Source organism: Carlito syrichta, unplaced genomic scaffold, assembly GCF_000164805.1.
Source record: "Carlito syrichta isolate Samal-C Ts95f unplaced genomic scaffold, Tarsius_syrichta-2.0.1 Scaffold103323, whole genome shotgun sequence".
NCBI lineage: Eukaryota > Metazoa > Chordata > Mammalia > Primates > Tarsiidae > Carlito > Carlito syrichta.
Window position 1 is genome coordinate 1 of NW_007047419.1, and position 69,304 is coordinate 69,304.

The 69,304-nt window shown below is 40.3% G+C and overlaps 1 pseudogene; it reads right to left on the reverse strand.

Annotated features, from left to right (window-relative positions):
* Positions 1 to 47: 47 nt before the first annotated feature.
* On the reverse strand, positions 48 to 40,619 carry LOC103267581 (annotated as a pseudogene).
* Between the last annotated feature and the right edge of the window lie 28,685 nt (positions 40,620 to 69,304).

Here is a 69,304-nt window from a genome sequence, read left to right on the forward strand (position 1 = left end):
GAGCGGCGGGATGTGGGGGCGGCTGTGCATCCTAGGTGAGAGGTAGTTCAGGCTCCTTTGTCGTCGTTTGGAAGAGATGTTCGCAACTGGGAAGGAGGAGGAAGGCTGTGGTCTGTGCGTGGGTGTCTCGGGTCAGTTCCCAGGTGGGGCTCCTGGATCTGGAGCCCAGAACGCGCCCCGCGGGCGCTGTCCGAGGTGCTGACGGCCCGGCTGCAGGCGGCGCTCCGAGGGTCTCGGGGCCCGAGTGTCACCTGGGGATGTGTGCATGCAGACAGGGTCAGGACTCTGGCCTGTGGAAAGAGGTCAGAGTTTGAGATGCGAAGTGGGCTTTGTCCAGGACACTGCAGGACACCAGGGAATAATGAGGAATGACTCCTTTCATTTGTTAATTGGACTGAAATTCCATGTAATTAAAAAAACAGTTTTAATTTCCTGTTGAAAGTCACTCTAAAAATCGTAAGAACGAGCATTTGAAAGCAGTATTTTCAGGAAGAAACCATCCGGTAACTTTTCTTTCGAACATACATACAAGCACTGAGAATATAGTGAGACCTGATTTCAGACAGACTCGGGAGGTTTCTCAACTCTGGTGTGCCTCAGAATCACATGGGCAAACCTCTTTTAAAGGCATTCTTCCTGGCTCCTCACTCTAGGGATTGATCAGGCAAGGCCTGGGTCTTGAAATCTTTGCATTTAAAATTAGTTCTTCAAGTTATTTGAAGCAGGTATTTTGGGGACAGTATTTTGAGATACATTGCAATAAGTCATATGCATATATGACTTTGTATATGGACATATACGACTAAAGGAAAACTATTATTTTAAATAGCTTTTAAAATGATATACTTTTAAATATATACTACTGAGGATCATGTAGGAAGAAATCTTTGGCTACACCAAACTATTTTCATTAAGTATTCACTCTTAAAGATTGTAATGTGTTTTTTAAAAAAGTTCCTCTCTTTCTAAGTATGTCATTTAGGAAATTTGTATATCAAGGTATTATAATAGTAAAAGTGCTAGCAAGAAACACAGAAGGAATGTGACTTTACATAAATTACCTTATGATACAAATTAACATTATGCATGTTTTACTTTTTATGTAATATTATAAAGACAGTTGCAACCAAAAGATCTATTTTATGGTCTTAGGGAAATAAGTTAATATGTCCAAGATCCACACTCTGTAATCTGTGATTTTCTCAGTTGGGAATTTCACATCCCCTAGAGAAGACAATTTAGTACAGAAATTAATTGAATATTTAGTGGATTATTGTGCCAAAAATCATTACATTGGATGTCAACTGAAAGAGAAAATTCATTGCTATGGCCCTTTAAGAACTCTACACAATTTTAAGACAACCAGGGAAATGAGGAAAATGTGTTGCTGCAGACCATTGCATATTTTGAGTCTTTAAAAAACGTAGTTATCCAGTTGTTTTGGCATCTGCTGATTGTTGGCCTATTTCAAAACTTTGTAAGTATTTGCTGAATTCATGGACTATGCATTTAGTTGTCTCAATTTTCTCTGAACCCAATACTTAAAAAACAAAACAAACCAGATACAGGCCATTAATTGAACAGTCCTTAAATGCATATTCCCATAGCCAGTATCTATGATAGCATACCATGGTATGCACTTTTTTTGCATTCTTATGACAATAGTTTTTCTGGCTTTTCCAAACAGAAACCTATTTTAAACAAAAGTTGAGGATTAATAGGATCGGAGACTGAAGGCTATTGGACAAGTGTGTTGGACAGCCATTTAAACCATCTTCCTCCCACAAGTAGATTGGTCAATGTCACATTCTAGAAAAATGTGATTTTTCTTAACATATTTGTGCATGATAATAGCTATGATATTTCACCTATTGCTAAAGGAACTTCAAATAGAGTAACAGTGAAATATCAATTTGGGAGTCACATTTTACAAGAAATGGATAGAGAATATGTAAGTATAAGATTAAGCCATCGCTTTAGCATGTTGTTTAAAAACAATAAATTCTATTTATGAGCTTTCTTAATTGCCTTGCTAGTCACACAAAACTAAGTGCTGTAAGTTATGAAACTAAATAGGAAATAGTCTTGCTTTAAGGGTGTTGCAGCAAAAAGTACGATGTGGTAAGGTCCATTAGAGAGACAAATGAGAAGGCACACAGAAATGGGGGAGGGGGATGAAGAGAGAAGAGAGTTACTAGGACTTTTACCTGGCTTCATGAAATAAATTGGGTTGTGTGAGAGGGAGGAATAGAATTCTGACTGGAATATGAGGAAGAGAATTTTCTGGGCTAGGAAAGGAAATGGCAAAGTTATGGATGGATGGATGGATGGATGGACGGATGGATGGATGGATGGATGGATGGATGGTTGGATGGATAGACGGACAGATGGATGGATGGATGGATGAGCAGGATCAGAGACTGTGGGGGAAAGTGGAGCGATAAACTTGGAGAAACGGGACAATCCCCCGTGCACCTAGGCCTTTCTGTGGGATGCCAAAAAAAAGTTCAGACACCAAGTTCAGAAAATAAGGAGCCCACAAACAGTAAATGTTTTAAAGCAGATGATTGACATAATTTGGAGTATGGTTTAAGATGAATATTTTGACCAGAATGTAAATTGAGATAGAGGAGTAAGGATGGGGAGGTGGAAGAACACAATTTACAAGAGACTCGGTAAAGAGTGATCATGGAAGGTCATTCCTTGACATTTTCTCCTTAGGTTTTCATAGACGTATTTCTGAAAACTTGTATTCAGTACAGTAAATAAAAATTTGTCAAATTTGGAAGCAAGGATATGGAAAAGCACGTGCATCTCGAGGGAGGAGAGAGTTCATGCTTGTTCGTGAGTTTTTGGGGGTGATTGCAAAGAACAGTAAGATACTACACAGTATCAATGCTGTAGCTTTTTTCTTTAAACAATTGTAAAATATAAATATTGTCTACTGGTAGTGCATACAGATGATGGCTCCAAAAGATTCTCTGACATCTCCTAAACAAATATGTAGATAAATTATGCATATGCATGCATATCTCATTGTTTATTTGGGTGTTTTGTAGAAATAGTTTAAGAATGGATTTGAATGTTTTAATATTTAACATTGGTTTTGCCATAGCCAGTTTCATGGATTGTGGAGATATTCTACATTTCCATTTTTTCTGAAATGTTTTAATTTTTCTTTTTATATACTTCTTCTTCTTCTTTTTTTTAATGAGATGATCTGGTAACAGTCAAAGACCATTTTGTTTTATATAACTTCTCTTGTTATTCTTAGCCTCTGTTTTAAGATTTTAGACAATGTTTTAAAATGATTCATGGTTAAGTAATTATTGAGATTTTGTCCATATATTTCTTTAAGTGAGACTGTATATTTGCAAGAATGCGGTCTACTGCAGTTATTATGTGCTGTGATTTTGGAGTTTAGTAGTAGTCCTGATGCATGATAAACATGTTGAATGGATGGATGGATAAATAAATGAAAGATAATTTTTGAAAATATAGGAATGTAAGGAAATATTGCAAAATAAAACAGATAGAATTTAAAAGTTTAAACAGTATTTTACAATATGCATTTTTTAATAAAATTATTAGCACGAGCCATTGATTTGTTAATTCAGAGAAGAAATTATAGCCTACTTATTACTTCATTAGCTATACATTATTGGGGCATAAAACTAGGTTCAACTCTGGTAATACTAATAATAATTTCTATGATTTAATTTGCACTCTGTTATTACTATATACTGAATAAGTCCACTAAAATGAACTCAATCATAATGAAACTGTAATTATAGAATTTATTTTTCTGATCTCATGCATATAAATAATAAATTGTTCTCTTTTTAAAAAATAGCGTACCTTTTGGTTAACAAATAATGCGTATCCTTAGTTATTTTGAGTTGCAATCATCCATTATACTAGTTCTATTGTGCTCATTTCTCACTTGTTGCATTTTATTCACATAAAATCCACTTTTTGATGTCTGGATGTGAAATAAGTATGGTGTGTTAGAACATAGTTTTACCACATTTCAAGAGGTGGTTTTGAGGTTGCATCACTATTATATGGACATAATCTTACTCATGTACAAAACCGTGCACACACACACACTTGCACCAACACTTTGTCTTCAGAAAAGAGGAAAGAAGAGAAGGGACTCTGGCTAGAGTAACTAGGGCTAGAGGTCTGGAAAATGAAGCTTTAGGCATTTTTTTTAAACAACTTATGTTAGTCAACCCCTTCCCCCGACTTCAGAGTCTGGAGGCCGCTTTTCCATTCATGAAGGCTGAATGAGCACCCTGCCATCCAGTCCCTGGCTCAGTGCTCAGCACGAGTAGCTGAATCCCAGAGTCCAGGTAGTACTCTAGAAAAGAGCCTTGTAGGATTGGGAGCTCGTGGATTCTGCTTCTCTGTCTATGGGACCATCTAGCTTTAGGCAAATCACTTGATCTTCAGTAATTCAGTCATTTGCTCCTAGGTAGTCATGGCATGTAGACAAAATTTACGCCAAAGTGATGTCATAGAGGGCTTAGCTCTCAGAGAAAATCGCAGTAGATGTACCTGCATAGTCACGTGTGACAAAGGTGCCCATTACTGGTTTCTTCCAGAGAGGCAAGAGACATATTCAGAGTTTGTATATGAATTGAAACTACCAGTTTAAGGTGGGAAATGTTCTCATGTTCTTATTACAAAGCAACTTGGGAGATGACTTAGCAGAAAGGAAGAATGTTTCCCTAACCCAGCTGGGGTTTGAAAACTGCTTACAAGGAAGGCACTCCAGGGGTGAGGTCCCTGGTGTGTGTTAGGGTTTGCTCCAGGTTACTGCTTTGGGAGGTAAGACTGTTCATGGAGCTCATCGCTTTCCACTGACTCTGTGTTTCATGCATAAGTTATGATCATGCATCAGTACTGGGGCCCTGCTAAGAGAGCACATAATGAACTTCAGAGATGGATGACAAGAATACCTTACATAATATGCTCTTTATGAAGATTCGCTTGTGTTTAAAATTAGAAGAAATGGTATAGAGAGCACAGAGAGAATGTTTTTTGCCTTTCCCCTCAGGGAGGTTGTAAAGCTTATGTTGCTACATCTCTTAAAAAATGTATCTTACATGTATAGTCCTGTTGTGAAAGGCCTCTTGCTCCAACTTGTGCTGGGCTCAGGGATCCTGTGGTGTGTTGTGTTTAACTTAATTGATAGTGCAGATCTGCTTATCTACATGTAGGTAAAGAAGAGTTATGTCTGGTAGGTAACTTAATTTCAGTTGACAAACCATGTCTGGTCTCTGTCTTTATCTTCAGTGTTTGGTTTGTCCAAAAGCAAAATATGCTGCTTATATATTTTTAGATGATGGTAAATAAGGTCAAATAAACAACTGTTTTTCTTGGGCTACTTGCCAAATGAAGGTGCCTTGTTGATTTTGTGCTCATTTAAACAAAGACTGGCATAGATGTTAATAAAGAGGGCAGTATTCTTTTAATTAAATGCATGCAGGAACTAAAGAAATAGAGAGATGTCCATGGCCAGTGTAGAGTTAGTCCCAGGCTCCTCTCTCTCTCTCTTTCTCTCTCTCTCTCTCTCTCTCTCTCTCTCTCTTTCTCTCTCTCTCTCAGGGTCTCACTCTGTCATCCAGGCTGGAGTGTAGTGACACAATAACAGCTTGCCACAGCCTTGAACTCCTGAGCTCAGGTGATCCTTCTGCCTCAGCCTCCTGAATAGCTGGGACTAGAGGTGCATGCCACCACACCCATTTAATTTTTAAAAATTTTTTGTAGCAATGAGGACTTGCTTTGTTGCCTAGGCTGGTCTTGAACTCCTGTGCTCAAGTGACCCTCCCACTTCCACCTCCCTAAGTGCTAGGATTACAGGCATGAGCCACTGCACCCAGCCAATGGAGTTGTCTCTTGGAAATAAAGGCTCAAGTCTGGAACTGCAGCCTTCATGATTTTCAGGAAGAAAGCAAGATGGATTCAGTGCTTGATTTTCCACATTCTGATGTATGTGGTGGCTGCAATTTCCTTCACAGACAGTAGGACACTTCTTTTTCATACAGTTTTGTATCTCAGGTTGCTACTGACCATCACATTTTGAGGACTACCAAACATCTAAAAGAAATAAAGGAAGCTCATCCCACATTTGAAAATGTTTGTAACTCGTGTTGAGGTGTAACTTAGGGAGTTGGTACAGGATTTACACCATTTTGCAATTTATGAAAAGCTTCAGGTATGATGTTGTATTTGATCATCAAACCTGATCATTGATTGGTGAAGTAGATAATAGAAGTGTTTCCTTCATCTCCATTTTTCAGATGAGAAAATCGGCTCATGAATAGCCCTGGCTTTTTCACTGTTACTCGTGTCCGAGCTGGGGCATGGTTTTTCTTCTTTGTTCTTTTACCTCATCCTGCTTTGACACAGGATCAGATAAAAGCAAGATGCTTTGTCAGATGCTGGTACATTTTATTTCTTCCATGAACACCAGTACTAGCTGAGTGAAATCCTCCCACACTACTTTTCTATGAAACCTTATTTTTCCCCTATACAAGTTGTTACAGTGTTGAACATTCTCTGGATATACTTATTTGCTTAGTCTTTCTCTTCCATCTCTCTGCCATGAGACTTTTCTATGAAACCTTATTTTTCCCCTATACAAGTTGTTACAGTGTTGAACATTCTCTAGATATACTTATTTGCTTAGTCTTTCTCTTCCATCTCTCTGCCATGAGACCATATGCTCCATGAAGCAGGGTCGTGTCTAGGAGCAGTCTTCACATAGGATCTGACCCTTGATAGGTACCTACTGGATATTTGTTTAAAGAAAATGTATTAATAAAAAATTAATAAATGAATAAATACATAAGCGCTTGAATAAGTCTGTATGTGAATTCCAGTGAAATATTTTTATAATGTAGAATTTGGGCTTATGACTGAGATGAATCTTACAGGCTAAATTGGATGTATATACTGTTTCCTTTAAGAGACTTAATTCAATCAATCTGACTTAAATCAATTTGAATGATTGTAACCCATATGATGCCATCAGCTGTAAAATATTCTGCAGTTGTCACCTCTTTCACTGGAGAGCTTTTATGCTGATTTCAAGGGTATCTTAAAATCTGGTTTTTGTAAGAGTGGCTTGAATATTCCTGGTAACTTCGTGCACTCCAAGTTTTGTGACTACTTATAAAATATATGTGGATTGAGCTTTTCTTTATTTTGGGAACTTTTGACTGTACTCTCTGTATAGGGATTCACTGGACTCTGTCTTCTTTTCTGTTGGTGCACAGTTTACTTCCAGGCCATTTATGCTGACCATTAAGATAATTCTCTAACTACGAAATTTGGAAGAATAGGAATAAGATAAATCTCTTCTCTCTGTGATTTGTCAATGCCATTTATTCAAGAGAGAGAGCTAGCCTTTTCCCTTATTTCTCGGATGTCAAGAGACTTCATCAAGAGATAGAAGCCATGGCTACTTAGTAGCCATTAAGTAATGTATGTCTTCGCATTTTTCAATTGAACTTAAGCATCACAGAAGTACTTAATACCATTATCGACAACTTTAGCATGCATGGTACTAGCATTTCAGATGAATAAGAATAAAATTAAACTATGAGAACATCACAGTTCTTTAAACACCCTTATTTGTGCTTCTCCAGTCTGTCTGAAGGAGTATATGGATTCTATTGATTTCATCATCATCTGCAATAAAATAATTCCTTTAATGGAAAATCTTTGCTAAATCTACATACTGTGATTCATGACATGAAATACATTTGTTAGTCGGGCTCAGTGGTTCAGCCTGTAATCCCACGCTTTGGGAAGCTGAGGTGAGTGGATTGCCTGAGCCCGCAGGTTCGAGACCCGCCTGGCAGCGAGACCTCATCTCTACAATAAATAAAAAAATCAGCCGGGCATGGTAGCTCATGCCTGTAATTCCGGCTACTTGGAAGGCTGAGGCGGAAGGATCGCCGGAGCCCAGCAGGTCGAGGCTGCGGTGGCCGGGAGCGGCCACTGCACTCCAGTCTGGGCGACAGAGTGAGACTCTGATTCAAAGCAAACAAACAAAAAGAAATATATTTGTTGTATCGTATTTTGTTATAACTATCAATATAATAAAATCTTCTGGCCTAAAGCTATGTAACCCTGAGTGTGTTTGATACATATGTATAAAATATTTAGTTACTTCATCATCACAACAGTGCTCTTTTAAATTTATTTTTTTGAATGAGATGTAGCAATTGTTCATTTTAATGAGTGGAAGGAATAAGTTTTCTGGGTCACCCACCCTCCATTTTCTGGTGTGTATCAATGCAGACCAAAAATGGTGGTTAAAAAAAACAACAATAACAATTTGGGAAACTTATTAAGCATGCTGATCTAAATATCCAGAGAGATAAGTCCATATATCAGGCCAAAAGAAAACTAGAACATTCACCGAGCATGGTGTCTGCTAGGTAGGATATGCTGGCTAAATTTGTTAAATACATTTTGGAGTAGATGACCCTTTGTAATAAAGCTGTATCTTTGATCTGTTTATTGGAAAGCTTCCTTATTTGAGTGTTTATGTAGCCCATAAAATTAGCCATAGTTTTAAAATGAGGATCCCTGTGAACTTGTCACAGAAAAACAAAACTTCTGAATTATAGTAGACAATGCCATCCCTATGGTCAAGGCCAGTGGTTATAAAACTGTGGACCAGGAGCCCATGGGAGAAAGTGGGAGTTTCTGCAAGGGTTCACACAGCCCAGTGTCCTCCAAGCATCATTTTTCGCCATTGGTTTACAATGAAGCTGTGGAGACCACAAGCAGGGGCAGGGAAAAATGCATTACCCTTCCAAAGGAGCACACCTGCTCAAAGACCAGGATTGATTATGCTGTATAACTTCTTTTTTTTTTATTAACCAATATTTTTATTATGGTTTTGTGGGGTACATGTATAACTTCTTAATGCGATTTAAACTTTCTGCAATAGCTCATTGGTATGAGGGAGTATTTGATTGTGCTATTGAATGAGTTTTCAATTCTGAATCTTTTGTTTTGGACCTGGGTTCCAAAATTCCCTGTGAGAGTGTCCTTTCTTGTGGCATGAGCTCAAGTAATGGTTACTGAAGTGAACACTATGAAAGCTAATATGTGTCCCATAATCAAAGTGTTTCTGCTGAAATAATAATGGAAATTATGGTAAACACATAAAAGCTTTCTTTATTTTGCAGAAGTTGTCAGATCTTTTAATATGCTGATGATTTTGCAAATCTGCATGAAAGGGGTAAAAAAATCAACATTTTAAAAGACACATTTTACTGGAGATTTCTTTGCTAAAGGGTGAGGGGATCTTATTTACATTTCTTCACAACGTTTCCTTTAGAGCACAGTTTAGGGATTGTGGGGTTAAAGAACTGAATCAGAATGGTCTTCCATATGTCTAGTCTCTGTGACTAATAACTGAGAAGATTACTGTATTAACAAGCCACTTTTAGTGACAGTGTCCATAGCATGGACAGTAACATTTTGACAAAGAATGTTCTTGTTCATATGGAGTTGAGTGATATTTTCTGGAAATGAAGATTACACATCTATTATAACTGGTTTAAGAAGCCCACGAAGACTTTGTTTCACAGTAAAAGTCTTTGTCACATTGAGAGGTGGTTTATGTGTTTTAAACCTCATTATTTTCTCGTAATTGTTACAAGATAAATGATAAGGAGGCACAGAGATGTGTTTTGAAGAAAGGGGGGTGCAAGATGTGCCTGGACCAACAACAGCAGATTAATTTTGAGAACAATATATGACTCCCTGAGGCTGCTCGACTTGGCTAGTGTTTGGTAACCTTGGAAGCTTGGAGGGTCCTTCTTGGGCTGTAACAACTGGGGGAGCCACCAGCTGTACCCAGCATCCTCCTAGGGAGAGTCTTTTCCACTTCCATCTTTGAGCATATTCGACTTCAGGCACAGCTATTGTGATATGTAATTTATATTATGCATAATTTAGTTATATGGTATAATATATAACATCATTTACATGTCAATCACATTTATATGTAAAATAAGATTCTGTTTGGGTGAAAGTTTCTAGTGACAACATGCTCTAAGTGGGTCATTGTTAAAATTCCTCTTGTGACTAATTTTGTGTAATTCTGTGGATTGTATCCATGTTCGTGAATAGTGAGTGACAGTAGCTCAGAGGGCAGATGCATTTTCTGGGCTGTTCCATAAACCACAGGCTTATCATAAGAGGCAATATTGATTAAACCCCACGGCCAAGGCCCCTGTGGGGAGCTGACCTGTGCTTGGCTTAGGAATCGAAAAAGACTGGGGATCATGGGCAAGTAAACCAAAGTAGATCTGGTAATTTAAAGGGATTAAAAAATTTTAATTGATTGTAAAAAGTTCTTGTTTATTTGATTGGTTTTTTTTGGGAGGAGCATTTAGGAACAGAGAAAACTGTTTGAAAAAAGAAGTGTTCTTGTTGTGGAAGTATGGTGCTAGTCTATCTGTCAATCAATCAATCATCCATTTATTTATGTCTCTATCTATGTGTCTGTCTAGGTATCTACTGTCTATGTATCAATCTGTTTATCTATATGTCTATGTATCTATCTATCATCTATCTATGTATCTATCATCTCTGTATCTATGTATGCATGCATCTGTCTACCTATCTACCTGTCTATGTATCTATGTAATCATTTATCATCTATTTGTCTATCTATCTATGTATCTATCATCAATGTGTCTGTCTATCTATCTATCTATCTATCTATCTATCTATCTATCTATCTATCTATCTATCTTTTTCTCCTATGCCATGTTTTGTTTAGTATTATGCTGTGTTACTTTTCACTTTATTTTATGACTGAAAAGTGACTCTCCAGGGTTGGGATTTTACTTTATCATCATAAACTGTTTGGGATTTTAATTATCTAGGAAATTTCCTTCATACTTTAGGGTATTTTGCCTTTAGGGAGCATAGGAAGCTCAACTTGCAAGATTTTCTGCAGTGAAAAATGTTCGCTCTCATAATACTGAGATCTCAGGGAAGGGTATGTGCAAACCTTGGCAAATCATTCAGACTCAGTCGCCCTCAGTATGATCGTGTTTGTAATGAGGGTGTGGAAATGAATGTTCTCTAAGTTGCCATGAAGTGCTGATTTCTGTGCTGCTCAGAGTCTGTAAGCAATATGAAGCACAAGGGACCTTCTGTTTGCCTTCAGACTGCTACTCTTTGTCACTTGATACTGCATGTGGTTTACTTGGTTACCAAGTGGTGCTCAGTGGCACTGAGCCACTCTCCCCTGACAGCTTCTGTGTCCTCAAAGCATGGCCAGTTGTAAACCCGGGAGCTGTCTTTTAGGCTTCATTTGCTGTATGCTATGAGCCTCAGAGATTTTGTACACAGACAGTTAGGACTTAACATCTGCATTCATGATCAGTAATTTTCAGGTCTCAAACACAGTAGTGTTAGCTGGTTTGGTCTGAATTTAGAATTACTAGTTTGTGAGTGAAACCCGCAGTGAACTTTTGCAGTGCTTCTTTTGTATCCAAACCGTGAGCTTTCTCTTATCACCTAAGACGAACCTTGCAATATGGAAATACCTTACTTGGTGCTTCTTGGGCACCAAATTGTTCATATTCACCTTGTTAGCATATTTTACATAAATGTAATTTATACATCACGTTTGACTCTTCTGTGGTATTTTGATAACATAATTTTAACATTGTTTGAGTTCATAATCCAGACTGAAAGGAAGAGGACATAGGCTTTGTCAGCATCATCTGTGTAGTATTATATTGGACCAATCTGAGAGGATAAATCAGCATTTAGTGAAGATAATTGCAAGCTTAGGTCTCAACCATAGCATCTCTACAAAAAATAAAGTTTTGCCATATTCTACCTTTTTTTGATTTCTAGTCTGATTAATAAAGAATTTTTTGTTCCTAAAAATCCGAGCAAGTAAGTTGCTATGGGTGTGAAGATGAAGACTTTGGCTTGCAGGTAGTAGAAATACACAAAGGCATAAGAAACATTGTTTAATTTATTTTGTAAGAGGAAAAATGTGACTGTGGAAATTTTTGAATGTGTAAGAAACTATCTATTTAGGGTTATGCATATCAAAATGCAGAGTGTGACCCAAACTTGGAAGTAGTCAGAGACCCCATTCAAAAGAAATTTCAACTTGGTTAGTTCATATTTTTTCACTGTAGATGAAATCCTGCTGGGGATGGGGGGCACACCTCATCGATAAGGGTCCCTGCATGGTGAATATGTGTATACCTAGCCCTGAATTGTACCCTACAATTTTAAATAAAAATTAAAAGAGGAAAAAAGAAATCAACCCTTCAGGTTTACTCCTCTGCTGGATAAAGACTATGGGAGAAAAAGGGGGAAAAGCAACAGTATTAAAATTCCAGAAATGTAATCTGAAATTAACAAGTGATGTTTTCTGGCCAAAGTAATGCAAGGGTTTCCATTCCTTGTGTGATGGAGCTACTTTACATTGTAATAAATGCACGTTGAGGAAAAAAAAAGAAATCCTGCTAATATTAGATTTTGTATTGGGTTAGGGGAAATTATAGCATAGTCTAAAGAAAGTAAATAAACTATTTCTTAATAGACCACTTTGGCATAATTTGTCTAGAGTGATGGCCCTGCATATATGTTATGTTGTTACTCAAGGGTTTTATTTTTTTCCCTTTTTCTTTCTCTTTCTTAGCAATAAGAGGGATATAGCTGTTTTTGTTTGTTTGTGTTTTGCAAAGTTCAGACTTTAAAAGGGGGAGACACTTTGTTCTAAGTGTAACTGTATCTGCATACCTAGGGGAGAGTGAATTCTGAAACTGATGGGTCTGCACAGACAGAGCATTTGCTGGCCTCAGAAAGTAAGGAACAAAGGCATTGCTTCTCAGCTGTTTGCCTGAATGATATTTTTCCCTCTTAGGAGATAAGTAATGATAGTTTTACCTGCTTGTTTCTCTAAGTTTGGATACCCCAAGAGTTGATTTAGCTCAGTATTTTTTAAAAATCATACCTCAGTTTCTGAAACAATTAAGGAAAATGCTCTTTTCTTCTCCAATGTCCTTTGGAGGAAAGCAGATGAAATTTGTTAAACAAAGGCTAACAGGAAAGCAAGCACCTATTAATTGACATCTAATTTTCTGATGTGCCCTTATGCAATAATATGTAAATTGAAAAATTGGACCCGGTTGTCATTTAGGCAGAGGCGGTACTCCCACATCAGATTCACATATTACTGGACTATTTTTTCTGTGTAGAACATAAGTGCAAGTGTTTCCAGGTTGGACTTCTATGGAGTTTTTGTGTATCTGACTACCTGTGGTATAATGGAAATTGGGAAAACAACAATAATCATAAGTCTCTGAAATATAGGACAAAACATGATAGAACCCATTATGATGACAGTGGAATCTGTTGAGATAGTGAGGAGGAGGGATATAGGGAGCTGGTTTGTGAATATGTAGTCAACAACATATTCACATTTAATGCTTCAGAGTAAAGTGCTGCAATTTACACTAAAGAAACTCATGAAAAGGACGCTTGACTTGATCCCAGGAGTGAGTGAGCAATTCAATGAACTGATCAAGTAACATGTGGGGGATAAACAAAAAATAAAAAATTATCTATTCCTGGTAGACACAGGTAAGCCATGGTTGCAGTGATGATGGTGGAAATAAAGAAAGGGGACAAGATGAAGGATGCGCAAAAGAAAGAAGCTGACAGTTGGGCCTGGGGTGCTGAAGGACACACAATCAGGCTTACTGACAGTGTTCTGAAAAGCAATTTGGGAGAAAAATGAATAGGACTATGCATTAGTCAGTTCAAGCTGCTATAACAAAATGTCACAGACTGGATGGCTTGTAAACAAGACACATTGATTTCTCATCATTCTGGAGGTCGGAAAGTCTGAGATCAAGGCCCTTGCAGATTCCGTGTCTGGGAGGGCCCACTTTCGGGTTCATAGATGGTCACCTTTTTCCTGTGCTCTCACGTAGTGGAAGAGGCGAGAGAGTTGTCTGTGGAGCCTCTTCTGTAAGGACACTGATCCCATTCGTTCATGAGGATGCTCTTTTAAATCGAAGTCCTGCCCTCATGATCTGCTCACTGCCCAAAGGGCCCGCCTCCTAATGCCGTCACCTTGGGAGTTAGGGATCAACATGTGAGGTTTGGGGAGGAGGAGCACACACATTGGGTCCACAGTAGACTAGACAACATGGAAAAGACTTAAGGGAGGTTTGGGTGGGATAAGAATAGACAGAAATGGATTTTTGTTTCCTTAAATACTTAGGATACTGGGATATCTTGGCATGTTTAATTAGAAAATAGGTATGTGCCAGTTTGTACTTCGCAAAAAAGTTAAACTCTGTTTAGGGCAACCCCTTCAGGCCCCCTCCCACTGTGGGAGTTTTTCTGTCCTCTCAACAAATCCTGCTTTAAAAAAATAATAAATAAATAAATTCTGTTTAGTCTTACTTTTATTACATTTATCCCAAAAAGTTGGATCTGCCGGGATATTTGATGACCTGAATGAAGCCCTCACCGCCCTGGTAGCAATCACCTTAGATACATAGCCCCTAAGAGAGTTACGACGTGCAAGGAGCTTGGACAGAATCTCCAGGAGTTTCCAGGCTGCAAAACTCATGGGAGGCTTAGCTACTTGACTGCTCAGATATGATGGGAGGGAGGAAAGTAGGAAGGACAATGGTTAAGCAAAGTAAAGCAAGACAGAAGTTCTCCTTAATCTAGCTATGAACCTATAAGTGATCTGCACACATAACACATATGTGACTGTACTTTAGTTTTTCATGTTCTTTATCATTATGTCAAATGCCGGAACTTTTTCTCTGTGAGGAATGTTCTGTGCATTTATTACGAGAAGGACTCATGTGGCTGGAGTTGATATGATGACCATTTTTTCAGAATTTGTATCTCTGTATACTTTTACTATGTTTACAAAATAGAGTTTATTATTTTTCAAAATTAAAAAAATTGTTTTTCCACCAAGAAAATTTTATATGCTATATATAAAAATACACTTGGTTGTATTTCCTTTAACCTTTCATGCATATGCAAAATGTATGCACTATTGTTTACACTTTGTATGCACAGATTTCTATCATGCTTTTTCATGTAACTTTAGATTATAGATGCTCCCATGCTGTTAAATGTATTTTACAAATATTTTAAAAGCTACATGGTATTTTCTTGCATGACTGCATAATATATTTTACTTACTGTTTTCCTACTGTTGTATATTTAGATTATTTTCTCTGATTTGCTAGGCAAAATAATGTATTGATGAACATTCATGTGTGTAAGTTATTATACACACTATGGATTATTTCCTTGAAATATAGTTCGTTAAATAAGAGTACTGAATCAAATGGTATGAATTTTAAAGGTATTTGATACATGTAAACAAGTCGCTTTCTAGAAAAGATCTCTCACTTTGGGCTTCTATTGAATTCTCTAAAAATGTTCTATATTGGTAATTCTAGAATGAATTTTTATTGGTAAGTGGAACTAGAACTATAGCCCACAAAGTATTATAATTTAAAAATAAAATTGCATCAATCCCCCAAAACTATTCTTAGTTTTGCCATTATTCCAATGCAATCTAACAGAAAAAAATACACAAATAGTTTTTATTAAAATCAATTTTAGCTTAATTGTATATTTGGTATTCTGATGGATGTAAGCAACAGAGTATACCAAGTCATTGTGTTGAATGAATCAGGATTAATTCTAATTTTCCAAGTAAGTTTTACACAAGAAAATAAAAATTTTCTCAGATTCCAGGCCCAAGAATTTGGAAGATACTGTTAGGGTTCTGAGGTCACAACTGACCATTTTTACCTGGAGGTCCACACTGAGGACTTTCACCTGGAGGCCCACTAAGAGACTTCAGTCTCCAGTGACCCCTATATTTATATCCTAGCAACTGAGCTGAGACTCAATCTGATAGCTGGTGAAGTAAATGTGGGGAAACTGAGGAGCCAGGCCTGGCATGAGGAGCAACCCATCACCACTAGATGTACTTCATGGGGGAAGGTATCCTCCTCTGTACCTTTGCCTTGATCTTTGTCGTGAGTGAGGTGAGGGCAGTATGAAGTGAGCACCTGATTCACTGGAGGTGTTGTTTAATGAATCATTAATTTACTTTGCCTACATGAGTAACATTTTAGGGGACTATTTCCTATATAGTTAATGAGAAAAAAATGTCAGACATCGTTTAATAGGATTCAAAGTTTGGTCTACTGATGCAGAGAAAAAATGTTAAGTGGCCATTAACAAGTAATTGGAAAGGGCATTTGGACGAATTTGGATTTTTCCACATTGATTATAAAATGAATAGGTAACTATTCTTCCTCTCTTCCCTAATTCTTAATCCTCCCAGCATGCCCAGAAATAGCAGCACCCAGTGAGAGCTACTTAGAAATAACTTCACAGTTTCTCAAGTTTCTCATTGACGTCCGGTCTCTATTTTTTTTTTCTTTTTTCACATTAAGATTGTGCATTTGACTAAGGTGCTGTTGTGCTTTGGGATCTTTTTGTTGATCTTCTTGTCTCTCTCTCTCTCTCTCTGTCTTCTATTCTCACCGTTCTTTTGCTCTGTCAGCAATCTAAGTTCAACTTGTCCTTAAGTATCTGCTTCCCATCCTGGACAGCAAAGAAATCTTTTTCCAGATTCTCTAACTCCTACAGGTCATGGGTTTGTGCAGCTTTTAAAAGTCTAGGTTCAAAAAGATGTTAGTGAAAGTGTCACTAGCAAACCTACACTAGGAGAAAATGGTCTCTGATGAGAAAAAGTCTGCCTGTAAGTATATTTATTATTTTTCTTCATTGTCTCCACCATCCAGAGCCGTCTGTGTCCTCAAGGCCTCCATTCTGACTTCTCATCTTTCCTGACAATTGTTGAACTCATATTTTGATTCCCTCAGGAGATTAAGAGCATTGCTCACCTGTGGCCTGCCCTTAATCCCAGGCCGGGCGCGCTTCTCAGACAGAGATACTTCTCCTCCTGACTGGAATTCAACTTCTCCCCATCTGGCTCTGTATTTGGCTTTACCTCTACCAACATTCAGTGTCTTTTTACCTACATATCTTCCTCTCCATGAGGCTCTTTCCTTTGGTCTTCATATAAGAAAGATAAAGTATCTGTGTTTAAAAACACCAGTCCTTTCGTTTGACTGCACTGCCCCTAATTGTCGAATTTGTTTTTACAAGCCACTTTCTTCAACCACGTATCTCTGGACACTATTTCTGGGACAATGTTAACCTACAGTTCTTGTCTATTCCCTTGTTGCTGACTAGGACTCCTGAGTTGTGATCACTCCCAAAGATGATTTGCATCTTTCTTCTTTCTTTAATATTAATTATTCATCCAGTCTTGCTCAATAATTTTGGTAATGCAGTGAAGCCCATCTTTTCCCCCATTGCCCTCATTTGGAGACCTCAAATGCAGTGATCTATGCTCTGATTTTATTCTGTGATTTTCCTGTGTTCTGTTTTCTCTTATACAATACTACCACTCTGTGCTTTCTGACTTTTCGGAATAGGGACCCGGAACGGCTCCAGAGTGCCTGCTTGATGTATAGTAGATGTGGTGACTGGAGCCAGTGACTACAGCGACAGGACCCGACACTAACGGGGACAGCTTCACAATGTAGAGAATAGTGCCTGTGGCAATGACAGTGGACTTTCGGGCAGCCCCTAATGCCCGAAGCAACTCAGAGGTTAGCAGAACGGAGCCTGAAGCTTTCTTCTTGGCAGGTATCCAACCCTTTGTACAAAGGGCAAGTTAGATTTCTTTCTGAGACAATGCTAGAACAAAGCAAAAAGAATAGACGTTTCAAGCATGGGCATTGATAGCTATGCTTTTTTGATTGAAGAAGTGGCCAGAGGCAGAAAAGGACCAAACCTCCAAGGAAACTATTGCCCAGAGAAAGAGTGCAGTAAGGAACAGAACCAGATGTTGGTTCTAGGATTCAAAGTGAGTTAGACAGAAGGAGTGCATGCTGGGGAGCTACTGTATGACACGGTGACCACAGGTAGTAATGTTTACTTGAAAATTGCTAGGAGAGGAGATTTACACATTCTCACTACACAAAAGGATAAAAATGTGAAGTGATGGATACACTCATTAGCATCTTTCCATAATGTATGTATACATTAAATATCACATTGTATACCATAATCACATATCATTTGCACTTGTCAATTAAAAGTGCAACTTAAAAAACATGTATTTTTAAAAAGCAAACAATAGATGGGGCAGAAGTAATTTTGGAATTGTGAGAATCAGCAAGAAGTGTGTCCATGGACCCTGTTCCTGTATTAATCACCCTCACCCTAGGTCACTGTGGTTAAAAGGAGAATTACAAAGAAGAGATGAAAAGAGTGAACTATTATCATAATACTATAAGAAAGGGATTGGCTGTAGTGGGAAACTGCCAGGGATAGAGGCACACCTCATCAACAAGGATACCTGCATAATAACCATTTGTATCCCTAAACCTGAATTGTTCTCCACATCATTAAAATAAAAAAAAATTAGAAAAAAGAATGTGATTTATGGTTTGTTAGTTAAGCAATACTAAGTTGTTCGTTTTAAAAAATATGTCAAAGCATAATTTTAAAATATAGAATAATTTATTTCTTAGGGGGGCAGAGGTGGAATTTCAGCTAAATGCTTATATTTATTTATTTTATTTTATTTTATTTGTTTATTTTTGAGTTGGAGTCTCACTCTGTCACCCAGACTTGAGTGCAGTGACTGCTCCCGGCCACTGCAGCCTCGACCTGCTGGGCTCTGGAGATCCTTCCGACTCAGCCTTCCCAGTAGCTAGAACTACAGGAGCACGCTACCAAGCCCGGCTAATTTTTGATTTATTGTAGAGATGGGGTCTTGCCAAGTTGCCCAGGTGGGTCTCGAACTCGAGGGCTCAGGTAATCCACTCACCTCGGTCTTCCAAAGTGCTGGGATTTCAGACTGAGCCACCGAGCCTGGCCTATTTATTTATTTTAAATATTTGCCTTTAAAATTTTTTTTATTTAAAATATGTGGAGTGCAATTCAGGGTTAGGTATACAAATGTTCATTATGCAGGTACCCTTGTTGATGAGATGTGGCCCCTCATCTCCTGTCAGTTTTCCACTACTGCCACTCCCTTTCTTATAGTATTATGATGGTTGTTCAAGGTTTGCTTATGAGTGGGAACATGTGAACTCGGTTCTTTGTTTTTGTGATAGGTCACGCAGTATTATAGCGTCTAAGTCCATCCAAGTTGCTTGAAGTTCATAATTTTGTCCTTCCTTATGTCTGTGTATTATTCCATCATGTATATGTTCCACATTTTTAAAATTGATGCTGCAATAAACATGCAATAAACAAGCATGCACAGGTATCTTTTTCATAGAGTGATTTTAGTTCTTCTGGGTACATGGTACATTCCCAGTAGGGGAATTGCAGGGTCATATGGAAGGTCAATTTTTTAAAGATCTTTTAGGAATCTCCACATTGTTTTCCACAGAGGCTGTAATAGTTTACACTCCCACTGACAGTATAGAAGTGTTCTCTTTTCACAGCATCCTCTCCAGCATCTGTTGTTTTTTGAGTAATTGATGATGGCTATACTGACTGGAGTTAGGTGCTGTCTCAGTGTGGTTTTAATCTGCATTTTCTTTGAAGACTAGAGAGGCCAAGCATTTTTTCATGTGTCTGTTGGCAGCTCTTATGCCTTCTTTTGAGAAGTGTCTATTTATATCTTTTGCCCACTTTGTAATTGGGCTGATTGTTTTTTTCTTTTTGGCACATTTGAGTTCCTTGTAGATCTTAAATGTTAGGCCTTTGTCAGATATACAGTTGGTAAATATTTTTCCCCAGTCTGTGGGCTGTCTCCTCGCTCTCTCAATGGTTTCCTCGGCTTTGCAGAAACTTCTCAGTTTGATGGAGTCCCACTTGTCTATCTTATCTCTTATGGAATGGGCACTTGGGGTTTTGATCAGGGATTGGTTGCCAGTTCCAATTTCCATAAAGCTGTCTCCTGCATTTTCTAAGGTTCTTATAGTTTGAGAGTTTACGTTTGGGTTTTTGATAGAGTCGACTTTTGTGTATGGTGATAGGCAGGGGTCTTATTTTAATCTTCTGCATGCGGTCAGCCAGTTTTCTGAGCACCATTTACTGAATAGATTCTCCTCTCCCCAGTGGTTGTTGGTGGAGGCTTTATCGAAGACGAGTTAGTTGAGAAACTGAGGTTTTGCTTCTGGAATCTCTATTCTGCTCCATCAGTCTATTCTTGTACCAATACCAGGCTGTTTTGATTATTGTAGCTTTATAATAAAGATTAAACTCTAGGAGCGTGATGCCTCCCACTTTTTTTTGCTTGAGGATTGTTTTGGCTATTTGTGGTCATTTATGTTTACATATGAATTCCTGTATTGTCGATACCAGGTCTGAGAAGAATGCTGCTGGTAATTTAATGGGCATTGCGTTAAATTTGTAGATTTCCTTGGGTAGGGTGGACAACTTAACCATACTGATTCTTCTAATCCATGAGCATGGAGTATTTTTCCCTTTGTTTGTGTCTTTGATTTCTTTGAGCAGTGTTTTGTAGTTTTTGTTGTAAAGTCTTTGACTTCCCTGGTTAGGACGATGCCAAAGTATTTCTTTTTTTTTTTTTTTGGTGACTATTGTGATTGGGATTGTGTTTTTTATTTGAGTTTCTTTTTGTTTATTGTTGGTTTATAGAAATGCAGCTGTCTTTAGCACATTTATTTTATACCCTGAGCCTTAGCCAAAGTCCTTTATCAGTGCAAAGAAGTTTTTGACAGATTATCTTGGGTTTTTGAAGTAGAGAATCATGTTGTCTGCAAAGAGGGATAACTTGACTTCCACTTTTCCTATTTGGATACCCCTGATTTCCTTCTCTTGTTTGATCACTCTAGCTAAACTTCCAATATTATCTTGAACAGGAAGGGTGAGAGTGGGCATCCTTGTCTTGTTCCAGTTTTTAGGGGAAATGGTTCCAATTTCTGTCTGTTTAGCAGAATGTTGTCTGTGGGTTTCTCATAGATGGCACTTACTATTAAATGCATGTATTTAATATGTTCTATTCCTTCTTGCCAAACACCCATTAAAAGTCACATAACATAGTGAGTCTGAAAATTGGGGTTGTATATAATTTTTTTTTTTAATTTGAAATCTCACTCTGTCACCCAGAGTGGAATGCAGTCACACGCTCATGGCCACCGCAGCCTTGGCATGCTGTGCTCAGGAGATCCTTCTGCTTCAGCCTTCCAAGTAGCTGGAACTACAGACATATGCCACCATGCTTGACTAATTTTTTGATTTCTTGTAGAGACAAGGTTCGCCATGTTGCCCAGGCTGGTCTCGAACCCGTGGCCTCAGGCAATTCTCTTGTCTCCGGTTCCCAAAGTGTTGAGCCATGGTGCCAGGCTGGGGGATGTATATAATGTTTTTAGTTGTCTGAGTATGATGCTAGAACACAGCTTTGATTCTTGAAATGTAAAAATCCAAAACTAGCAAGAACTGGAACTAGAAATGGAACAAACCCGACGATGTGAAATCTAGATAAGTGAAGATAAGAGTCATACTTAGAACAAATTTTATTTGCTGAGATGCTGAATCAAAAACTACACAAGTCACCCAAAGAAGTGGTACTGGTTAGATATATCACTGATTTTTTTCCCCAAACTACTTTGAAAATGTTGGGTTAAAATGAAAACCAGAAGCCATACAACTAATACCAGATCGGAATGAGATGGTGGAGGTGGTTACCTTATCTCATGACCCCTACGTCTAGAGATTCCTTTCTACAAAGGGAAATCTGATCACTGCTCTGTTACCTCTGTGGGGCCTTGTTCTGGGAGTCGGATACGCAGGTTTGGGAACAGTGCAGCTTTCCATTCTCACTTGTTCTGGAAACACTTCTGCGCCTTTCTGGTTTGAATTTCCACAGTGAAATTGTTGCCAGTTGTTGTTCAAAAGATCATTATTTTATTTTAAACTTTTGATTAACATGAGTGTTAAAATGTGTCTAGTTAAAGAAAGAAAGGAATGAATCCTGTGCATTCTAGATCGCTTTATCATCAAAAACTCTTTTACCCCCAAGTTTATGAAAAAGAAAAACATAGAAGAATAGATTTTGAAGAACTGTTGTAAAAATACATTACATAAGTTTCAACATTATTAGTTGTTGAATCTTTTGTAATCTAGAAAGTTAAAGAAAATTTAGAGATTTTACTGTTCCTAGATGCAAATTGCATTTTAAATACATAGTTTTAGAGAAAAAAAGGAACCAAATACTGCCTTGTTATTTGAGGAACTTAAGGAAAAAAACACTTTATTATATCATAATGAAATCTGAAAATAAAGTCGCTTTGGGAATTTTTATAATTCATGATATTTCTGAGTTCTTATAAGTTGTTAGCAAAATTGTACTTTTCTCATTCATTCAGTATAGCAGCATAACTTTGACCTCTCCACTTTCTAGACTGCATCTCAGGCCTTCATAGCTTGTTATATCTCTGGCAGTTCTCTACCTTTTATGAGTTGAAGATTTTGTGAAAATTTTTTTTTCAATTTAATAGAACCATTTTACTATAAAGCAGCCCTTCGTATTAATTTTCCTCTCCGTAATCAACAGTATCTTATTTAGATATAATGTAAACACATATTTTAGTCAAGCTTAATTGACTCCTTTCTGTGTATTCTACTTGATTCTTATTTAACTGAGCATGTCTCAAAGATAGGTACCATGTCAGTTAGTCCCTTTGCTTGGCACAAAGCAAAGGCATTTTAAAAAGCATAACTTATACTTTCCTAACAAAAAAGTAGACATTTCCATGTTGTCATGCAGTTTTTCTGTTTCAGTTGGAAATATCTTATCATTCTCTGAGCAGTTCCATCTAAAAAGCATTTGAAGGGCAGTATCTAGGTAGTTAATAGGGTATAAGCCTTTGTATTCCACTACTGCTAAATGAGGGATTGGGTTGAATAGATAATTAACATCCACAGTTTATTGAAAACCTCATTTTAGTAAGTAGTTGCAACTTTTTCCTTCCCTGAACCTCTTCCAGAATTGTTAATGAGCAGGAAAATAAACTGGTTTGAATTCCAACTCATTTTATTTCCATGCCTTCTTTCTGGTGGAAAAAAAATATACAATCAAAAGACATGAAGAGCCAGAAGAAGAGGAGATGGAAGAGAATAATTTGCAGAAACAGTTTTTTAAACCTTTCTAATCAGTTTTCCAATTCTGGCCAAGATGGATTAGTGTCATTCCTCCCAGGTCCTCCTTTCCATAACAAAAAAACCCTGGATATAACACAACAAAGAAAGAATACTGAAGATCTGAAAGTTGAAAGAAGAAGACAGCCTGTCTGAGGACCTCAGAACTTGAGGAATTATGTTGTATTGACTTCCTTGGGTTTGCTTTTCGTCTTTCACGGTCCCAGATACTACCCTGGAAAGTCTGCAACCTGGAATTGCTGACAAACCAACAAACAAAAAATCAACCAAAACCTTCCTAAAAAAACCCTAGCCAAAGGACCAGGAAAAGAATGGTTTATGAGTACAGAAATTGTTTTGATAATGCCTACAGTCAACGCTAATAAAAAGACGAGATAGGCTTCCTCTCCATAGTTGCAGCAGAGCCAGACTGGGACCAAATTTTTAACCCACCGTCCAGTAGAAACAGAATTGTACACACCAGATGTAGAACTGAACAACACCATTAATCGATAGCATCTGACTGACATTTATATAACACTTTATTCAACAACAGTAGAATACAAATTCTTTTCAAGTAATTGTAGAGCATTCCTCAAGGTAAGCCATATTCTTAGTCCTAAAACAAATCTCAGTGCACCTAAAATAATGAATATCTAACAGTTTATGTTTTCTAAACATAATGAAATCAAACTAGAAATCTGTGACAGAAAGAAAGCAAGAAAATCTCTAAACAATAAACTTTTAAGTAAATCGTGGGTTGAAAAGGAACTCTCAAAGAAAATGAAATAATAAGCCGGGCTTGGTGGCTCAGCCTGTAATCCCACACCTTGGGAGGCTGAGGTGAGTGGATTGCCTGAGCCTGTGGGTTTGAGACCTGCCTGGGAAACTTGGTGAGATCTCATCTCTACAATAAATCAAAAATTAGCCGGGCATGGTAGCGCGTGCCTGTAGTTACAGCTACTTGGAAGGCTGAGGCGGAAGGACTGCCGGAGCCCAGCAGGTTGAGGCAGCAGTGGCCGGGAGCAGCCATTGCACTCCAGTCTGGGTGACAGAGTGAGACTCCCAACTCAAAAAAAAAAAAAAAAGGAAAAGAAAAGAAAAGAAAAACACAGCATGTCAAAATTTTAAGGATGCTGTTAAGGCAGTGCTGAAGGGGAAAGTAATAGCCCAAATGTGTCTATTCAAGAAAGAAAACTCTAAAATATAAGTCCTCCAAAATGAGAAAAGGAAGATAAAAATAAATCCACACCAAGTAGATGTGAACACATTATCAAGGTAAGAGCAGATATAAATGAACTTGAAAACAAACAAAAACCCATTGAGAAAAATCAATAAAAAAAATTTGATTCTTGCAAAACAAATAAAATAATTTGATAAACCTGTATGAAAATAAAAAGAGAGAAAACACAAATTACCAGTGTCAAGAATGAAACTGGATCTATCATTACACATCTTGCTTGCATTTAGGTGAAAATAAGGGAATATTATGAACAACTTTACATATAAATTGAACCACCAAGGGAAAAAAATTGACCAATTTTTTGAAAACTGCAAGTTCCTAAAACATACCCAAGATGAAATAGATATCTAAATAGTCCATTAATGACTAAATAAATTGAGTTTGTAATTAGAAGTTCCCAAAAAAGAAATCTCTGGGCCCAGATAAATTCACTGGAGAATTCTATAGTACATTTAAAGAAGAATTATCACTAGTTGTACACAATCTCCTCTAGAAAATGGAAAAGAAGGGAATCCTTCCCAACTCATTTTATGAAGCCAGCGTTACCCAAATAGACAGTGCACTAAAGGAAAACAGATAACAATATATCTCAAGAACATTGACATACAAATAATGAACAAAATATTTGCAAACCAAATCCAGCAATATATCAAAGGAATTAAATACCATGATTTTTTCCAGGTTTGCAAACCTGGTTCAAAAATTGAAAATAAACCAATATATCCATATCATATCAATAGGTTAAAGAAGAAAAACCATAGAAAAAGAAAAGGCATTTAAAAAATACAGCACCCATTCACGATAAAAATTCTAAGCAAACTAAGAATAGAGGAGAATTTTTAAAAAGAATCTACAAGAATCTTAAAACCATCAATCATAGTTCATGGTGAATTACTAGATGCTTTTCCTCTAAGACTGCAAATGAGGCAAGGATAACCACTCTCATCTCTCTTGTTCTAGCCACTCCTGTAGAGGAAGAAAAATAAATAGAAGGTATACAGATTGGAAAGGAAGAAATAATATTATCGTGGATTGATGATGAATGGTTATCTGCATAGAAAATTCCAGTAATTTACATAAAAACTTCTAGAACTAACAAGTAAATTTAGCAAAGTTATAGGATGCAGGAGCAACAGAAAAATCAGCCATACCTAGATACTAACAAAAAACATATGAACACTGATTTTAACATGAAAACAGACTGGGCATCATGGCTCATGCCTTTAATCCCAGCATTTTGGGAGGCCAAGGTCGGAGAATCATTTCAGCCCAGAAGTTTGAGGCCATACTGGGCAACACAGCAAGACCTCAAAAGGAAAACAAACAAACAAACAAAGAAACAAAAAAACTTGCCAGGCATGGTGGCGCGTGTAGTCCCATCTACCAGGGATGCTGAAGTGGGTGGATTGCTTGAGTCCAGGAGGTTGAAGTTGTAGCGAGTTGGCATCCTGCCACTGCACTCTAGCCTGGGCAGACAGAGTGAGACCCTGTCTCAATAAATGCAAAAAAAAAAAAAAAAAAAAAGATAGAACATAACATTTATAGTAATTCCAAGAAAATGAAGCACTTAGGTATAAACTTAATAGAACATGCACAAAACTTGTATCCTGAAAATTATAAATTGCTGATGAAAGAAGTGGTAGAAGACCCGACTAAATGGAGAAACCTCCTGTTTTCATGAATAGAAAGACTTGGCATGGCAAAATGTCAGTTCTCCACAGATCAATCTGTAGATTCTTTGTGCTCTCTCTCAAAATTCCAGCAAAACTTTTTGTAGACATAGACAAACACATTCTAAAATTTATTTTATTTTATTTATTTTTTAAGTTGAAGTCTCACTCTGTCGCCCAGACTGGAGTGCTGTGGCCTCTCCCAGCCACTGCAGCCTCCACCCACTGGGCTCCGGCGATCCTTACGCCTCAGCCTTCCAAGTAGCCGGAATTACAGTCACGCGCTACCCTACCCAGCTGATTTTTTAATTTATTGTAGAGATGAGGTCTCACCAAATTGCCCAGGTGGGTCTCGAACCCACGGGCTCAGACAATCCACTCACCTCAACCTCCCAAAGTGCGGGATTACAGGCTGAGCCACCGAGCCCGGCTTATTCTAAAATTTATACGGAAGGCTATATGCAAGAATAACTGAAATAATCTTCAAAGAGAAGAAAATACTGGGAAAAGTCTACACAAAGAATGTACTTACTATTAGGCCGAAGTATTCAAGACAGGCTCGTATTAGTGAAGGGATAGATATATAAATCAACGGAGTAGAACAGAGAACACAGAAATAGACCCATACTAATATGCCCTGCTGATGTTTAACATAGGTTCAAAAGCAATTCGGTGGAGTGACTTTTTAGCAGTGGTGGTGGAGCAAGTGACTTTGACCTGGACCTCAGACTTATACCAAAATCCAGACAAAATGAACTAAAATGCAAAATGTAAAACTTCAGAAGAAAACACAGAACATCTTTAGGACCTAGGTATAGAAGAATACTTCTTAAACTTAATGTCCAATGCATGAATCATAAAAGGAAAACTGATAGATTGGACCTTATCAAAATTAAATTAAAACATTCTCTGCATAAGAATCTGTGAAGAAGAAGAAAAGATAAGCTATGTACTCACAGAAAATACCTGCAAACTATATATTTGACAAAGAACTTAGATTTGGAATATATATAGAATTCTCAAAATTCAGGAGGAGCAATCCAATTAGAAAACAGGCACAAAATATGAGCTGACATTTCAGGAAAGTGTATTTACAGATGTGAATAAGCACATGAAAAGATGTTCAACATCATTAGCTATTAGGGAAGTGCAAATAAAGCCACAATGAGATACACCTAAACACCTATCAGCACGGCTATAATAATAATTTTAAAGGTGACACCATCCAGTGCTAGCTAGAATATGGAGAAACCAGATTACTCATACATTGCTGGCAGAGTTGTAAAATGATGCAGTCATTCTGGAAAATAAGTTGGCAGTTTCTTATAAAATTAGATATGCAGTTACCCTACAACCCAGCAATTGCATTTTTTGGCGTTTATCCCAGAGGAAGGAAAGTCTATAGTCACACAAGATCCTATAAGCAAACGTTCACAGCATGTTTATTTTTAATAGCTAAAACCTGGAAAGAAACCATATTTACGGCAGTCGGTGAATTGTAACCACAGTACCCACACTATGGAATACTATTCAGTAATAAAAAGTAAGGAATTATTGATACATGCAACAACTTGGATGAATTTCATGGAATCATGCTTATTAAAAACTCTAATCTCAAAAGGTTGCACGTTGTGTTTTATTTACATAACAACTCTGAAAATAAGGTGATAAAAAGGACACATTAGTGGTTGCCCGTGGTTACAGGAGTGGGGCAGGTAGTGGGAGGTTGGAGAGGGTAGCACTAGGGAGCCTTGCAGTGTTAGAACAAATCTGTACCTTGATTATGGTCACAGCAATCTGTGCATGTGAGAAAATTACACAGACCTGTAGCTACCCTAGCCCCCATACAGACGCACACAAATGAGTGCATGGAAGACTAGGGAATCTCTGTGAAGTCTTGAATTGTACCAATGCCAGTTTCCTGAATTTAATATTGTACTATAGTTATGCAAGATGTGTCCATTGGGAAAACTGGGTTAAGGTCACATGAAAATTATCTGTATGTTTTTTTTTACAACTCGTGAATCTATTTTCCTTTCAAAATACAAAAGTTAAGAAGTCTGAAGACATCCATATAGATGTATATTTATAAATATATACAAATATGTGTCATAAATTCAATTTTTCTTGAGAATTTGAAAATTAGAAATATTATTTCCAGTGACATGAATTTAACACTGATAATTCAAGTTTTAGGAAAGTTTCTTTTGTTGTTGATGAATTAAGTTGAAAATGATTTTCACTGTAGTTGGCAACTATTTCAGTAAGAAAGCATAGTTTAATTTTTAAAAAGATATGAGCTACAAAAGTAGTTAAATGTTCATACAGCCTACTTAATTTTCTAAGTAAAATATCTGAGAATTTTCATGCTTGATCTCAGTAGCAAATGTAATTACCTAACTATTAGGTCCTGGATCATACCAAATTACATGGGTCAGAGCATGTAGATGGTGCTATTTTCACATGCCTTATTCAGAAAACCTCACCTTGTGTAAAATTTCTTCTCATTATTTTGTACTGACTTGTATTTTAGTGGGAGACAGATCTTTGGTCACCCTCGGAGGGAATTAAGTGCACAGGACTTTGGTTTTTAGTGACAGGCTCCATTCTTTTTCCCCAGTTTCCTTCCCCATCTGTAAATGCATTCTTCCTCCATAGTGAAGAAAGCTGAGAAAAAAATTTGTTTAAAAAAAACCCTGAAATGCATTTCTTAGAGAGGAGTGCTCAAAGCATATAAATTGTTGATATTTGTGAGTGTATCCGTTAATTTCTGGTGACCAATGTAGTTCCAGCTTTGAGTCAGTCACTTGTTGAAATGGTAGAAAAGGAACCGGTGTAAGGTAGATGTTTGAAAGCAGAAGTGATCAACAGATGGGAAGACAATCACTACAATGACAGAGAATGGCCCTTTTCTATTAAGGCTGTCATGTTACGTTTCTCTCAGTAACAAAACAGAAAAACTTATATGATACCTTCTCCACAATTTTGGATTTTCTTTGCTCTGGCATAGAATAACCATTGATCTAATGAAAACGTTTTGCAAATACCTAGTCATACTCTGGTATCATCCTGAACTGAAAAACATTCATAATACTACATACTAATAACCAAACATGCACAATTTATGGCAGGTAAAAGATTATACAGCTATATATTAACAGCCGCCTGTCACAGTAGGAAACTCAGAGATTAAGGAAATCACCCCACGCCACACAGTTTGCTTGGAACCAAGATTTATACTCCATCTGAAATCTTTCTCCTATGGAACTGAGATGGGTTAGGGGCTGTGGAAAGAGTATAGATAAGAGGCCAAAGAAAAGAATGTTGTCCATTTTAAGTGCACCATTTAATGAAAAAAATTAAGTCTAAGGCAATGTAATGATGTGATGAGAAGCCTTCATGTTTTATAGAGGCTAATTGTTCCCAACTTAATATGTAGCTAAAATAAATTTGCAATTAGAATTCTAACTTTTGGCAGGAACTTGGTAAATTGATAACGTTCGCATGACAGAATAAATGGGTGAGAATAACAGCAAGTTTGGGAGAAAAAGATAAATTATGGAACTTTCCTTACAAGGCATCTAGAAAGCAGTTAGAAATGAGAACAGGTCCCTCACATCAGGGGAGATGCCAGAAATCAATGGAAGAGAAAAGGAAGTTCAGCAGCAGACGCATGCATATGTGGGGATTTAGAGAGGTAACAAAGGTGGTGTTTCAGGCCAGTGGCAGAGGGGTAATTTATTTAAGGCTTTGGGTAGAAACATTACACACTCAGTTTTCTACCTCATGCTGGGTATAAGATACGTGAGGGAGCAAAGGCTTGCACATTTCAAAAGGACTTTGGAGAACATGTAGGAGAATATTGGTACTAAATCTTGAATGCAAGTTACACTCCAAGGGTGGGAAAGGCCTTTTTTTTTGTTCTTGTTGTTTTGTTTTGCTTTCTTTTTTTTTTTGGAGTACATCAAGGCCAGACACTGAGAAGAAAAACAGAGTTGAACGAAAAATTTGGTGTAGAACGGAATGGGCTATATCCACTGCAAGGAGTAGCTGTCTGTTGTAGTCAGAGAACTCTTAGACTTAGAAGACATCAGGGAACCAGTCCTGGTAGAGGATCCCAAAGCCAAACCACAGGAGAAACACAGTTAGTGGTGAAGAAGAGGTGCCAGTGCAGGTCACAGGATTGGTTAAACACAAGTGAAGCTGTTACCAAGAGAAGGGGTGCTCCTCTTGACATGAGAGGGTTGACGACAGGTTCTTGTGTTCACATTTGGAATAAATTTGCAAAAAGACACACAAAGAAGTGGGATAAGCAAGTAGTTTTACTGAACAAGGAAGACCACACTCTGGAAAAAGGAGAGCGAGTGGAAACAACCTATGGAAAGTTGCTGCTTCTGCCCCCTACTATTGTTGAGCTATAACTTTTATCCTTATGGGCATGGAGGAGTAAGTTTAGCGGTGAACTTTTGCTAGACAGGGGTGGTCTTAGGGATGGGCATTTGTTACTTCTCCCTCACATGGGGCAGGGGAGTATCAGTCCTTACAGGGTTATACTGGGACAGTCGTGGTGTCAGGTGTATGATGCGCGTGGGAGCCTCCCTAGGGTAACTTTATGTTAATACAATTAAAATGAAGCTTTATGATTATCTCAGGTCAACCTGGGCTATTGACGCGCATGCTATGGGGTGTCTCAGTCTCTCAGCTTGTTCCTGTCTTGGTAGTTGGCTCTCTACCACAAGCATCCTGGAGGGTGCTGGTGTATCTGATAAGAGTCTATCAGATAGGTAGGTGTGAAATTTCCTCCAGAGAGGTCGCTTACTTGCATGCATGGTTCTGCACCAGCTGCCACAGACATCGATGAGCTTGGAATTTTCCCACAGCCCTGAAGTTTCCTAATCTAACCTTCTGATCCAGTATCATAAGGCTTTGGGAAAACATGCTTCGGAAAACTGTCTTGTGTGTGAGGGTGCAGTTTATAAGGGGCAGTTAAAAAAAAAGTCTGCATACTGTTAACCCAGAAATTACCCTGTGAGAATTTTCCTGGAAACATTTGCACAATTATTGCAAAAAAATTTATAATGGCATCATTGTTTAGAACAGTGAGTAACTGGAAAGTAACCAGATGCTCATAGTGGGAGAGGCTGGTGAAATACTCAGGGATCCTTTCAGATAGCTTGGTGCTTTCAGACAGTTGGGTGCTATGGAGCTCTTTAAAGAGTGTGACGTGTGCATCCCATAATGTGGTCCATGAATAGTTGCAAAATAACGTGCAGAGTAGGAACGTGAATCTGAAAAACAAATGCATATGAGTTGAAAATGGTCATTCACCAGCAATATCTTTGATTTAATGCTTTTAGAGGATGTCAGGAAGATGGGGTTACAGGGTACTTTTATATATGTATATACGTATATTTATGTATATATAAACTTTATGGTTAAGATGAATTATTTTTTAAGGTAGAGGTAGAAATACTGAACAGCAGACTGTAATGGGTCCCATGTCTCAATATTTGGCATTGTCACTGTGCTACGCATATTCTGTAAAGAGTAGATATGTAGAATCACTGAAAGCAATTATTCCTTGTGTTATGGGGAACTCAATTCAATGCATGTAAGTCCTCTATGTTTTCTACTCGTTCTACCCCTAAGGTTGGTACTGCAAGGAATAAAAGATAAAGAAACAACAAACGCTAAAGTCTATATCATGCCTGCTGTGTTGTAGGTGCTAGTATAAGGCGCTGGTGTACAGCACTGGTGTATACACACACACACACAAACACACACTCCTTCCTCAGCCCTATGAGGTAAGCACTGTCACCATCAAGTAATTTTATGGGTGAAGAGACCGAGGCGCTGTGTGAGCTTTTTTTCATTGTTGTTTGTTTTTTCACTCCAACTGGAGTTCTGACTTGAAGTGTGCTCTGAACTTGGCTGTGCGCCTCTCCTGCATCTGTACCCACGATGTACTTCCACGAATGCACATGTGTGTGCTGTGTATCCTGGAAAGATTCTCCAAGGCTTATCATTCATGCCAGTGGACTTTGAAGTGAAAAAGGGCATTGTTAGTACCATGTGACACACAGACATGAGCCAGGGCAGACGTGAGCCAGGGCAGACAAAATGAGACCATCTATATCTGTCCTTAGATATACTGTCTCATAGTGACTGATATAGAATGAATGCTTTTCACAGTCAGATCAGAACATGTTCTGGGAGTATTCGAAGGAGGGAGAGTGAAGCCCCAGCCTTCCCTGGAAGAAAGGGAGCATTGGGGGTGCTATCGAAACAGTGATGGGATTGTTCTGGCCCCTTGGGTGCTGCAGAGCAGGAAACAGACCTAGTGAGGGGACCTTACATTTTTGGGCTACTGTGGACATCAGATGCAAGGTAACCTTCAGCTTTTTCCCAAGCCATTTCTACTACCAGGAAGAGGGCCCGAGCCCCAGGGCCCCACTGTCCAATGCTTATCTGCTTGGCATGTCTTCCGGGCCTTGAAGACCAGCCCTTCTCCCCACTTGTAGTAACTCATTCTCCAACTCAGCCAGGGTGAAATGACTGTGCCATCCTCAGTGGGCCCCATGCCCAGCATCCACCGCATTGCCGTTTTCACGGTTTATCTCGATGCTGGAATGTATCTGATGCCGGTTTATCTCAATCTCAATGGAAGAATGTATCTGATGCCGGGCTGCCTGTTACCTGGGAACACAGCAAAAACGGGGAGAACGGGATGAATCCAGTCATTTGGTTGCTGTGGGAAGCTTAAAATTTCTGGTTGAGCACGAGAGTGATGATACCAAACTGATTGTAGGAAGATTATTTTGTTGACAAGTTGGTTAGAAATAAGGGAGTCTTGGTGACAGAGACAAGGAGCAGCCTGCACAGGTGTCAGAGGAGGTAGCAAGGTATGTGTTCAGATGCTGACTGAAGGGCTTTTCTATGCATTCCCTTATTTTTTTTGAAGATAAGAATAAATTTTGGTTCAATCACATTTTTCCCTTTCTATTTTATAATTTTCTTTCCTAGCATAACCAAAAAATTATATTTAAGGTGATGAATAGTCCAATTGCCCAGATTTGATCTAGCACACATTATATCAATGTATCAAAATGTCACCTCCACCTCTAAAACATGTGCATCTAGTATATAAAAAATTTTTCCTGCTAAATCTCCATATTTCACTTTTTCTGCATTTATAGTCTCAGCACACAAAGTATTTGCTATTTAAAAATACCTGGTCAGTGAGACCCACCTGCTATTAGACAAAGACTTGTGCCATGCTGAGGTTTCGGTAGCAAATAAAGGGGGAATAAACCAAATACCCAATGAGTAAAGTATATATTGAAATGGTTGAATATTATACAGTGATAAAAATAAATGTCTTTAAAACTGCTTCCTGATGGGAGAATGCTCATGTAATATTAAGTTTAAAAAGTGGGATATGAGCCAGGCTTGGTGGCTCAGCCTGTAATCCCGCGCTTTGGGAGGCTGAGGTGAGTGGATTGCCTGAGCCTGCAGGTCCGAGACCCACCTGGGCAACTTGGTGAGACCTCATCTCTACAGTAAAATAAAAAAAAATTAGCCAGGTGTGGTAGCGTGAGCCTGTAGTTCCAACTACTTGGAAGGCTGAGGCGGAAGGATCGCTGGAGCTCAGCAGGTCGAGGCTGCGGTGGCTGGGAGCGTGCCACTGTACTCCAGTCTGGGTGACAGAGTGAGACTCCAACTCAAAAAAAAAAGTGGGATTTGAAATTGTGTGAACAGAATGGTCTTCGTGTGTGTGTGTGTGTGTGTGTGCATCAGACCACATCCACATATAAATATAGGTGTGTGTATGTGTATACACACACACACATACACATATACATGTATATGTATATATATTGCAGTGAATCAAAACATTGACATTTTCACCTGGGTAGATTACAGGGAATTTTTAGGCTTTATTTTGTTTTTTATTATTTTCAATTTTCTTTTTTTTCTGTCTCGCTCTATTGCCCAGGCTGGAGTGCAGTGGCATACCAATAGCCGGCATACTCATAGCCACCTCAGCCTCAACCTGCTAGACTCAGGCAATCCTTCTGCTTCAGCTATCCAAGTAGCTGAAACTACAGATGCATGCCACCATAACCAGCTAATCTTTTGATTTATTGTAGAGATGAGGTCTCACCATGTTGTCCAGGCTGGTCTCGAACCCTTGGGCTCAGGCAGTTCTCTCGCCTCAGCCTCCCAAAGTGCTGGGATTACAGGCTTGAGCCACTGTGTCCAGCCTGTTTTTCAATTTTCTACAATCTTTTTCTCCCCCTCCTTGTAACCAATCAGTAAGCACATATGCATTAGCAGATGCATGAGAACTGACCAGGAAAATCTCTTTCCATTGGCCTGTAGAGTCCATCTTTAGTTTCAGTTTTTATCTTGATGAAAATATTTTCATTTACAGAGCTAAAGAAACAACTCACCTGGCTTCAAGTCATTTGAGTGGTTGGTTTTGCAATCCTCTCATTTTCCACGTTTAATCCCATTCAGCACATCGAGCTCCTCTTTCCCCCGGCTATCAAGTCACCCCCGCATTTGGGGTTCAGCCTTTTGAAGCAGGCAGCAGAATCACACAGACAGGGACTGCTCTCACAGCCTCACAAACACATCACCAATGAGGCACGCTCCTGTGGCCTCAGCTGTGTTCCCTGGAATAGACACAGAGGGTTTCTCTCGTCGCCTGGGAGTGAGACAGCACTTCAGAGGGCCGCGATGTCCCTGGAGGCCTGGTGCTGACACAAGAGGCTAAGAGAGAAAATCAAGAAGGTTAAACCCAGAGGGAGAAGGCTGAGCTTTGCCAGTTGCCATCCTGATTGGAAAAGGTACCATTTGCAGACCTAGCCTGTGAAGTTCTGGTGGCTGTACCTTTAAGGTTGTTCTCATTCACCCAGCAACTTTGGACCCCTTGTCTCTCTCGGTCCAGGCCTGTTGCCATGAAGTCACTGATTCACTCGGTCAGCATTTGTTGAGCCCTTGATACCTGCTTATCCTCACAAGAATCCTCACTGTGTGATGGAACCCCGTGCTAGTGAATGCCTTTGCTTTAGGTCACAAAATTGCCCTGTCCCTGACCCACAGCCCTGTCGTGCCCACCCCCTGCAAACTGAACCGTCGGCCTTTCCTGGAGGAACAGACCTTCCTCCCCAAGGCCCACGCCTGCACCATGCAGAGGGATGGCCCTTGGGATGATGCATGCAATACGTTTTCATCAAACTCTGGATGGAATTGGCCTGATATGAACATTTATCAGCAAATTCAGAAAGAGTAGTCCTCAAGACAGCAATTTCTGTCATGTTTTATTATTTCCTTTCCTACAAACTGTTGGGTAGTGGAAATTTCATATAACTCAGGTTAAAACAGTCTTAAATTATGCCTTATAATTTTATCATGTTATTGGATAGTATATTTCTTGTCTGCTTTATAATAATGGGAAGACAACTTTATGTCACTCTGCCAAAGATACTACCTTATGTTAGTAGTTTATTTAAAAAATACTTTATTATTTATTTTTACTGAGGTATAATACATAAAATTTACCATCTTAGCTGTTTGTAAGTGTACTGTTCAGTGGTATTAAGTGTATTCATAATGTTCTGAAGCCATCACTACTGTCCCCTATAACTCTTTTCATCTGGTAAAACTGAAACTCTGTACACTAAAACAATAACTCCCCATTTCCTTCTTCTCCCTCCTAGAAACCACCATTCTACCCTCTGTCTATAGGATTCTGACTACTCTATCTACCTCATGCAAGTGGAATCATACAGCATTGTCTTTTTATGACTGGCCTTTTTCACTTAGCATAATGTCCTCAACAAGGTTCATCCATGTTGTGGCAGATGTCAGAATCTCTTTCCTTTTTAAGGCTGAATAACATTCTATTGTGTAGATATGCCACATTTTGTTTATCCACTCATCTGCGCGTGTACACTTGGTTTTCTGTGTACAGCTATTCTGAGTAATACTGCTATAAACATAGGTGTTCAAATAGCTCTTAGAGACCCTGCTTTTAATTATTCAAGAGAATGGCCAGAAGTGAAATTGTTGCATCATATATTAATTCTATTTTTAATTTTTTGAGGAATGTCACACTGTTTTCTGTGACTGAATCATTAGCAGTACTTTAGCATTCCAGTTTCTTCCTTGCCAACACTTATTGTTTGTTTCTTTGCTGGTTGCCATCCTATTGGGTGTGAAGTGGTGTCTCATTGTGGTTTAGCTCTGCATGTCTCTAATGACAATAGGGATCTTGAGCTTTTTTTGACCATTTGTACATCTTCTCTGGAGGAATGTTTATGTACATCTTCTGTTCATCTTAAAATTAGGTTGTTTGTTTTTCGTCGTTGAGCATTAGGAGTTTTTAAAAAACATACTCTGGGTATCAATCCCTTATTAGATATATGACTTGCAAACACTTTCTCCCATTCCTCAGTTTACCTTGTTACTCTGTTGGCAGTGTCTTTTAATGCACAAAATTTTCATGATATTCAGTTTGTCTTTTTTGTCTTTTGTCACCTATTCCTTTGGTGTCATATCCAGGAAGTCACTGCCTAATGTTGTGAGGTGTTTATCATATGTTTTCTTCTAAGAATTTTATAATTTTAGGTCTTACATTTAGGTCTCAGATCTATTTTGAGTTTATTTTTGTATCTAGTGCTAGATGTGGGTCAAACTTTATGTGTACATCCAATTTTCCCAGCATTGTTTGTTGCAAAGACTGTCTTTTCCTCATTGAACAGTCTTGGCACCCTTGTCAAAAATCATTTGACCATATAAGTCAGGGTTTATTTTCTTGGATCTCCATTTTATTCTGTTGGTTTATATGTCTCTTTATGCAAGTTTCACATTGTTTTGATTACAGTTGATTGATAGTAAGTTTTGAAATTAGAAAATCTGAGTCCTCCAGCTTTTGTTCTTCTTTTTCAAGATTGTTTTGGCTATTCAGGGTACCTTGACATTCCTTATGAATTTTAGGATAAGCTTTTCTATTTTTGTAGAAATCATCATTGGGAGTGCTTTGAATTTTTATATTGCTTTTGGTAGTACTGCGATCTTACCAATATTAAATCAACAGATTTATGAACATGGGATGTTTCCACTTATTTATGGTTTATATTGTTTCAGCAGTGTTTCATGGTTTTTATGGTACATGTCTTTTATCTCCTTGGTTAAGTTCATTCTTAAGTATTTTATTATTTTTGTTTTAATGAAAAGAAAATTAGTTTTGTAATTTTCTGTTCATGTTGTCTATTGTTAGTGTATAGAAATACAACTGAGTTTTGTGTGTTGACTTTGTATCCCGCTAATTTGCTAAACTTGTATATTAGCTCTGTCAGTTTTTATGTATACTCTTTTTTTTTTGAGTTGGAGTCTCTGTTGCTCAGACTGGAGTGCCGTGGCCGCTCCCGGCCACTGTAGCCTCGACCTGCTGGGCTCCGGCGATCCTTCTGCCTCAGTCTTCCGAGTAGCCGGAATTACAGGAGCGCGCTACCACACCCGACTGATTTTTTGATTTATTGTAGAGATGAGGTCTCGCCTGCCCAGGCGGGTCTCGAACCCACGGGCTCAGTCAATCCACTCACCTCAGCCTCCCAAGGTGCGGGATTACAGGCTGAGCCACTGAGTCCGGCTCTTTAGTGTTTTCTACATCTAAGATCGTATCAACTGAAAACAGATCATTTTACTTCATCTTTTCCAATTTTCTACTTATCTTTCTTGTCTAATTGCTCTGGCTACAACTTCCAGGACTAGACTGAATAGAGGTGGTGAAAGTGGGCACCTTTGCCTTGTTCTCGATCTTAGAGGACTAGCTTTTCAGTCTTCCAGCATTGAATGTGATGCTTATTGTGAGGTTTTCGTAATGGCTTTTATGATTAAGTAGCATCTATTTTTTAAAGATCTTCAAATATGATGGAAGGAAGCTTTGATTAATGAATAATTGTTCTGGAAGTTGAACTATTAAAAAAAAAGTGTCATTTGTGCATGTGGCATGTATCTGTCTATCTGTTTATCTATTTACCTACTCATCCACCCATACATCATCATTTGCTCTACCCAAAGGTTGGTTTTACCTTGTAATTTTATGTTGATTTTTTTTAAGTGGTACAAAACTTTATTACAGGAATGACCAGTCAGTCCCTACAGTGTTTGTCCCTTGACCCACCCCTGTCCAGTGTGAATCCAGCCCTCAGTGTGCCTGGTTGGTTCCCCAGGTTCCCCTTGGGCTATGTACGCACATCCCTCCTCCCCACACAAGGAACCTTTGGGATTTATTAAAAATTATGCAGTCCAAAATTTTATATGAATGTCTTGCTGCCTATTTCTAGAAAAGTCAAGGGTACATAATGCAATTTCGTAAGAGGCTTAGGTGACTTGGCCCAGGTATCTAATCACTCTGGAAGCCCACCTGATCCAAGGGACTTGTTACATATGAACTTTATAGTGGTTGATAATGGCCACGCCTCCCAGTCAGGCCTCCAGCCTCCCGAACAGCTGGTGTGCCAAGGCTCCTGAGTGCTGAATTAGCTAGCGGGGCTTAAGGAAAACACCGCATTTTTACTGCTTTACTCCTAGGTAGAAAGGGCATCATTTTTAAAAGTCCCATGGGGAAACTCCCTTCAGAGTTCAGTGTCTGGAAAGGTTGGCACACCATACAGGGACTGTATGCTTCTGTATTTATGATACTGAAAAATAGTCAACTGTCACCTTTTCCTTTTTCCCTTGGCTGCTAAGATGACCAGAGCTAAACTTTAGGCAGCTGTGTTTGCCCTCAATGTCTATATATTTGCATTGCTCTTTTTTTTATCCTGGTTTTTTACCTTGTTGCTGCTATTCTCTTCCTTCCTTGCATGAGACCCTGTATAAGCTATCACATGTTTCTTGAGGTGAGGCAGCCAAACAAGATAAACACTGAAAAGAAAAAGCCCCCAACAAAGACATCTCCTAGAGTAACATCTTTTTTTTAAGTTGGCGTCTCACTCCATCACCCAGACTGGAGTGCAGTGGCACTCTCCCGGCCACAACAGCCTCGACCTTGCCTTGCTGGGCTCCGGCAATCCTTCCGCCTCAGCCCTCTAAGTAGCTGGAACTACAGGCATGTGCTACCACGCCCGGTTAATTTTTTGATTTTATTGTAGAGATGAGGTCTTGCCAAGTTGCCCAGGTGGGTCTCGAAACCGCTTTTTTTTTTTTAAAGACATGGTCTAACTCTGTTGCAAATACATCAAAGATCTTACATTTTAGTCCAAACCAAATAATATGCATTAACTTCACAGTTCTCTTACTTCTAAATGTGTTTGTTCTTGCTCTTTCTAAACCCCCACCCCTCAGGTTGTATTCCAGCCAGGGAATCATAGGATATTGTAGATAGTCCAACATTCAGCTCACCGCTCACAAAACCGTTTCTCCTGTTTGTGGCCTAGTTCTGAGTTATTCCATGATTGCTTCCTTCCCCAGGACACCTAAGAAATATTTTCGTTTTCATGATGGGCAAGGGCTTCAGGAAAAGTCGTACCACAGGTTCTCTGTGATAGCCAGGTTCCTTCTCTCTGCAGTGAGATGTGTCCATGCATACATTGCTGGAAATGGAAACTGAATCTATCTGTGGCTAAGGTGGTCTCTGTTAAATTCGGCCACTGGCAGGCACCTGGGGGGAAACATGACTGCCGGGTACACCACAGAAGAAGTGCCCACCACTAGAATAAGTCACAGAGGGCAAGCTCTCTGTCAACCACCTCCAGAATGTCAGGAGTCAGGTTTTCTCCAAACCACCGACATGAGATGGTTATAAGCCCCCACATCCAACCTCTTCACACCAGGGATGTTTATCCACTGGGATTTTGGCATCTTGAGTTTCTGGATCTGGGACACCTTTTCCTGATAAAGCTGGACAAATTGAACTCTTGTAATTTTCAGCCACCACTCCACAAGAGGTACACTGACTTTTAAACAAACTACCAGGGATCTCCAGAAGGTTCTTGGTGCCAGCCTTGCGGTGCAGCTCATCGATGTTCTGGGTGATGACCATGACCCGCCGGCCCTCACAATCATCATTGGCGAGGTGCCCGGGATTGGGCTCCCTGCTCTGCATGACCTCCCGCCAGTCGTGGTAGAACTCCAGCACACAGGACCAGTTGTGGGCAAAGGCCTGAGGAGTCGACAGGTTCTGAGCTTGCCATTTTCTCCAATAACCTCCATCTCCTCTGAAAGTTGGAACACCACTTTCGCACTAACACCAGCTCCTGAAATGATGACTCTGTGCTTTGCTTTTGCAAAACATTTCTGAAAGTCTGCCATACTTGAACTTGGACGAGCCATTGTCAGGCAAACCTTGTTTTGTGTGGAGGCTTCAGGCCACAATACAGCTGGCAGATTAGTCGTCTGAAGACAATCTCAAACTGGAAAGGTTGCATTAGGCTTTTGTTGTAGTTCTAATTCTTGAGGGGAGGACTGCAAGAGAAGGGTGCAGTGTGGGTGGAGGCTGGACGGGGAGGGGAGGGAGAGGGCAAGGGAGCGGCTCACCATCCTGCTGTGGCTGCAGTGGCCCCTTATGTTGATTTTAACTAAAATTTCATATTGACTTTGTTATAAGACCATAAACATAATCAGTACACAAATATCATTAATTCTTCATTTTAATCACATTACCTTTGTTAAAGAGGCAAAGATTGTTTTGTTATTTTTTTTAAAAAACACTGCTGAATGGTATGCCGGGTTTATTTTTTCCTGCTGACAACTGTCCTGTGCATCTCTTCTATGTTCATTTGCTTATTGAATTTTGATATAAACTTCTTGCTGTTAGTATCGATGTGTACAATATTGCATGCAGGAATAAAAATGCAGAGTATGAGAATATAAATACGGAGATGAAGCCTTTGTCTTATGAACTCTGATCTCCTGGTTTAGCTGAGTTTCACAAAATAGCGCAAAAACGTGTCTTGTTTGCATATCTTTGTGCGTTTGCATCAACCCTGCTTCTCATGTGGTCCACAGAAAGACCCAATGAGGCATGACCTCCTCTGTATGAACTCCAAAGTGGGGTCTAGGAGGTCAGTGGGACTTCAAAAGAGTTTTATTCAACTCAAGAATTCAATAGAGCTATTATTCTCGCAAGAATTGTATACTACTATGTCACTGGTGGAAAGAGTCCTTTGAGAACTTCAGATGAAATATTCACATAGTGAGCAGTGCTTGTGAAATGCACGTTGTAGGAGTCAGTGCCAGTTTGCTTTCCTCATGATGTTAATTTTTATTATATTGTTGTTGTTTTGTGATTTCTTTCAGTGCTGTATTTTGATGGGTCTCATAGGTTCTACAAATGATCTTATTCTTAAAACTGTGAAGTCGATGTCAATTACAAACATAATCTTTCAATGAAAATAATGTCATTGATTTGTTTAAAAGGTAAGAGAGAGAGAAGCAGAGAGAGAGAGAGAGAGACAGAGAGACCGAGAGTACTCTTGCATCATTCATATTAGTATTGCTGAAAATAAAAGATTTTGCAGTAGTAGTTAAAAAAATTCTAAGACTAAATGTTGAACCTTAATTTTATTCATGATTTCTTCATAGGTGTTATTTGCCAGCATCTATGATAAGTGCTGTGCTGTGAATTCATTTATTGCTTACAATGATCCTATGAGAAAAGTATTTTATCGTTAACCCTTTTTAACAGATGAGGAAACTGAAGTATAGTTGAGTAATCTGTGCCCTATTGCACAGCCAGCAAAAAGTAGAGGGAAGATTTTAGCCTGGACGTCTGGCTTTGACTTTTGTTCCTACATTTTGTCTTATATTACTTCTTAATAGGTCATTCATTAATATATTTACAAAATTCAGAAAAAATTTCAAAAAAGTTAAATGACATTAAAATGTAAAGGAAGGATAATGGTCATGAGGACTTAGCCCCACTGTTGCCATTTGTACGCCCATGGCCTAAGCCAGGGTCTCTGCCTATCACAGCTAAGCCTCCTTCTCTCTGAGGTGAGCTGTGTCCATGTCTGTCCACAGGACCAGGCCAAGGTCACGCATGTGCCAGGGGAGGTCATTGTTTCATTCTTTATGTCTTATTATCCCAGGTTTTCCTTATCACTGAATCCGTGGGCATCAGGGTTTCAGGAGATATGGGATATAAGCAACAGAGGAATAATAATAGTTTCTCTGTTTAGACTATCAATGCAAATGTTTGCTAGACTCCTTGAGAACTCAGCTGATTTGAAAGCTAGACTTTTTCTAACTTTCCTTGGTGTATCTTGGTGCTCTTTTCATAAGTATAGAGGTGACACTCCTTCTGCCTGATACGGACCATTTATGTGTTCAACGTCCATTTTACAATGTTTAATGAGTACCTCCTATACATGAGGCTTTGCTGTAGGTACTGAGGTTACATTAGAAAATATAATAAATCCTCCGTCATGCTAGGGCAGACATTCTGTAGAGTGAGACAGAAAATAAACAACTTGCAAGGGAAGACCTAGTGTGTTGGATGGTAACGTATACTGTGGTAAAGCCTTGCAGGACTGGCGGTGATCAGGGAAGGCCTTGCTGCTTGGGCGAAATTTGAGCCTGCACCTGGAGGACGTGAGGAAGTCAGGAGTTCAGCTACCTGGACAAAGGTTGCTTAGGGCACAGGAAACAGAAAGCAAGAAACTGCATCTGAGAGAAAGGAAAGCTTGAATTGACCCATTTTGGATCAAAGGGTTGTAAGGAGAAATGAGATTTTGAGAGAGGGCTAAGTCCCTGCCACATCCAGAGGGAATTTGGGGCCTGATCCTTGAAGGGTTTAGAAACACCCAGATTAGCCTGGTGGCTTCTTCTGCAGGAGTTGTATGCAAAGGCTCTGGGCCTCCAAGAAGCCCAGCAGTTAGCTTGGCACTTTTGTCCAACATGGCGTGTGAAGGGTGACGTAGAAGTGGTGGTTGGGGCGGGTGGATCAGTAAGGGCATCAGAGTCCTCCCTAGTCTTCATAGGTCTGTGTGCCCCCGAGTGGGGGAATTTGAAGGAGAGGACATCTGGGCAGGGACGGCAGGCACGGCTGCAGGACTGAAGGCCCTGAGGTTTGCTGCCTCCACATCAATCCTGAGGGAAAGTTGGAGACAATCTTGCTCCATGGTTTCCAGGCCGGCAGCAGAGCCATCTGAACACAACTGTGCAGGCTGGACCACCGAGAACACAAAGGCCCTTGACCCGTGCCCAGCCCTCTTTCCCCTGCTAAAGCAGCAGGTGCTGTCTTGGAGAGGTCTGGGAAAATCAAGTGAGGTCTGTGACAAGGTATTTTTTTTTTAAAGACTCTAAGTATTTACCTTATGGATAAATTACTGCATCGGTTGTGTTTGATTCATGTATGACTTATTTGACTCAGGGTAGGGGTTTTCTGTGATGCCACCAAAAGCTGGGTCCTCTTGAGGAAAACCACATCAGGAAGCTACATTTTCATTGCACGTTTGAACAAATTTACATAACCGTGTGCATCTAAATTGCTTACCACAAAGCCTTGCCTATGTAAGAGATTAAATAAAGGCCAGCTGCTGGTGCATGAGCTGATATATCTAGAAATGACCAGAGGTCTTTGAGAAAGTAACACACAAATGAAATCATGAGAGTCCTTTGAGTGTGAAAGGCTGGAAAATTTCCTCCAGCAAATATGTGACAAGAGTTGAAATAAGTGAATGGTGACCCCTCATAGAATACTACTATCAAAGTCTTTCTGAAAAGGCAATTTAAATGTCTCTCTCTGTTATGAACATCCTGTTGCCAGTGTGTGCAGCATGCCCTGCTCACAAAACCTGTGGTTCCTTCTTCCGTGCCCTTGGACTACATCACACTCTCTACCTCTCGCGTAGGCAGGTGTGACCTTGTGCTTGCTTTCCCACAGAAGTAACGTGCCCCTGTGTAGTCGTGGCTCATAAAGAGCTTGTGTGCTGCTGGAGTGGAGACAGTGCCCAGGCCAGCGGGGGAAGACATGTACTGAAGATGACGGGCTCCGTATGCTCGAGAATCAGCAGGAGTGGAGGGGAACATGTTGCCCATCTGTTCTCCTGACCTAGTGCTGTTACACAGGGAGAATTAAACTTGGATGGAGTTTGGGTTTTGGTCTGATTGGGACAGTTGATAGCCTAACTTAATATAAGCAAGATAATATAAGACATTTGATGAGCCCCTCAGTTTTTCCTGTGGGGATGTCTCCTTCTTATTTAAAAGTTGTTTTTGGCTGGGCGCGGTGGCTCATGCCTAATCCCAGCACTTTGGCAGGCCAAGGTGAGAGGACTGCCTGAGCCCACGGATTCGAGACCAGCCTGGGCATCTTGGTGGAACCTCACCTCTACAGTAAAAAAAAAAAAAAAAGTTATTTTTAGAGATGGCAGGGGCAGGGAGTAGAACCAGAATCAGGAATCAACGCAGGTAATTTTGAAAATCTATTTTGACTGTAGACTGTAAGGCAATCCACTCTCCCCAAGTATTATATTCTGATTAGTATATTATATTTTGTTTTTTAATAGGGGTATATGTTGAAATTTCTGAAACTATGCATATTTTAGATTTGAACAAATAAATTAGACAATGAAAACCAAGTTTTCATAGTCCAAGAAAAGATTGATAAAAAAGGAAAGGGCTAAGGCTGGACTTAATCCTGTGATATTGGATTGGAATCAGAGACATCTGTATGAACATGTGGATGTAAAATACACATTCAGAGAGAGAAAAAAATGAATGTGACTGTGTATGCATAGAATTGGATGTCCCATTTCTGTCCCATGAGAGGGCTGAGAAGCCATGAGATCCCAGCCTGCATATGTGCACCTAGCTTCCAGATTGTGCTTTCTAAATATTCTCCAATAAAACAAACCAGAGATTCTTGGAATATTAGCTGATTTCAGGACTGAGGCAGGGAAAGTACTAGATGAGCCTAGAAGACCCTTCAGTGCCAGAAAATTGGGAGGTACTTAAAAATGATGGAAGTCTATTGAAATAATGTAAGAACCAAGTTGAAAGGTCTCCCAATGGCCAAATCTGGGGTAATTTGAGCAAAAAAACAATTGATAGCATTTTGTACTGTAACTTATCGAATAAGGGTAACCATAGGGATGATAAAGTATTCATGATCCCATACTGATGGAAATAAATAATCAAATAAATAAATACATGATAAGTAAGTCCTAAGAGAGGAGGGACACCTCTTACTTACTGTGGGGGATGATGGAGTTAGAAAATAGTCATTTGACAGGAATCATAATAATAATTGTTTCAGCCAGGAGGTACTAGCACATGCTAAAACTGGTGAGTGAAATTTTGATGATAAACTAAATCTTTTCACAGTATTAAAGTCTCTCTCCACAAGATACTTCCCAATTGCAAAAAAGAAAAAATATAGTGACTTTACAGTGTGGAAACCCAGCAGATACCAGCTTAACCAAGTGATAAAAGTTAATCTTGCCAACAATGGCACAAGAGACTTCGTGTGCCTCCTGATATGATACTCTAAAAAAAAATAAAAGGGCACAGCATCACTTCTATTACATACTTGCCCAAAATGTATAACTTGAATTGGCACATGTCTAAACTTTAGACTAACCTAAATTGCAGACATTCTACAAGATACCTTGCTGGTATTACTCAATAATGTCGAGGTCATGAAAGACAAGGACAAATTGAGGAAGTGGCCAAGATCCAAGAAGACTACTAAATGCAATGTCTGATACTAGTTTGGATCCTGGCCAAGAAAGGGACTAATGTGGAATTCTAGGTGAAAATTGATTAAGATTGGAATTTAGTTAATAATATAAGACCATTCTTGGTTTCCTGATTTTGATTATAGTGTAGTAACATAAGAGTTAACATTTGGAGAAGCTAGCCTAATGGTATATGGGGAACCTTTGCACAGCTTAAGCATCCCTAATCCAAAAATGCAAAACTTGACATGCTCCAAAATCTGAGGCATTTTGAGTACTGACATGACACCACAAATTGCAAATTTCACATCTTACCTCCTGCAGTGGGTGGTGGTCAAATTGCAGCTGCACAACACACAATTTATTCAGCAACTCCAAGGGAAAAAAGACCCTCCTAACCCCTCCAGCTGTGATACGTCTTTTCCGCAGATGCTTACATCCACCCACACTAGCATGATCACAAAGTAGCGCATGTGCAGGCTAGACATGCCATAGAAGTTCCTCATGGTGTCCCAAGTGCGGCCAAGACCTGCGTGCATTCCTTCCTGTGTTGTTTTGGTGATGATGTCAAACAAACCCAACGAATCCACAGGCATGACTGAGAAAATGACACCTTTGTTTTTTTCATTTTCCAATGTACACAAACTTTGTTTCATGTACAAAGATATTTTTAGAATTGTACAAAATTACCTTCAGGCTATGTGTATATTGTATATACATATATGAAACAATAAGAGGTTTTTGTGTTTAGTCTTGGGTCCCATCCCCAAGATACCTCACCATGTATATGCAGATATTCCAAAATCCGAAAGAACTCAAAATTCTGAAAGGCTTCTGGTACCAAGCATTTTGGATAAGGGATACTCACCTGTATTAGATTTTGCAGTGTTTTTGTATGAACAGTGTTTTGTATGAACAGTGTTTTGTATGAACAGTGTTTGAAATTATTACAGAATTCAAAAAAGTAGAAGTACTTTACATGTATGCTCCATTACCAGTAATTTGTTATGAGGTAAGGGCTCAGCTCTCTCTGTTTTGGAGTCAACAATTTTTTTGAGCACCTTTTACCATCCCTAGAAAGACAGCGAAGTTAGAGCTATTCACAGACTTTGCAGGAAGATATTTCACCTGTTAAAACCCCTCAAAAAGTCTATGAGAATCCAGGTTTTTTCGTGTGTGTTCAGGGGAATAAGGTACCTTTTCCCAAGAGCCAATTTATTCTATAGATATCCACTAAATACACTAGGCACGGCAAGAGGCTCAGGTTGGGACGGGGCTGAACAAGAAATGGCCTCTGTCTTTGGGGCGGTTACACTATACCAATTGCAGATGGCAAGTCATAGCCAACTTCCACACAGAATGTTGTGTGTGTGCTCCAAATAGTTGTGTGTGCCGTGGCCTGTTGTGGCCCAGGAAGGGGGAGCCACTGACACTGCTGGATTCATTTACCGGAGGGGGAGAGAAGGACTTCAGGGCAAGTGACTTTGCAGGAGAATGGGCAGAATGCTCCCTGGCCAGGGAAGTTCTGGGGGAAGAGCTCTTAGTAAGAAGGAAAAATGAACAGGAAAAGCTGGACTGGCTGAAGGACAGCCAGGCGTGTGAGTGACGTACACATGGGCTGTGGTACAGATGAAATGCAGAAAAACCCACCAGAGACCAGTGTGCCCAGGATATGAGGTGCCCTGGAATTAGCTCATTCCTTGGGACTGACTAGGTACTGTTCTTGTTTCTGGCATTTTTTCTTATTGAAAAGGAATTCAGGGAACACTGGTACAACTGCTTGAAATCAGCCGATCGATCAGTTTCTTTTCTTTGTGAACAACCAGTAGAGCATTAGGAGTCACCGGCACTGGCCTGGCTCATGGACAGGCAGGCAAGTATGGCAGGCAGAGATATCCTGTCTCCCTAAATAGGTGTTTCTTGTTGCATGTGCCCCTCACATTCCTGCTGACCTACATCATTTCCAAGTTAAACTTTAAAGCTTTCTAACGAGCATGCCCAGTACTAGAACTTCTAGGAGAATCGTGGACACAGTGACAGTGGCTGGGACCCCCGTTTGCATGGTCCACTTTCCCTGTGATTGTGCACCTCCGTGTCTGCATGCACCCGAGCATTCTATCTTTGTACGTGTGCAGATAATTATTTGTTTAAATTAAACCTGAGTTGCACATTCTTTGCAAAATTATAACTCACGAATGCCAAAATGTGTGTAGAAATAGCTATCCTAGGTAGGGGTTATATCCTAAGATAGTTCCATACTTACCAGGACATAGAAGTAGAAAGAATTCTACAGCAACGCAAAATGCAACATTCAAGAAACTCACATTATTTGAACACGAAAAAGGTTAAAAGATGCGTATGACTTGTTCAAAGCACACATCATTTCATATTGTGCCCTGGTAAAGAAGTTAATGATAGCATTAGTTTGACAGATTTCTTGTGCAAACTGAGTAGACTTTTCCTGTCAGGTTTTTTTTTTCCTGATTTGTGTAAACTTTCAGACCTCAACTCCCTATGCACTTATCAAGGTGCTTATCATGATTACAGAACTTGGAATCTGCTCAGTGAAAGAACAGAAGCCCTTTTGAATGACATTTTGGAAGCTGCTCTAAATGTCTTAAGGTTGAGAGCTTTTGTATTATTATTAAAATAGAAGTCACTCTCCTGGGAAATGAATGATACAATCTAACATAGTGTGAAGCTGAGAGGTCCCTGAGGCAAAGCAGTGGGCACTGAGAGGCAGTCACAATTACAGTGGTGCGGAGACCCTGAGGGGAAGACAAGGCAAACTCTGGGCCAGAGTCAGAGCTTCAGAGGTTAGCCCTTGGCATTCAGCAAGGGCTGAATAGAAAGAATGCTACTCGGGGAGCCAGAAAACCCTACTTGCAATGGCTTTTTCTCTAGCTAGCCATAGTACTCCTGAATGGATTTAGCTTTGCCTTGGGCCTTGGTCTCCCTATTTATAAAGCCAAAACTGTTGCCAAGGAGCTATGTAACGATGATGCTGCTGCCAACCTTGAAAATCTGTCAAATTATGAGGACTGAATATCAGTGTGATGTTCAGTGAAGCAGCTGCCTTAGACTTTTCTCCTTCAACTCCAGTTTCAAATAAGAAGTAAAGGTGAGAGTCCAGTTTGATTTTCATAGCACATCATGGAATTTATTTTCTACCTGAGTCTCTGTTCCACCATGACTCTAATTGGCCCAGAAGAATAATCTACTAGAAGGCTTCAGTGCCTGTAAAATCTGTATTATCAAATTCTGTCTATTTTTGTTTTTTTATTTTTGAGTTGGGGTTTCATTCTGTTGCTCAGGCTGGAGTACGGTGGCAGCTTCAGTCTACTGGGCTCAGCTGATCCTCTTGCCTCAGCCTCCCAAGTAGCTGGGACTACAGGCATGTACCATCATGCCCCACTAATGTTTTTGATTTATATGTAGAGGTGAGGTCTTACAATGTTGGTCAGGCTAGTCTCGAACTCCTGGGCTAAAGCAATTCTCTCGCTTTGGCCTCCCAAAGTGCTGGGATTCCAGGCATAAGTCACCACGCTGGGCCAAATTCTGTCCCTTCTAAACTAGCACTCAGAGATCTTGATGGCGTGGTGCTCAGGACTCTATTTTGTTAGGTAGTTCTGCGGTTCCCCAAACCATCTTAGAAAGAATGATCTTAATAGTCCAGGTTCAACCCTAGCCCAGCGGAACTGAGTCTCTGGGGTGGAACTTCAGTTTGCTTAAAAGCTCTCTTAATGACCCGTCCTTGCTGATGGTCCCTATCCTAGATGAAGCAAATCGTTTGAGCAAAGGGAAAAGAGTGAATGAAATTAAACGAGATAAGATATATAAGATTCATTGCATGGAGCCTACATACATTGGGAGCTCATTAAAAAATAGATTATATTCCGATTTAAAGGATGCAAAACTTTTTTTCCTAGTCCTACTGAGTAGATAGAAAACTGAGCTTGCTGTGGAGCTACTGTGAGAAACATAACCTGTGACCACAACAGGAAGCAATGACTGAACCACTTCTATGGGCTACTGGTCTTCCTTTGGTGTTCTTAGACTTCTGGTCTTCTGGGAGCATGGTCCACTCAGCCAAAATCTGCCAGTTCTTGCTCTTTCTTGGTGTCTCAGGTGACTCCCTGAAGGCCGCTGTGTAATTAGACCCATGGTGCTCTGCAGGGAGTCCCTAGGACATTTGAGATGGACCACATAAGTTTTATGGTGCAGGCTCTTTGCCCCATGTCAGGAGTGTAAGGGTGGACAAATACTTTCCTCTTTATTCTTCATATTTCTTCACTGAGACAGACCCCCCTAGCAAAAGACAGTTTAACAAGAGAAAAGAAAACAGAAGTTTAATAATGTATATATTCCATGTATATCTGGGAGATACCCACAGAAATGAGTACATCTCAAAGAGGTGGCTTTGAACTCAAGCTTGAATACATCCACTGCTGAAATAAAGACAGAAGGGGAAGGCCAGTTATAGGTAGATGACCAGGAAGAGCAAGAGTAAATTTTGTTGTATAGATGTATGGGGGTGACTTCACCATGGATGAGAATCTTGAGTGACTTGGAGTCATCCTCCACTTCCTGGTACAGAGCGAGGGAAACACCTTTAAAGTGCAGATTTCTGTTATAGATGTAAGTTTTCCCCACAAAAGGGTTACTTTTACCCTGTTTCCAGAGCTTCTCTTGTGTCTGCAGTTTCTCTAAATAACCAGCTCCAAAGAATTCTTATGCCAAAGAGGCATATTTTGGGGTGGCATCTTCTGGTCTCCTACAGGAGTTTCACTTCTCTGGCCCTACCTACCTGCTGAGTCCAGTAGCACCCCATGCATTTTGCCACCCCACCCATCTCCAAGTGCTTTGGGAGAGCTGGTGGGGGACCTTGTGGTAGATGGAAGGAGAAGGAAACTCAGAATAAAGTGTTTACTACTCACATTTGAAATGTGAAGATATCCCCCCTCCCTCACAAGATCCAGTTTGCATCTAATTTTAGTGCTTTATTTGACTCAATGGTAATACCTGAAATATCAGCTCAATGCAATACTCTGAATTTGTGGTCTCCATATTGCAGTATTTATTTTAGGCTTTATTGTTACTTCCAGTTCTTCCCTCAGCTTCTATTTCAGTGTTCCTTTTGAGAACCGTTTCTTCCTTTTGAAGTAACTGGACAATCTTCAGGGACTGTTTACTTAGGGTGCCATAGGTGTGTAAAGAAGTTTTAAAAAGAAGCAGTGTAACAATTCATGAAACAGTGAGCCCTTAGTATTCCTAAGGGAAGGTATTGTGGTTTAGACAAAATCTGATTGCTTTTGGTGGTGGGGGGTGGGGAGGAGATTGAACAGTTGCCAGTTTAAAAAATATCATTCTTTTGGTCTCTCACTGCTCTGAAATGCCCCAACCTAATCTCCTAGGTCACAGTGTGTTTGAATCTCCATCACAGACCCTAAATTCTACCATGATGTATGATTGAACTAGTGAGAATATAGCCTGGAAAAATATAATGATCGATGGTAGCTGATACAGGTGATAGGTAACACAGATTCTGGTGATCAGTCAGGTTTGGGAATTGCCAATTTTTGCTTATGGTACCAATTATTGAGTTAATATTTGGACTTAACCCTCACTCTTGTTTTCTTGACTGTCTTGACTTCTTGAACTTGTTTGTGAAGTTAGTAATCTTGTTACTGAACTGAACTTGTGCCCACTCACCCGATACAGCAAAGCCAAATGAGACACTGGGATTGCAGTGAGAAAAAGGGAAGCACTGACTGCAAGATGCCAAGCAGAGAGAATCAGGCAGCTCATACTCAAGACCCCACTTTCCTGGCCTCTCAGATGGCTCGCAGGCAAAGGGTTTAAAGGTAGGGAGGCAGAGTTGCGGGCGAAGTCATAAATCAACGCATTTAGGCTACACTTCAGTCTGACTTAAGAAAAACAAGACACCTTGAAGGGGTGGCCACAGGTCACAGACGGATTCAAAGATTTTCTGACATGCTATTGGTTAAGGAAACGAAGGTTTGTTTAAAAATTAGGTGTCAGCAGGAAAACAATGTTGCTCTGGCTCCTGGAGTGACCTTCTCCAGGGCCCTCAGGAAGAAATTCTGAACAAAGATCAGTGATCATAGTTCAGTCTCCAGTTCCCCTTATCTGAAATCTATGTGCCAACCTTCGTTTGGTGGAGGTCTGGGTTTCTGAAAAACAACTCAAGGACATAGGTCAAGACGTTACCTTTACTTTCTAGAGGGAACCCAGCATCCCCGAACTGTTCACTTCCTTGGCTATTGTTTTAAGCTACTGTCACCTTCTTGCTTATCAGGTTGCTCATTTAATTCTCAGGGTTAGCTAGGTGCCTGGGACTTCCCTTTAAAAAAACTTGAAATTTTTCTTTATTTTCATGCTTAGAGGCAGGGGCCATGTCTGGCAGGTCCCTGTTCCATCTTCATTAGGGCTAACCTCCTTAGAATAGCTGTGTCCAGACTAATGACTTGACATCTTTCATGACAGAAACAGCTGTTGGACAATAAGGACAATGCACTGGACAATAGGACAGTAAGACGCAATGCAAGAATCAACGTGTTCACACCTCGAGGCATTTTAAAACACTGCTTGAATGATTATAAATATCTGCTAAGTAGTCAGTCACTCAAAGCTGAAGATTTTAAACTTAGTTTTTACACATAGATGTTGCAAAATTGAGCATATTAAAGTGTGAATAAAATTTGAATATTAACTATTTTAGGAACGATTGGCAATTGCTTGAATTACTGTGCCATGGATTTTCATACAATGATTTTACGTGTGATATGAAGTGTGAAATTGAAACCCAGCACAGTCAGTTTGTAGTGGGTGCCAACCTGAGTTCCTGAAAAGAAAGCCACACCTGTCAGTGTGTGTGTGAGACTTCCAGGAATATTTTATATTGTGCAGGCTCATTCTTGAGCTCTTTTGTTGGCCCTTCATCGGTGCAGTGAATTCTCGTGGGGCCTGCCATGTGCCCAGCTCGATACTGAAGTCCTCACACACAGAGCAAAGGCCGGAAGCTCACCATGCTGTAGTGGAGGCAGCAGGAACAATGACAATTAGGACGGACACCTGTGTGCCCACCCAGACCCCAGTGTGGTGTATGCAGGCAGCATGCAGGAGGCCCACTCATCAGGGGAAGGTGAGGGCCCCAGGAGACGGGCAGAAGGTGTTGGTGAAGGGGAGTTGAGGAGGCATCTCTGCAGAGAAAGCGCTTGTCCAGGCTGCCGGCAGCAGGGCCTGAGGGAGAGCAGACCAAAGGAGGGTGGGAGTCAGGTCACACTGGGCCTGTGAGTACAGCCCAAGAGGTGGAAGCCAGCAGTGTGGAAGCACTGAAGTGCAGAGTTTCAGGGGTATTTTCAAAGAACCATTCTGACCACCTCATGGAAAATGATGGATAGTGAGTGGTGTTCTGAATATCTGAGCTAGCCACAAACATTCCAAGACTGCTGCCAAGGAAAGAAGGTGGATTATCTCTACCAGCTAGGGAGTATCTACAGAAAAGGGAGCCAATAAGGAAAGAAAAAAGTGAACAACACATGGAGCATCGTATTCATCTCGAGTTGGGATGCAAAATGTTTTGCAGCGTTAGCAAAGGTTCTTTACAGGTATGAATAGAAATACATTATGCAATTGTCACAAGATGCTCTTTGCCATTTCTGGCATTTGATGAGGTCTTTAGTGGAATTTCTTGTTTGTTTTCAGATGTGTAGGATCATGAGGGTCGAGAAAAGAACAGTAAACATGAAGCAACTGGAGATAGGTTGTTACAAGACAATTTCAGGCTGGTTGTTTTTCTTTTCCAAAGTTTGCAAAGGGAAAGAATGAGACAGGATTAGAGATAAACATAAACCGATTGTGGAAACACTGGGACTATACATGAGAACTGCCCTGTATTTAAAATGACTGACAGTGGTAACATCATTCAGAGCAAATTAGGGATCTCCACCTTTGGACTAAGGGGCAAATGACTTTGGAAGACTTGGATTTGATTACATACAGAAATCCAACAAATGTCTGTTGAGTTCTTGTTGGTTACCACCAAATGCTGGACTGACAAGAATAAGACTCGATTCTACTTGTAAGAAGTGTCTGTTCTCAATGAGAGAGAATAAAAATCAGGGCAAGGGAAAACCAAGTATGTGTCCTAGGAGAAGCGTGAAGTGTTACATTGGCTGGGTGAGAGAGGAAGATAGGAGGGGGAGTGGGGAGGGATGGGGGAAGACAGAGAGTAAGAGGGAGGGAGGGAGGGAGGAAAAGAGAGAGGTAGGGAAAGAGAGAGAAAAAACGGAGTGAATGGGAGAGAGTTCCCATTCAATAATCAGATATGAAAGGCCATCTCGACTTTTGGGTGATCCTTGTTGGGTAGGCATGATTTAGACAAGGGAAGAATTTGAGGTGGCATCTTCCCCGAGAACTGATAGCATGTTATGTTACTGGTATGTTGGTGAGTAAGTAATCAGAGTGTTAGGATGTGTGGCGTTAGTTCTGCATATGGTCCAGTTTGCCAGTCACTGGGAGCTTTGAAACCTGGGAATGATGTCATCAGGGCTGGGCTTTCTTTGGATGGATATCATCAGGGCTGGGCTGTCATTGGATGAATATCATCAGAACTAGGCTCTCCTTGGATGGATGCCATGTGAGCTGAATGAATTGAAAGAGAGAGGTGGTTGGTGATCAAAATAGTTGGATGGTTCTCAAGGAAACAGAAGAGGCTTGATGGTGGCAGTGAGAACCAGTAGGAGTGCCCTAGGGGAGATGGAATTTGCAAGCTGGTGTGAGAAAGGCTGGGACACCAGAAGAGTGACTTAGTCTTGTCTTCTTGGGAAACTTGCACAGATTTGCCAGGCATCAGTTCATCATGTCAGTTGTAAGGATAAGTTTGTTACTGGACAGTGAAGCACAGAGATGGGCTCTCAGTTCTAAGTGACTTGGGTTGAGTTAGGGGCTTTAGGAATCTGTGGTTTTCTCTATAAATACAGGGAGTGCCAAAAATGTATACACATTTTAAGTGATGTTATCTATTATTTTATGGAGTTGAATTAAATTACAGTGGCAATGTGTAGTGTGACATTTACTCAACTGTGCTTCTCGAGCATTTTTTGACTGTCCTGCTTGTCTCATGGTGACACTAACATTCATTTGATTAATGCCATCTTTTGAGCAAAAGCCATACTTAAAAATGTGTATACATTTATTTGGCACGCACCTACCCCGCATGAACTCAGACACACCATCATCAGCCATGTGGTGATCATTATTCTACCTGCTTTGTTGGATGAGCTTCCTTTATTCCTCAGAGTGGACTTTCACCTTCATGCCTAACACACATCCCTCACACACAGTGGGAAGAGAGAATCGGCATGTGGCATTCAGTGTTTGATAGCTGTCTTGTAGTTTGTACCCTCTGGGCACTTAGAAGAAAAAAAATCCATCACAATCTTACATTCTGAAGATGAGATTTCTCTGTTTTCCTCCCTGGAGTCAGGATATTGATCAACTCGTGTATAGGCTGAGTTGTGTGTACTTGCTTTAGAAGAGGTGGGGGATTCTTTATGGTATAGTCTTCCATTCTGATTGGAAACACGTGGTTTGTGTTCTTATCATGGCTTGTTCCCTGTGCATTTTGCTTCTTGTGTCTTTAAGATATAGCAAGTCTAGAAATTTCAGAGCAATCTATGGAATGTTGAGGTCATGTTCTATACATTTTAAATGAGTTGCAATAAAGACCATATACCAGACCATGGATGCTTTTAATAATTACTAGGAAACAAATGAATTTTCCACACAGAGAAGCAGGTGAGTCAGGCATTGAAGACATTAGAGTAATCTACTTATCATCAGTATATTACACATCACAGGAACTATGCTACCAACTGTGTGTACATTAATAACATTTCCTAGCATTTCAGTATCTGTACTTTTATCTCAAGAACATATTCTGTGTGTTCAGGACTGTTAAGAGAATCAAGTTTATAAATGGTTATTATTTCATAGTTTTCTCAACATAATTACCAAATGCTAAGTCATGTCCTTCTAGTTCCTGACTTGGCACTTGAGGACTTATTGTCATAATTTGGCATTTTGTGCAAGTCTTATTACATCGTGTGGGTTTTCTCTCCTCTCTCTTCTGGGATGTAGCACATCCCACACACAGCTGCAGAGAAAAATTCTGTCACTACCATATCTGTTGCTCTGTTTTCTGCTCAGTTCTTAGAGAGGCTTCTGAGGATCTTCCAGACTCAGTTAACGTTGCAGGCTGCAAATGGTAGCTACAAGCAATTGCTTTTCCTGCCCTCTTTCATCATCAGCCCAAGTTGTCCATGTTTTCTCTTGCCTAGGCCCCATCACACAATGACTGTGGATGTTTGCTGGTCTTGGCAAGCGATCCTCCCTCCTTGCTCATACGTGCCACCTCCGTCAGGCACATTCCTCCTAGATCTTCAGGGAGCTTCCCGTCACCCTCCACCTCATTTTGCTTCTCCTGTCTGCAGGTCCTCCACATGGATCTACCTGACTGACACATCATTTTTCATACCTAACTACTAAGTGGCTATGAAATTTTTCTTACTTTGCTCTCTTGGAATGTGTTTTGTCTTCCCTTGAAGCAGGTGATGGGATCTTTTTCTCTGTTCTTGGTGGTTCTCTGAGAACGCTTTGTTCTCCATGGGCTTCAGATTTGTCTCCACCAGTGTTTGTGAAAATCCTGTCATTCACCAGAGATAGTCCTGATTTGCTTCCAGTGCACTGTGAATCATTCCTACTGATAGTGATAACAACAATAATAATAACAACAGTTATTGAGGGATTGTGTATTTCAGACGCTGTACTAAGCAGTTTCCACACATCATCTTACTCAACCCACACCAACCCCACAGTTGAGAACCCTTTAGAAGATTTTTTACAAGTGGAGGGACCCAGGCTTAGAGAGGTTAGGTGAGTTGGCCTAGCTCACACATCTGCACACCTTCCTCTAAGGAGTTCTCCATGTGTTTGAGTGGAGTGACAGGTGCATTCTACTTATCTTAGCTCTTCTTGCTGGCATGTGCTGAAGTTTCCTTCCGAGCCAGAGCCTCCGCTGGGGTGGTTACCTCAGCCCTCCACAGCAAGCCCATCTGAGAAGGTCACTTGCGACCTGCTGACCACGCGGCTGCTGGGCCTGCAAAAGCCATCTCTGATCTCTGACTACTGCCCTGCTGTGTTCTCTTCCTTCCTGATCTCCTCGCCTGAGGGTTCATGCTTTTGTCTGTTGAGGTACAGCACACCTGTAGTCAAGAGGCTGAAGTGGGCCCACGAGAGTGGTGCGTCTTCTTGAGACAGGCTCACTCGCAAGTCAGCTCATACACTCAGTACCCAGCTCAGAAGGGGTTGTCCCATCCCCCGCCCACCACCTCAGATGAAAACAGTGTACTGCTGTCACTCTCCTGGAGCCCTCACTCTTTCCTGTGCCAGCACCTCCTGTCCCCAGTGCTCGTCCTTCCCTGATGTGTTCGTGAGCCTGCCGGCCACCCTGTGAGCCAGCCTTGAAGCACCTGTTTGCTGCTCCCCTCTTTGGTCTCCCCAGACCCTACAGACCCCCCAGGCCAGATCAGTCCAGTGGACTCTTCCTCCATCCGTGCTCCTGAACCCAACACCGCATTTCGGGGCCGGCAGAGGTGACGAATTGTACCCGGTGACTCAGCAGCCAGCGTTGCTGATCAGGCCTTTGTCTCCTCTCACGTCCCCTGGCTGCTACACAGAACGTGACCATTCTCTCTGCCCCACCATGTTCTCAGCGGGTGGGACCTTGTCAGGAAAAAATAATGCAGATCTTTTCAAGAGGGTGTCCCTGGTGGTCTTCTCACAACCACTGCCCCTTCCTCTACAAATGCCCCTTCACTCGACACTTCCTGCTTGCTGCTACATTCTGCCTTGGCCACGCTCAGGACCCGAGTGCCACCCAGTCACCCAAACCAGAGTTGGGAGGACCGCCCGACACTGTCCTTGTTCTTGTCCTTCTGGTTGGCTCATCTCAATCAGCAGAGCCTGGTCCTTCAATTTCGAAAACAGCTGTCGTCTTCTCTGCCCCCAGAATTCTGTCTAGGTGTGCTGCCTCTGGCCAGCACCCTCATTCCTGCCCCCTGTCTTCCCTGTGTACCCTGCATGGTGCAGTGTTTCTGAGCTGTGCGTCCAGGTGTGCACCCTTGTATGACTGGCTTTGCGTTTCCTGCCTGCAGGGTCAATCCAGCTCCTGATGGAGCCCTGACTCAGTACTCTCCTTCCTGCCACCTTAACCTGTGCTTCAGCCACTGCGTCCGTTCTGTCCTTCTGAGCTGTTTGCTCTGGTCTCTGTCAGTGCATCTCCCCCCACCTTGCCAAGGTCAGCCCTGGGCACCCATCCTTTACTCTATTCCCAGGGTCGTTTTCAATGCCATTTGCATACTGTCAGCACCACTAACATGTAAGGCCGGATATCATCCCCCTGAGGGTCAAATCCGCATCTTGAATGACCACTTGGAGGTGTAAAATGCCCATCCAGAACTCTGGAGCCATGGAGCTCATCAGTCCTCCTCCATCAGAGTCCTTTAGTGCCCACCTGCAATGTCTGTGCAGATGGGTCCTCCCTTGCCTTCTTGCCCATCCTGCGCTTGGCCTCAGCATCTCCACGTGGGCCCTTCGGCCCGGCCCCTATGCTTCTCTTCTCGTAACCTCCATGTCTCATGTGGAGTAGTCAGTGGGAGTCATAAGTTCTGTCCCTTTTTAAAATCCTCTGATGTGAACATACTCCCTGCCCATTGTGTCCCCCAGCCCCTGCCCACCACTCTGCTTTCCGCCCACTTCCTCGACCTCCCCCCTCCACCATCCTCCTCCTCAGGCCTCGCGCCCCCACCTGCCACGTCACCAGCGCAGGAAGTCTGTGTCCACCCAGGGTCTTGGTCATTGTGCCTCAACAGTCCAGAATGCTCTGTCCCTGGTTGGTGCTAAAGTCCTACCTCCCGCCGTCCCTCCCTCCTCACCTTTCTTTCTTTCGTTCTTTTGTCAGGGTTTTACTCTGTCATCCAGGCTGGAGTGCAGTGTCATGATTCCAGCTCACTGCAGCCTCGAATTCCTAGGCTCTGGCAATTCTCCTACCTCAGCCTTCTAAGTAGTTGGAACAACAGGCAAGTGCCACCAGGTTTGGTAAATTTTTAAAGTTTTTGTAGAGAGGAGGTCTTGTTATGTTGCCAAGACTGGTCTCAAATTCTTGGGCTCAAGTAATTCTTCCGCCTTGGCCTCCCAAAATGCTGGAATTACAGGTGTGAGTCACTGTTCCTGGCCTTAAGTGCACTCCTTTTCAACGTTCAGATTTGTATTTCAGTACCTTCTCCTTGAAGAGCTCTTTCCGTCTCTGAAATACCATCTCACCTCTGTTCAGTCACTCTTCTTCCCCTTACTTTGCTATAATTTTCTTGAATTGACAAGTGTCATGGTTGCATTATTCCAGCCTAGGCAATATAGAAAAACCCCATTTCTGTATGTCCTCTACTCCATTAGACTATGATTCACCAGGTGGTTTCTGCTACTTTCTGCTGCCACAAGGAAGGAACAGTTTCCTCTACATGAGCCGTAGCCAGAGCAAGCTCAGGGAGGGGATTGGGTGCCTCCACACATTTCAGGGCTCACTCAGCTATCTCTGCTGTGACAGTGGGCTTTGTGAATCATGGCTCAGAGAAAGGAAGGGCAAGGAAGGTAGTGTTGGCAAACTTAGGCCAGAGCCAGTCAGAATCACTCTCCTGCAAACACAGTGTAATACACTCAAAATAAGGACTATGAAACAGACGGAAAAGTGACGGGAAGTACAGCTAGTGGGGTTAGAACATGCCACACCACCATGAAGCTATGATGTGTGTGATCCACAGATCTCCATCCAAGAGTCAGGGCACCAGAGCACAAGGGGACCCTTACTGCTCCATGGCCGTGTCTATAGGGGGGTCACATCTATTACTCAGGAAAACTGCAATCATTTCTGATCTCAAGAGCAGCGAATATCCTTATAGAAAAGGACTTTGTCATATGAACAACGACCTCAGAAACATCTTTAAAATATACCCAGAGATACATTTTATTGGCCTTTCCCAATTAACCCAGGCCAAGTTTGGTAGAATCCACTTGCCAGAGTAATTGGCTCTGTGATTTTGTAGATTTTCTCTGGAATAGATTGTCTTGGACTACACCAAAACATTATAAGGCATTGGCAGACTACAGTCAGAGCTCATAAGGCATAATGCATGATTAGATTAAAGGAGGTGACCAAAAGCAGTCTCCAAGGAGAACTGAGACTTACAAGAAAAAAATAAAACAATTATCTATTAAGAGAATGAAAATACAACCCACTAACTGGCAGAAAATATTTTCAAAGCAAGCATCTAATAAAGAATTTATGTGCAGTATATAGAAAGAACACTTAGAACTCAATAATAAAAAGACAGTTTAGGTGAAAAATGGGCAAATTCTTTGTATCAGTTTTTCCCTCAAGAGATTGGCAATACTGAGAGTTAGCAAGCATTTGGAAAAACTAGAATCTTCATACAAATGGTAGACAGTTTGAAAAAACTGAAGATTTCTTAAACATTTAAAAACATAGAGTTGCCATATGACCCAGCAGTTCCACCTCTAAGTATGTGCCTAAAAGAAATAAAAATATATGTCCACACAGAGACCTCTGTGCAGGGTATTCATAACAGCCCCCAGCTGAAAACAACTCCAATGTTCACCAACGAATGAGTGAAAACACAAAATATAGCCTGTCTATACAATAGGATATTACTTGGCAATGAATAAAATGTACATGAAGCATTGATGACCTCAAGGGACATTGCACTGAGTGAAAGAAGTTAGACACAAAAGACACCCTATCTTAGAATTCCATTTATATGAATCTGTAGAGAGACAGCATACCAGGACTTTCCTGGGAGTGACTATGGATGATGACCACGAGAGATTGATGAGGCTCACACTCTGTAGGCTGTACAAGCAACATGGCACCAGCATCTGATCAAATGAAGCTTCCAGTTGTGGAAGGAGACAAAGGAAAGGAGGCTCATCTCATGGTGCCTCATCTCATGGTGCCATGGAGCAAGAGAGAGGGGAAAGAGAACCAAAACTCTTTCTAACAATCGGAGCTCATGAGAATGAACAGAGAACTAACTCACTGGTGGCAGGAGGCCAGTCATGAGGGATTTGTCTCCGTGACCCAACACCTCCCACCAACTGCCTCCAACACTGGTGATCAGAGTTCAACATGAGATTTGGAGAGAACAAGTATCCAAATTATATCAGGGGTAAGGATTGCCTGACTATATACATGTACTAAAAGTTATTCAACAGTCCTCTTAGGATGGATGATTGGTTTACTTATAAACTACACCTCAACAAGTTGTTTTATAAAAGTAAAAAATATATAATCTTTCACTTTTAGCAGAAAAGAGAATAATGAATATTTTGCTTTTTACCAAGAAACATAGTACAAAATACTAGAACATGAGTTAATAATAATAGCAATAGCTGACATGTACTAGGTATGTGCTGTCTGGATGGTAACTCATTTGATCCTTCCAACCAACTTATGGAAAAGGACCTATAACTATCGCCATCTTACAGACAGAGGAACTGAGGTATGGAAAAGCTGGTTATATACCTTGCCTTAGGTCAAACAACTCACAGCTGTTGGAGCCAGGATTCGAGCCCTGACAGTCTTTGGAGTTTGGCTAGCCATCATTGACCAGCTGATATCTGTGAATACACCATGCTGCCTTCCATCTCAGGGCTTTTCACATGCTGTTTTCTCTGCAACCCTCTTGCAACCCTCTCTCTGGTCATGACTCCCTCTTATTTTGGATTGAGCTTCCTTGACTGTTCTCTGGAGGTATCCTCCTGCCTCCCCCACAGTACAGGACAGCTCCTCCCCACAGGCTGTATCCCTGTACCTGAGACTCCCCCTGTTGATGCAGCAATCACTGGTGCCCATGCCCCACTTTGTCACTGACTGCCCATCTGGAGTGCATTGCCTGGTACCGTGCCTGGCACCTGGAGGATGCCCTTTTCCTGGCGCTGTCTGCTCTGCACCTGCGTCAAGCAGGAGTTAGTGAACAAGTAACATCATGGTAGTTGGAAGTGCCATCTGTGAGTCTATTCTCACTTTCTGCAGTGTCATTTCTTTGGGAGCCAACTGGGACAGAACACACATTTCTTGAGGGCGACTGTCATCTAGAACAATCAACTGTACTCTTCCTTTAAAAGATTAAACTCTAGAAGAATGTGAACAATATTTTTTTTCATAGAATATCTCTAGGAAAACTAGTATTTTAGGATTTTCTTGGAAAGTCTAATCTGGTCATGTGTTCCAGGCTGAATATCCCTAATCTGAAAATCTAAACTCGGAAATGCTCCAAAATTTGAAACTTTTTGATCACCAATATGACCCTCAAATGAAATGTTTATTGGATCATTTCAGTTTGGTGATTTTCAGGTTAGTTATGCTCAACTGGTATAATGCAAATACTATAAAATCCAAAAAACAATCCCAAATCTGAAGCCCTCCTGGTCCCAAACATTTCAGATAAAAGGACACTCAGCTTATACTTCTTTTTCAGGGACATTCTTCCTCCTCTTCTGCAGCCTTCCCATTCGAGGTAATGTCTGCCCCGTGATTGTGCTGGAAGTCTTCCTGCTACAATTTCCTGAATCCACCAGCTCTCTAAGTCTGAGCGATAGTGTCCACACCTGTGAAACTGTATCCCTTGCTGCATTTGACACCCTAGCCTGTGACAGTGAGCCCTAATTGCATCTGTAACTGAGAAGTGTGTCTTGCTCTGTCTGGCTGTGCCCTAAAATGTCTCAAGTGCACCTCTTCCAGGGATGAATGCAACCTCCTCCTGAAACCATGGTCTCACCTTTTCAGCACCCAAGACAAAAACTTGTCCTGTACCTCGAATTAGACGTTCCCTCTGAGTGAGTTGGTATCTTAGATATTTCTCAAGTCTCTATCCTCTTTGCCATCCTAAATACCACTGTTTTCATTCAACATCTTGCTGTTTCCAACCTGGATCTCACAGTCATTTTCCAGCTGGTTTTCCTGTGTCTGGCCCTGTCTGTATCCCCTATGCTGAAAATATACTTTTAATGCCAGTATTACCCCATAACTTCCATATAACAAATGTCCAGGCACGTGCTGTTTGCTTCTCCCACCAGGAACCTCATCTGCAGTTTTCCATGCAGATTCCTTGTTTCCACAGAGCCGCTCAGCTTCCACAGACTCTTTCTCTTGTGTGATCCCATAGCAGCTGGAATATTTTTTTGTCAAAATGTTTATCACATGTGTGCAATTGTTTATTTCCTCAGTTCTTCTCCTTCATTTTGTGGTTGTCTCTAAAGTAGGAGCCACATTCTTCTCTTTCCTGGTCTTCCCAACCTCTAGCATGTTATCCAGCACATAGTTACGGCTTCCACACGGCCTCTCACATGCAAATCCTTCCCATCCAGACTCCCTCCCTACCTCCCTCTTCACAGGCTCACTGTGGTGGTAAAGAAATTTAAAGGAGTCGGGGTGAGTTTTTTTTCATACAGAGTGTTTGTATACACAGATTTAACACATACTGGCTCAAATAATCTTTGTTCAATGAGCAGATGGATAAATGAATAAATGAACACAACATTCTCATCCTCTCTTGTTAATGACCGTGCCTCACTCATTCCTTTTATTTTGAGGTCTCTTAGTGTACATTTACCGTATTCATACAATTGCTCTTATTTCCTAATTGTTTAAGCAATTTTTTTTTAAAGATGGGAGAATTCTTGAGCCCAGACATTCAAGACCAGTCTAGGCAACATAGAAAGATCTTGTCTCTACAAAAGAAAAAAGAAAAAAATACATTAGATGTGGTGGTTTTTACCTGCAGTCTCAGCTACTTGGGAGGCTGAGGCAGAAGGATCACTTGATTCCAGGAAGTAGAGGCTGCAATGAGCCGTGAGTAAACTGTTGCATTACAGTCTGGGTGACAGAGTGAGACCCTGACTCAGATTGACAGAGTTTACCAGAAAAGGAAGCAACATTGTTTTTCTCTCTGAGAGCAGTTAGTACATTTCTTTGTGTACATTAGGTGCTAAATGAATGCTTGGTAAAGGAATGAACATATTAACAAAGCATGCCATGCCATAAAATAAAAAGTAACAGAAAAAAACCCAACCAATTTCCAAAGTTTTTGTTGAATATTACCTGGTTTTTTGAGTTCAGCAGTTAAGTATACATTTCCAACGAAGGTTTCCTAAGCTCCTTGTAGCACTTTGTTTAAAGAACTCTTTTGTATGAAGATTCTATGAATAAGTTTATTTGTCATGTTTGGTTGTTTCCACTTGCACAGTAGATGCTGCCTCAGGGGCTGTGCCCGGCTCAGTTTTGTGCTAAGACCCCGTGAGTTGTGAAAATGCATAGTGCCTGAAGCATCTTTTGAAATGTTTTTTGATTGAAATGAACAAGCATTGAGTGTAGTGGGGCATTTTTTGTTTTCTTCACTTGACATCTTTCTTATTGTGGGGAAACCAAGTACTTTTTTTCTGTTGTTTTATGTTTTTAAGTTTTTTGAGGCATGATTGACATCCACGAATGGCATATATTAGAATGATACTGTTTGAAGTGTTTTGAACTCCCATGGAGCCGTCATCATGATTAAGGAAAGAACACGCTCCCTTTGACACCTTTGTAATCTCTTCCACCCCATCTCCTATCTTCACTGATTTGCGTTCTCTACAATGTTCTTTATATAAATCATATTGAAAGTATTCTTGTTTATCTGGATTTTTTTAACTTAGCATAAATTTTTGAGGTTTATCTATGTTTGAGTGTGTATCAATGGTTCATTCTGTTTTATTGGTAAATAGCGTTCCAATGTGTGGGCATGCCAAAGTTTGCCATCCATTCATCTGTTGATGGATATTCAGGCTGTACTATGTTTTTGTCTTTCCAAAATCCATGTGTTGAAATCCCAACCTGCATTGTGACAGTGCTGTGGTTTGACTTTGTCCCCTTCAAAATTCAGCATAGCATTAAAGATGGAGTCTTTAGGAGGGCTCCTCTCTTGTGCATGGGATTAGGTGCCCTTATTAAGGGGCTTGAGAGAGGGAGTTTTGTCATGTGAGGGAGGATGCAGCACAAATGCCCTTACCAGATGCTAGCACCTTGATTTTGGGCTTTCAGCCTCCAGAACTCAGAAGAAATAAATTTCTGTTCTTTATAAATAGGCATTCTGCTATGGCAGCACAACAGTTTAAAACAGAAATTGGCACCAAAGGAGTAGGGTGCTATTGTAACAAATACCTACAAATGTGGAAATGACCTTGGAACAAGGTAATGGGTAGAGGCTAGGACAATTCTGAAGTGAATTCTAGAAAAAACTAGGGTTGCATGAACAGAGCATTCAAGGTGGCTCTGGTGAGAGCTCAGAAGAAGAGGAGAACTGTAGAAAAAAACATCATTAATGGAATCAGGTGCCCTTAAAAAGGGGTTTGACTGCAGGAGTTGGTTCTGTCTTGCCCTTCTGCCTTCCACCATGTGAATAGGCAGCAGCAAGGCCCTCACCAGATATCGGTGCCTCAATCTTCAACTGTCCAGAACTGTAAAGATTTAAATTTCTGTTCATTATAAATTATCCAGTCTCAGGTATTCTGTTATAGCAGCACACAATGGACTAAGATCGATATTATGAAGTGGGATCTTTGGGAGGTAATTAAGTTCTGAGAGAAGAACCCTCATGACTGGAATTAGTGCCTTTATGAAAGAGACTTGAGAGAGGTCTCTTATCCCTTCCACCGTGTGAGGTTAGAGTGAAAAGATGGCCATCTGTGAATAAGGAAGAGGGCCCTTACCAGACAACAAATCTGCTGGAGCCTCGATTTTGGACTTTCTAGCCTCTAGAACTGCGAGGGATAAATTTCTGTCTGTAGGCCATCCAGGTAATGTTAATTTGTTAGAGCTATTTCTTTGGAGCATCCTGAATGGACCAAGATAGGTTGTTTTCAGGTTTGACTATTACATAAAAAGACTGCCATGAGCATTCATGTACAAGTCTTTGTACGGACGTATGCTTTCATTTATCTTGGGTAAATACTCAGGAATATATTGGCTGTATCATATGGTAGCTGTTCATTTAATGTTTTCTGAAATAACCCAAAATTTTGTTTACAGTAGTGGTCGTATTTTATATTCTCTTTAGCAGTGGGTGAGTGTTTCAGACTCTCCTTATCCCTGGCAACACTTGGTGTTGTAGGTCTTTTAATGTTAGCCACTCAGATAGATGTGTGATAGTTCTAATTTGCATGTCCTTAATGACAAATGATGTTTATGTGATCTGTTCATGTGATTATTTTGCTGGATGTATAACTTTATTGACCTGCTAAAATCTTTTGCTCACAATCCTATAAGGGTCGTTTGTTTTCTTATTGTTGGATTTTGAGAGTTCCTTATGTATTTGGATATAAGTTCTTTATTGGACATATGCTTTACAAATAATTTTTCCCAATCTGTCTTTTCATCCTCTTAATAGGGTAATCATGTCATTCAAAAGAAAAACGTTTTTCATTGTGGTGAAGTCTTATTTTTATTGTTTTTTAAAATTTTTTTACAGATTGCCCCCCCCAAAAAAATCTTTCCCAACCTAAGGTTGTAAAGGTTTTCTTTTGTGTTTATATCTAGAAATTTATAGTTCTAGGTTTTATATTTAGGTCTGTGATTCTTTTTCACTTGATTCCTACAAATGGTAGAAGATGTGGATCGATTTTTTTTTGCATGTAGATGTTTTTTCTATGGATATATAGATGTTGAATTAGTCTAGCAATATTTGTTGAAAGGTTTCTTTTCCACTGAACTACATTTGTCAAAATACATTGCTCCTATATATATTTGAGTCCATTTCTGGACACTGTTTTGTGTTATTAATCTGTGTATATTTATGCCAATACCACACTATCACAGTTATTGTAACTTTAAAATAACTCTTGAAATAAGGTAATGCTTATTGTATGACTTTGTCCTGTTTTTTAAAACTTTGTTTTGGCTATGCTAGGTTCTTTATGATTTTCATGTGATTTTTTAGAATGTGTTTGTCAATTTCTACATTAGAAGCCTGTTGAGATTTTGGTTAAAATTGCTTTGAATATATGGATCATTTTGGGGAGAATTGACAACTTAGTAATGCTTAGTTTTCTCACCCATGAACATAGCATATCTTTCCAGTTATTTAGGTCTTTAAAAATTTCTCTCAAATGTTTGCTGGTTTCCATCATATAGATCTTTCATATTTTTTATTGTCTCTATTTCTAATTTTTGTAGGCTGTCTTATGTGTAATATTCTTAATAGCAATTTTTGTTTATTGCTAGTGTATAGAAATAAAATTGTTTTTGTATATTGATCTTGTTTCTTGCAATCTTGTTAAGTTTATTAACTAGTTCTAGTAGCTTTTTTGTATATTCCATTGGCTTTTCTCATTGTTTGTTGACAGAATATATTAATAGAGCAGGTTTTTGTGCATTGATGGCATATCCTGCAGTCTTGTTAAATTTGTTTATTAGTTTTAGCAGTTTTCTCTAATTTTACTGGATTTTCTTGTCGTCTGTGAATAAAGACAGTATTACCTCACCCTCTCCAATCTAGATGTTAGTGTGATAAATATCTAGATGCCAGTCTGATGAGTAAAACAGAAATAAAGTCTGCAATCTTTCATTTAATGTTGAAAAGAAGGGACAATAGCAATGTCCTTGTCTTGTTCCTGGTTTTAGAACAAAAGCAGTTAGTCTTTTTTACCATTAATTACGTTTTCTTTTTTTTTTTAATCAATATTTTTTATTATGATTTTGTGGGGTAGAGTTAAGGGTTAGGTGTACAATTACGTTTCATTCAGGCACCCTGTTGATAAGAGGTGTTTCCCCATCCTCAGACAGATATTTGCGACTGTTAATTCCATCCCCCTCCCCCCCATAGTTTCCCAGTACCGTCAGTCATTTTCTTATAGTATTACATTGGATGTTCAAGGTCCATTATATGAGTGAGAACATGTGATACTTGGATCTTTGTTTCTGTGAGAGGTCACTCAGTATTATAGACTCTAGTTCCATCCAGGTTGCTGCGAAATTCATGATTTTGTTCTTTTTTATGGCTGCGTAGTATTCCATCATGTATATGTACCACATTTATTTAATCCAGTCCTCTTTTGATGGGCAGCATGGTTGTTTCCAGGTTCTTGCTATTGTGAACAACGCTGCGATAAACATATGTGTGCAGGTATTTTTTTTATAGAGTGATTTGAGGTCGTCAGGGTATATTCCCAGTAGGGGGATTGCGGGGTCATATGGAAGGTCCATTTTTAGAGCTTTTAGGAATCGTCACACTGCTTTCCACAGAGGTTGCACTAGTTTACACTCCCACCAACAGTGTAGAAGTGTTCCCTTTTCACCACACCCTCTCCAGCAGCTGTTATTTTTTGAGTTGTTGATAATTGCCATTCTGACTGGAGTTAGGTGGTATCTCGGTGTGGTTTTGATTTGCATCTCTCTGATGATTAGTGAGGTTGAACATTTCTTCATGTGTTTGTTGGCTGCTCAGATGTCTTCTTTTGTGAAGTGTCTGTTCATATCTTTTGCCCATTTTATAATGGGGTTGTTTGTTTTCTTCTTTTCAGCACATTTGTGTTCCTTGTAGATCCAGGATGTTAAGCCTTTGTCAGACCTGGAGTTGGCAAATACTTTTTCCCAGCCTGTAGGCTGTCTCCCTGCTCTCTTGATGGTTTCTTTGGCTTTGCAGAAGCTTGTCAGTTGAATAAGGTTCCACTTGTCTATCATCTCTCTTATGACCTGTGGGTTTTGTGTTTTGTTCAGGAACTGGTTGCCAGTTCCGATTTCCATGAGGGTGTTTCCTTCCTTTTCTAAGGTTCTTTTTTTTTTTTTTTTTTTTGAGTCGGAGTCTCACTCTGTCGCCCAGACCGGAGTGCAACGGCCGCTCCCGGCCACCGCAGCCCCGACCTGCTGGGCTCCGGCGATCCTTCCGCCTCAGCCTTCCCAGTAGCCGGAATTACAGGCATGCGCTACCACGCCCGGCTGATTTTTTGATTTATTGTAGAGATGAGGTCTCGCTGCCCAGGCGGGTCTCGAACCCGCGGGCTCGGGCAATCCACTCACCTCAGCCTCCCAAAGGCGCGGGATTACAGGCTGAGCCACCGAGCCCGGCTCCCTGCTCTCTTGATGGTTTCTTTGGCTTTGCAGAAGCTTGTCAGTTGAATAAGGTTCCACTTGTCTATCATCTCTCTTATGACCTGTGGGATTTGTGTTTTGTTCAGGAACTGGTTGCCAGTTCCGATTTCCATGAGGGTGTTTCCTTCCTTTTCTAAGGTTCTTATGGTTTGAG